Source organism: Gastrolobium bilobum, unplaced genomic scaffold (genome assembly GCF_033153095.1).
Source record: "Gastrolobium bilobum isolate Gb01-03AN ecotype WA unplaced genomic scaffold, APGP_CSIRO_Gbil_v1 utg12574, whole genome shotgun sequence".
NCBI classification, from domain to species: domain Eukaryota; kingdom Viridiplantae; phylum Streptophyta; class Magnoliopsida; order Fabales; family Fabaceae; genus Gastrolobium; species Gastrolobium bilobum.
The window spans coordinates 27471-99035 of NW_026898098.1; the positions used below are offsets into that span (position 1 = coordinate 27471).

The following is a 71565-nucleotide window of genomic DNA, read 5'->3' on the forward strand; positions in this document are numbered from 1 at the left end:
AGCTTGCTCCAATGGTTGATCACTCACGGTTGGTCCAAATGTCTCAATCCTAGACATCACAAGGATCCAATCATCAATCAACCAAGCCAACCCATTGGTCATAATTGCAAGAAAACTCTTCAACAAGCATGATAATCTTGCAATATACCAAGTATAGTCATTTAACTAACTAGGCTCATTTTTACCGATTAAATGACATTCCTAGCATTTTTCTCAACATGTGCTAAGTCTCAATTCTACCACAACATAGCCAATTTACTCAAATTCTCACAAAACCCATAACACTATTCATTCAAAACCCTATATCATGAAATTTCCAAGAAAACATGGTTCAAGGGTTAGAATCTTACCACCAATGGTCACACAACCAAGGATTGATGGCTCCTCAAGCTTCAATGGAGGTTGAAGCACTCAAAACCTCAAATTTCACCAAAGGGCTGAATTTTTGAGAGCCAATATCCCTCTCCACAATGCTCCCCACTCAAAACAAAGCAAGGATTATGAAAGAGGAGGAGATTTGGAGTGGTTTAGGCTTTGGAATCACTCAAAATGGTTGAGATTAGCTCCCCCTAGGGTTTCTCTTCCTCTCTTCCTTTCCTCCCTCTTCTTCTCTTCCTTCTTCTTCTTTCTGGCGACGGGAATGGGAGGGACAATTGGGTTTCTTTTGTTGCTTTGGTCACTTAACTTATGTTAAGTGGCTTTAAGCGGGTATTGGTTCGTCTATCTATTCAACTCCATTAATTACCAAACTTTACCCAAAAGTCTGGAATATTATTCTAGGAATATTTACAACTTTATTTTTATATTTTGGGCACTTTTGCCAGTACCCATTTATACTCCTTAATTTTCACTGAGTACACTTTTTAACTCCAAAGTGACTCAGATTCATTTCATTAAGCCTTATACTTAATTTTACTCACTAAAACATGCTTAATTATTTAATTACTTGTAATTTACTAATTAATTAGGTTAGGGATATTATACGGGCCGAGGCGGGTCAGTGTAAAATAGGCTCGGGCTGGCGGGCCAACCCGCCAAACGGGGCGGGTCGGGCTCAATTTTTCAGCCCACATTCAAAAGCGGGCCGGGCCGGGCTGACTCATTTTTTGGCAGGGTGGGGCGAGGCGGGGCGAGCCGCCCACTTTGCCACCTCTAACGGGACACGATACGACACGACATGCCGACACGTTAATTCTAAAAAATGTCATATTTCGACACGTTGGGACACGTTTTGATATTAAATAAAATTTTTAATATATATAATGTAATTTATATTTAATACATATAAGAGTCATAATAAGTCATATAACCAATCAAATATTTAAATTTCGTAACATAAATATAAATATAAATAATTTTTCGTACTTTGTTAATTTTTCATGTCAAATTTCATAACAGAAAAAAATTAATTTATAAATTATTTCTTTATATTTAGTTAACAAAATAAAATTAAGATTAAAAAAAAAATGTATCCGAGCGTTGACCGCGTGTCGGAAAAAGTTGACTACGTGTCGAAAAAACGTGTCCGAAAATTAACCGTGTATCCTCAAATGTTGACTGCGTGTCGAACGCGTGTCCGAGCGTGTCCGTGTCCACAAATTTTTTTTGAAAAGTTTAGAGCTCAAAGTTGAAGAAGTACTCCCCTTCCCCACTCCTCAAAAAAGAAAAGAAAAAAAAAGTTTATAGAAATAATTAATAGCCTTCAAAACTAAATTAACTACACCATGGACAAAATTTTCGTATCCAGTGATTCCCATAGCTACTTTTACTCCCAGCACAATTTGATCAACGAAATTCACGACCGAAATGTTTTTAATAAATGCGTGTGCGCAAATTCTAGCACGCATGTTTTATGTATCATTAATGTGTTTACAATGGATCCACATCCTCCACTTTTAATCTTTGCTTAAATTCTTCTTAGCTAAATTAATAAAAGGAAAAAAATTATCAAAATAATTGTTTTCTAGAACATTCGACATAGCATGACTTTGGTTTGGCCATGATATTTGATACTTGATACTCGATACTCGATACTATAGTAAAAAGATGACGAAGAAAATAGAACAATTATGAGTAAAAGAGAGAGGAAAAAGGTGTATATGGCCCCACCTGCAAGCGCAGATCAAGGCCAAAGCGCCAAAAGACGAGTGAAAGATTTTCAAATCCATGTTATGTTTACGACTTACGTACAAAGTTATCGCTAGAGAAAAAAAAAAGTATCAGAAATCGTAAAGGCAAAGTTGTATTCATCCAAAATCATCATTTATTCTTTATTATATAGTTTTATATCCATCATCAGTGTCACCACCTACTAATTTTCATTAATATAATTGATTAAAATGTAACGTTAACTTTATTCCATTTCCAACTTGGGATCTCAAATTTTGCCCTGCTTCCTCGTTACATTTCCTCATTCATAGATTGTAACGCAAGGGTAGTTTGTTCATTTCACATAAACTATCCATGTAATGCCAACAAGGAAACCTAGAAATTCAATCAAATGTCCTGTCTGGCTCCCACTTCCAATCATAGTGTTCATAAACTATGATACCTTAAAAACCCTGTTAAAACCTCAAGCACCAAACACCTTTATCTGCTGTGCCCAAAACTCAAAAGCTACTTCATTAGCTTCCTCCTTCAATCCTTCTCAACATGTCTATGGCACCAAGATATTTTGAAGCCATGTTTCTTGTTGTTGTTGTTGTTGTTCTTACTCTCACAGCGAGTGCTGCACGTTCTTCTATTCATGAGGTCCTCCGCAGCCATGGCCTACCAGCTGGGCTCTTCCCGGAGAGTGTAAAGTCATACAATTTGGACCAAAGGGGTCGTTTGGAGGTGAACCTTGATGGTCCTTGCATGGCCAAATATGAAACAAGAGTGTTGTTTGAAACTGTGGTCCGTGCTAACCTCAGTTTTGGTCAGCTAAAAGGGTTGGAGGGTCTATCTCAGGAAGAGCTTTTCCTATGGCTACCTGTGAAGGATATCATTGTGAATGATCCATCATCAGGTCTCATTCTCATTGATATTGGTATTGCCCATAAACAACTCTCTCTGTCTCTCTTTGAAGATCCCCCAGTTTGTAGATCTCAAGGTACTCTCTCTCTCTCTGTGTGTGTGTGTGTGTGTCTATATAGCTGTTATTTCTTGATGACTTGTCCTGAATTTCTTTCAACCTTTTAATTATTGGCTTTCAATAGAATTTACAATGGAAAAACATAAGCTTGCAATTTTCATCTCATCCATAATCACTTTCTAGACTGCCAAACATTGACTGGATGTATTTCAATTCTCATTTATTTTATGGTTTTGATTTATAAATTGAATGTGGTGTGCAGGTCTTTCGCTAAATATAGCTGGAAGGAAGAGCACTGGATTTCAAGATCAGAGATGAAAGATTGTTTGTTTGTCTGAAAAGATGGTTTCTTCTTTTCCTTTTCTAAATTTTGTTTTCTTTTTTTTCCTTTGGAAAGAATTATATGGTGTAATGTGCATAGATCCTATTAGGGTTGTGATTAAATTAGAAATCAGTTGTGGGGAAAAAAAGAAACTGATAGCGGTGTTTATTGTAAAAAATCCTTCTGCAATTTTGTGTGCCGCTTTTTTCTAATGTTCAAGGAAAGTTATTTCATTTCATATCATATCATTTCTTTCTTTCTTTCCTTCCTTTTCTTTTACTTTTCATTTTACTCAGAAGGGAGTTATTCTTTGAAAGAAAAGGCTACTTGATCCTACACTGAAAATATTCAGAGAATCTTCTAACATTGACTGTTATTTGGATGATTGTTGAAACCAAATTTACCTCTCAATTTTTGAGTAGGAAAAAAATTTAGTTGCTTCAAGTTAAAATTGAAAACTAAGGTGATGTTCACCTGGTCATGATAGAAGGATCATAAATCAAAATGAGACAGCTAAGGTAAAAAATGTGGTTCTAATTTGATTAAATTATTTGATAGTCTGGTCAATAATGTCAGTGTACTGTGAATTTCTTTCTAACCTTTGTTGTGTTTTCTAAAGACTGAGAAAGAAATGTGATATTAACTTGTTTGGTCTGATTCAAATATTCAGTATAAAGTTGTTATCTCCTCATCATCACCATTGGAAACCTATCTCCGTTTCAATTCTAACTGGTAATGGTCCTAGATAAAAGACAAATTTTTTTCTTTGATATTGGACAACCATGTTGAACTCATATTCTGGAGCCATATTCTTATGTACATAGCTTCAGTTTTGTTGAAGTACAGCGCAGACTTCTGTACTTGAGTGGCAAGTAGACAGCATTGGTTCTACTGTTGCTTTTTATTTAAGGTTTAAGCAGTGGCAGGCTCTTGTCTCTCTCCCCTTCCCCCACAATCACTATTAACTCAGACCACCTTCATTTCTTAGGCCATTCAACCTTTATAACCTTTGCTTAATCTTCAGACAGATGGAAGGTAAAATAAAACATAAAGTAGGTAGTTATTGCAAACCAAAAATATAATTTGTTATTGGTTTTCATTTCCATTGCGAAAGTATTATGAGCTGACACCATGCCTATGCCTAGAAGTAAGTTTACTCATTTTATTTTAATTCGTATACTGTTTTAATTTAAACTAAAAAGGGAGCGAACTGGAGCAGTGGTAAAACTGTTTCTTCATGACTGCGAATCTAGGAAACAGCCTCTTTGCAATTATGCAAGGGTAAAGTTGCATACAAGAATTTTCTCCACCCCATACTCGCTAGTCGGGTTTAACTGGGAGTGGTTTTTCTTTTTACTGTTTTAATTTAAACTGATCTAGGTTTGTGTGATCTTTTTAATTAAAAAAACATTTCTCTTATCTAATTAACATATTTCAGCTACTAATATCAGTGTCCAGTTTTGATTGATGTTAACATATGTCTCTTTTTTTTGCGGAGGGGTTGAATGAAGGGATTGATGAGTTGCAAGAAGATGAACAGATTTTATAATAACTTAGACAGAAAAAAAATACCTGTTTAGCTGATAGTATACTAAATATGCATTAGACAACACTAATAGAAAATAAAATCTTAACAGGCACGTAGTTTTTTCTATTTTTTTTAATTACACAACTATTTCTATCTTCTCATATGCTAGTAGTACTATCTTCTCGTGGAAGGTGACTTGACAACAAAATAACTAAAAGCTCGTATCAACTTGCTCTATATGCCACTGATAATATCTTCCAACACATTCTTGATTTGATGAACTGCAAGTCTTTCACCATCCTTGCCCTGATCAATAACATAATTAATTTCAGCTCCTCAAAAATCTCATAGTTAAAATCTATTAAAGAGAATATTATTTTAGCACATGGTCAAGTTTCTGAAGATAACACATATGCATATTATATTACAAAGATGAATCAAGGTTCATCTTCGAGTCTGATAACATAGAGTGCCCTATGATGTGATTGTAGTAACAGTAGTAAAAAGCAAGCTTGATTCTCATCTTTACTATAGTCACCTGCATGCAGCTTGTAATCACAAATGCTCCTTTTGCTGTTGTAAGATTGGTGTCTATGAGCTCAATGCCAAAATCATTCATGGCCTCCATCAGTTTCTTGAACCTTCCCCTCTTCTTCTCAATGATGATCTTGACCCAGAGTTTATTCACGTCGATTTGTGCCACCTTAACCTCTGCCTGCAACATTATTAAATAATTACATTTACAGAAAATATTCATTTAATCAACTAAAGAAAGGATCTTGTAGATGACCTGTATCCCCCAATTCTTCATATCCTCTGCAGCATCAGTTTCATCAATCCTTGTCTCCCCTGTTTCCTCTGAAGTTGCTTCCAATTGGAGAAGCTCTTGGCTGAGACTCTGCACTTTATCTTGCAGCTTCATGATGTAGGTGATAGCATCTTCAACAATGGTTGCTTTGTTCATCTGAAATCAAAATTTCACTTTATAATCAGTTTAAATTACAATGTTTAATGTGCAATTGTTAAACTAATATATGAAACAAAATACTGAATAATCGATGAGATAAAGAAGGATAAGTAAGAAAGTGAGGGCTTAGGTGGTTTGGTTGGTTACATTTGTGATGATAGGTACTAAAGACCGCAACATCAAGAGCCTGCTACTGAGTTTTTCCCTCCTCCTCCTTTCAGTTTCAAGGTTCTTGGATTTGTACTCTCTTGTGTCATCATCATAGTTCCTCTTCCTACTCACCCTTCCCTTGCTACTACCATTTTCAGTAGCAAGAGAAAAGTCTTCCAGAGAGACACATAGCCAATCTTCATCTTCATACTCCATTTGCGAAAAAATGGGTCTATACAGGTATTGAAGAAATGTCTTTCAAGGCTCTCTAAAATGAGGACTTAATTGGTGGGGTGGTGGCTATATAAGTGCTTCTAACAGAGGTATCATGTGAGAGAGACAAATGAAGAGAGAGAGAAAAAAAAGTACAAGTACATTGATGTATGTTTCGTTGGCCTTTTTCTATGGTTCCAAGTTAATTCAGGTGTGTTTCTTATGACACACACAAATATATTCGATTTGGCCATTTAAGTGTGTCTTTTACATGTTGGAATCTCATAACAGAATGTGACTATAAATTATGGTTTTTTTTTTTTTTATTTTATAAAATGCAACAATTAGATATAACATGGATATTTTTTTTTTAGTTAATTGAAATCTGACTTAAATTGTTCCTAACTTACAACTTAATAGTCTAATAAGGGCTTTATACGATAAATTTACCACCGCACCATATAAGTTTAACTACAAATGAATTTGGTAAAATAATCCGGATCAAAGATATTTTTACTTATTCACACCCTTGGTAGAAGCTAAAAAGCTGTAAGTAAAAGAAAAATATATATTATTCGTAAATAATTAAGAAAGTGAAATTAAGCTTTCATGTGCACTTTGGCGTGATTTGTAAGGTCTTTGGTAGTTGGTCTGTTTGACTGTAACTGCAAGAGCACAATTGAGCAAGGTTGTTAAAGCAGAGGGCATATTTAGTGCCTTTCAGCCTGCAATTTAATATTTATTTATTCATTTATTTATTTATTTTTAAAGCAAACATGATATGTGCCCAACTTGGCATGTGGTGTGCCATTTTGTCATGAAAAGTATTACTCTTCTAGTAAATTTGAGTTACATGGGGATTAGTTTACGGGGATTGAAATTCCTATGTAACGTAAGAATTCAATCCGTTCCTCGAGATAGAAAAAAACGTCGCTTTCAATTTTATTTTATTTTTTCTTTTTTAAACTTTCATGGGACTATGTTATTATGTTTGTGCAGGAATGATTTGATATTTTTATGTAACATAAAAAACTTTTAACCCTTAGTTTATTCTCCTCTCATTTAACCCAAGTTACCGGATATATTTGTTTGTTTATTTATTCAACCCATGTTAATTATAATAACCCTCATTAGTAATTATAGATTTAATATTGAAGTATAAAAAAGAAAGTCACCTTTCGTGAAAAAATAGTTAAAATGACAGTTAAAGGATAAAAATGCGGGTAAACAAAGTTACCCGAAAAGTGAAAGTAAAGTTAAAAATATGACTAGAAAAATATTCTAGTCCATTGAATAAAGTTTGGTAATAAATGGAGGTTAGTAGATAGATAAGTTTATACTCGCTGATATAGTAAACTCACTTCAGTAACTCATGTGAGTTATTATTCATCGTTCTTTCTTCAAATCCCGCTGACAACACAGCGAAGTAGAAAAGAAAATGGGGGGTTTTGCAATCAAATCTTCCAAGGCTTATAAGTTGAGCTAGAGATCCAAATCACTTCGTTCTAAAGTCAAACTTGTGAGAAATTTCGAGAGAAATCCATTGGTACTAGTATTTCTGGGTAGGGTTCACTGCAGAGAGATCTTCTCCCCCCAAAATTTCAAATTTCCTGGAAAAAATGAATTTTGAGGCCGTGGGAGCTTAGAAACTCATCTCTCCTTTGTTCTAGAGTGCATTGTGGTAAGAAATTCTCTTCCTTTTCATGTTTTTATGAAGATTGAATTTAGGTTTTTATTTTGAAAATTTGGTTTGATTGAGCATGTTAGAGCTTAATTCAGGTTTAGCTCATGTTGAGAAAAGTGTTTAGATGAGAATTTTAACGGTGAAAAAGTATTTGGGAAATTAAAGATACCGTATTTTTAAATAGTGTCGTATACGTGAATAGTGACGTATACATCAATAGTACTGTAGAGATGAAAAGTACCGTATATATATGAATTAATGAATCTTGGATTAGAGGTGTGTGATAAGCTTGAATTTGATGGACTAAAGCATTGGAATCATGAAGTTGGCATGATTTCCTTTATGTGCCTCTTAGCCATTTTCAAAGGAAGTATGTGCTATGAGTTACTGTTTTACATAGCGAGCATACTTTTATGCGTGGAATAACATTCTAAGGTGTATGGACCTTCGCTTTGGTGAAATAGAAAAGAAAATAAGGTAGCTCCTTTGTATGGCCTTAAAATGAGTTTTGGCCATTTTCAAAGGAGGTATATGTTCGGAGATATTGTTTTGCAAAGTGAGAACACTTATATGCGTAAAATAATTTATATAGGTGGCTAAGCTTGGGTTTAGGCACTAGACAAAGAGAAATCTTATAGCTCCTTTGTAATGGGCATTCTGCCTTAAATTAGGAAAAATAGGCTTTTAGGTGCTAAGAGGAGTAATGAGTGTTCTAAAGGCCTTTGGGACTATCCTAAAACTAAGTGAATATATGGAATTTTGTGGGGATTTGTTGAACAAAGAACCACCCACTCATGACTTAATATGATTAAGTAAAAAGAAAATAAACAATAAAGTGTGTGTCTTGTATATTTACATGGCATTATATCATTTTAATGAGTTTTGTGTTGAATTCCTTCTCTAGGTGTGCCTAGGGACTGTGAACGTTTGGATTCTCGTGGAGCAAGATAAGTAGCTTGTTTTTCAAGTAAGAAAACTGTAAAGCTCCAAGAGGTAAGCTCTATGTTTATGGGATTCACTCCTACTTTGTGTTCCGCCATAGTGTACGGACTGTGGTCAGGTTGTATGATATGTATGAGATATATGATATAGATGCACTCATGTAGAACTATATGATGATGTGATGTGATATGTTTTGATGTGTTTACTTTGATATGTTTTGATGTGATTTCTGTAATGATCTCTGGCCATTGATTCTATATGCACTGATATCCGCTTGGGGTCCTCCTTTGGGACTGACTGTGTATATATCTGTTATATGTTGAGTTCCGCTTGGGGTCCTCTCTTGGGAACATGTGCACTGATTTCCGTTTGGGGTCCTCCCTTGGGATTGACTGTGTACACATCTGTTATGTGATGATCTCTGGCCATTGATCCTATGTGCACTGATGTCTGCTTGGGGTCATCCCTCGAGACTGATGGTGTACACATCTGATATGTTCTGGTTTCGCTTGGGGTCCTCCCTTGGGAACACGTACGTTGATTTCCGCTTGGGGTCATCCCTTGGGAATGACTGCGTACGTCTCTGATAAGATATGTTTTGTTCTGATGTGATTATTGTGATGATTTTGTATATGATATTTGTTACGTACGTTGATTTTCGCTTGGAGTCATCCCTTGGGAATGACTACGTACATCTCTGGTAAGATATGCTTTGTTCTGATATGATTACGTGCGTTGATTTTCGTAAATGAATTTACGTGCGTTGATTTTCGCTTGGGGCCCTCCCTTGGAAAATACTGCGTGCATCTTTGATAAGATATGTGTATATGCTTGTTCAGCTATGATATTTGCTTATATGATGTTTTGTATATTATGTATCTGACTGTCATGCAGGAAGTGAGCCCAGGGTATGGAGAGTTTTCATAAACCTAGACCTTACTAGAGATTCGTCTCTAACCCCGTCTGGGGATATGATTTCAGGAACATAGTTAATTGAAGAGCCCTTATGGGACAAGGACACTACCCGTGGCTAGAGGTACTAGTATGAGGATATGGAGTTCTGGGTGGTCTGACACTACTATTTATTATAGAGTTATTTTTGGAGAATATGTACTGTTGTATAGTGTTCTATTCATTTTGGGATCATGATGTTTGATCCATTATACAATATATGGTCCGTATATGTTTTGTACATGTGTTCAGAATTGATGCATGTACATTTGTGTATTCCGATATGTGCATGTGCTGAAATATGTATGTTGTTAGACATAGTGGCACGGAGCCAGTTATGCATGCACCAATGGATGGGTATATAGTCCTTTATAGATATCTGGTATTTCTGAAATTATATATGGTATAAACTATTTATCAACAACCTTTGAGATGGGATTAGTAAATCCCCAGTTGTCCAATTTACAGAGGTTACTCTGTCCGATTTTCGTCTTCGTTAAATACGAATTAAATTAGGATAAGTATGCAATGTGAGATATCATGTGAATTAAGATTAATGAAAAAGGAAAAAAAGTTAGCTCGTATTTTCGTAAATTAAGTCTTCCGCTATTTCTATTTGTATCATATGCATGTTAATTGAACCGGTTCGAGGAGGGGATGTTATATTAACCATTACGATAACATGCTAAAGAACTTAATTGTCTTCGATCAAACGAAAATTTGATATTTATTATTACCAGAAACTCCATCAACACCAAATTAGTTCTAAATTGCAATTTTTTGAATGACTCAAACTAAATCATATCATACACAGTACATAAAATAATTTTATTTTTAAAATAAATATGGATAAAATAGTTTAGAGGATAAAATGTGAAAAATATTGTTGATTTTGGATAGAAATTTGTATATCAAGCAATTTTTTTGTTGTCTCCCTTGCCAACAAATTTTAGAGAAAACATCAGTTTAATTCAGCTTGGTTAAACGCATAGCTTATCAGACTTAAATGATTAACAATTTATTTACAATTAATCAATTTTCTTACCATTTTAATTTGTGAATAATTATAGATAAACTATTGGTTAAATCAATTTAGTAAATATTTAATGAAACACAAACCAAAATGTCCAACTTATTGAAAACTCATTTTTAAAATAGTTTTAAGCAATATTTTAAAAGAAAAATCAAAGACTCAACTGATAAAACTTTTAAGTCATAAATTGATTAATTCAGTCTACTAAATTATTAATTCAATCAATTTTAATTGAAGAACATAATAAAAAATGAGGAAGGTTATACTTGTAACATATTTTTGTTTACAATTCACAATCATATTTTAACATTGTTGATTTTCGTCAATCAACGATTATTATTTTTCCAAATCAAACTCATTAATTAATTATTAATTTAAAATAAATTATAACCGTTGATTGATGGAAATCAACGATGTTAAGATATGATTGTAAGAGATTATAAACAAAAATAGGTTGTAAGTATAATCTTTCTCGTAAAAATGACTCACAACAAAAATATAATTAGTTAATGATTTAATCGTTAAACTGACCAATCTTTTTTAAACTCAAATTCATCCTCTCTTGGCAGGTAAAAGAACTCAAAGAGTGGTGAGATGAGGCTACTATGGGCAATAACACCAGATCAGGAATATGCCTTTGCGTACTTGGTGAAATAATAGTACCACTAAGTAGAGGCAAACATCTTGACAGATCTTTAACTAATTTCCTATTTCACAAAATAAAATAAAATAAAATGCATAAGTTTGCGTTCTGCAAAGAAACAATTTTAATTGGTGTAAATGTGTAATCTAATTTGTTTAGTAAGTTATATTTTTGGTTTACGCCCAAGTTGTATAGAGACGCAAAAATGCCAAACCCATATTTGAAGATATTACTAATAGAAGGAATAAAAAAATTATATAACCTAAATTATGACAAACGAGGGAACAACTGACAAGACAATATTGTTAATTTAAAAAAACAAGTGAGCAATCTGATTAGCATGAATGTTTTGATTAAAGACTTTGTTAATCAGGAGATTATGGATGAAGCTAAGAAGTGTTACGGTGAAATAGGAAACACTGATTTGGACCCAGATAGACTTTTAGGTTTTTTTTAGGAGTTTGAAAAGGAAGAAAATAAAAGGAATTCAAAGGAGAGGAAGGAAAAAGAAGGGAAGAAAAATGAAAGATATTATCTTCCTTTCTTTGGGAGTTAAAATCTCAAAATTGAAGAAACTTTAATTTTAAGAACAAGATGAATTTTGAAGGATTTTGTGAAATTTCCAAATCATTTCTCTTATTTTTTTAAACTCGTAAATAAAGGAATAGATTAATAAAATTATTTTTTTCTCTCTTAAAACTAACTCTCAAACAAGTTACTGCCCAAGGAGTTCACTGATGTAGCTTGTAGTGCATAATATGAGTTAAAAGAAAACACATAAAGGACCGAGACCACGTACCGATAACAAATGTCACCACACCAAGAGCAATGAAACAAATTTTCATGAAATATGAAAGTTGCTCCGTGACAGCCAGTATCCATCTGAATCGAGAGATCTATTCATAGTGAGGATCGGAGTGGAATACCAAAAGAATGGTATATCTTAAACGAAATGTAATTGAAATCTTACCTTCACCGGAAAAAAATATATGAAAAAAGAAAAAATATTACATGTGTACTTTGATTTTTATCATTGTTGAATGTTGGGAATATTTTACCAACTTGGCATGCTTATATAAATAATTGTAATCCAAAAACATCAAATAAGCAAATCATGTATAATACATAAATTTTTTTTTTTATGAAACTCATTAAAAAATTGAGAAAAAAAAAGTAAGGGTTAGCGCAAGTATTTTGCGGGCACGAAGTATTTCAACATCATAAATCCTGGTTGTGTTGGGGTTAGCGCAAGCGTAGTAGCGTTTGTCTCGTATAATTCCTAACCCCTAAACCCTCCTCCCTCCGCTTAAAGCTCTTTCCTTCACTTCTCCCGAGAATGTCTTGTGCGAGTACGAATCGTCTGCTTCGAATCTTCACCGCCAAGCCATCCACCACCACCGCCGCCACCGCCGTCCTCAACCCTGTGGCCGTAACACGTGTTCACACCAATAAATATGATTACGAGACACCTCAAGGGCTGCGAAAAGTGGTCGACAAGTTCAAGAAGTTATGCAAGAACAAGCACTTTTGACAGAGGAGCGATATCTACAAGTCCACCGTGTTGCGTCTGGCGAAGGTGAAGGCCTTCCCAATGATCGAAGAGATCCTTGAGGACCAAAAGAACTACAAGCTTATCTCCTTCGAAGGCTTCGTCATTCGCCTCATCTCTCTCTATGGTAAAGCTGGCATGTTCGACCATGCACTCGCACTGTTCGACGAAATGCCAACCTTCAATTGCAACCGCATTGTCAAGTCCTTCTCTGCCCTCCTCCGCGCTGCCGTCTCCGCCAAGAGGTACGACGTCGTTGAAGAGCTTTTTCGCCAATTTCCTTCCAAGTACTCCATACAGCTTAATGTTGTCTCCTATAATGTCGTTACTTATGCGTTTTGTGATATGGGTTCCACTGATTTGGCTCTTGGAATGCTTCGCGAGATGGAGGAGTTGGGAATGGAGCCTAATCTAATTACCTTCAATACTCTCCTTGGTGCGTTTTATGAGAAGCGTGGGTATGAAGAAGGTGAAAAGATTTGGGCACTGATGCAAACCCGGGATGGTGTTGATCCTGATGTCGTGAGTTATAAGATGAGGTTGAAGGGGATGATTCTTGGTGGCCGAGTAATGGAAGCGGTTGAGCTAGTTGATGAAATGAGATTGAAGGGGGTTCAACCTGATGTTCATTGTTTCAATGTCTTGATTAAGGGTTTCTGTAGTGATGGCAAACTGGAAGAAGCTAAGCACTGGTATGATGAGTTGGTGAAATGTGTAGGCACTGCGAATCGTACTACTTATGGCACTCTTGTTCCCTTTCTCTCTGAGAAGGGTGATTTTGATATGGCTTTTCAACTCTGCAAAGTTGCTTTGGCAACCAATGGAAGGTTGCTTAGTGATGTGGGAGTATTGAAGGGTGTCGTGGAGGGGCTTTTTTCCGAGGGAATGATTGGAGAAGCTAAAACGCTTGTCGATCTTGCAAGGAAGAAGAAACTGGAAATAGATTTGCCCCAAAACATGTGGTAGACCTTGCATCCATTTTTGTAGCCGTTGATTTCACTGATTATCAAATTACTGCGTTAATTGAAATGAGTTGTGTCGTACTTGGGGTCAAGTTAGAACTTCCACTGGGGAAGGGGATAAATAATGGTCAGAAGACAAACCAATACCTCACTGATCAAGCGCTAATATTGAATTTTGTTTTTGCTTCCGTGGGCTAGGAATTTTGAACCTTATACACATGCCTGTTAAATAAGTTATCCCTTCCAGTAGACTTCCAAATTCATAATCTATGTTTTATCCAAAAGAACTGTAGTTTCTTTGCTTATGCCCTGATCTAGGAGAAAGAATGTTTGTCTTAGCAACACTTGTACCCGTGTAGTGGCAAGCCCTTTCTTAAGGTTCTCCTCTGCCTTTGGCAAGTGACGGGAAGAAAACCGCTGTGCTTTTACCAAGAAAGCATTAGAGTCTAGCGGTCACTGCAACAAGCAGCGAAGTGCCAAATGCACAGCCATGAAGTACATGAGACCCAATATTTTGTATAGGGTTTTTTTTTGTTTCCTTTCAAATTTGTGTAGGCTGTTGATAGGGTTCCATCCATGCTTTATGTAGACCTTATAGGCGAATTCATTTCTATTGTCATACAGCGCTTTGGACCATATCTTCAAGTGGAATGGTAGCTGCTCTTTGGCTTCCAATTAACATTTGTACTCAAATATTTGTTTTCTTTCATTAGGTAAATAGATTAGTATGAACATTTTTCTTTTCATCTTAGTAATGTTTACATATTTTAGTACTTATCGACAGCGTATGTAAACAGAGTAAGCTTGTCAATCGATCCACAAACGTCGAAAACGTCATCAATTATGTATACTAGGCACAAGGGTTCTGTGAGCTCAATCCTTTTTTTCTTCTTCTGAAAACTGTGGATCGGTTAGGCATGCCATTGACCACATGTACCATTGAAGAGGTTCATCCCGAACAGGCTTTGACTCCTTGGCAAGTCCAAGGTCATTCCACCATCAGTTAATTAATTAAATTACCAAAAATATATGTGAAAAATAATGATAATAATAATTTACTTATGAACTCAATTGGAAACCTGGAGAATTTCCTGCTTATGTATGGACTTGACCAACCACGCAGGAATCAACCTTTGCTAGCTCTTTCAAAGTGCTAGTCCATCCTTTAGTCACCATGAAATAGTTTTAGTGGTTGCTTCTGCTGAGAACCCTGACAAGCCTTTATGAAATGGAAGCTGCAATATATTTGAAACATTACACGATGACCATGTTAATGATGTTTTGATGCTCCTGTCCCCTGCTTCGTCAAGAGTATCCTCTACTGCAAAACTTAGTTGAGAAGCTTCATAGAACTCAATCAGCCCCGTTATATCTTTAACAATTTTTTATTGGACCTCAAGTTTATGATCGAGTTAAGAATTAATGATATTATATATTATTTGATATTACCTATATAATTATGATCGAGTTAAAAAACTGTTAATAAAGTTTTAAATTACCAAAAAAAGAACAAAGTGTAGAAATTAATTATATAAGATCTTTATGTTATTAAAAATGAAATTTATCATGTCAAAATAATTAAATCATCCTTTTTTTTTTGGGAGGCATTAAATCAACCTTTTATGCAGTTACATGTAAGTATTAAATTATATATACAAGTTTATATTAGATGTTTGTCAAAATATTATCCCCAAAAAAAAAATCATGTTATATAATTATTAAAGTTTAAATATAAGTCTGTGTTACATTTTATAAGATTTATTTTATACTTGCATAACATTTTGCTTAAAAAATTTCTATAGCATATTTTGCTTATCTCTTTAAAAGAAATTGAATTAAAATAATTTAAATATGTGTTAAATATTTATACAATAAATAAAAGACTAATAGTTATACATATAAAATTTAAAATTACAAATGTGTTGGAGTTATTTTTTCTCTATAATTAAAGGATGGCTACACATGGCTTTAGGTATGCACATGACTCGAGATAACTTTGGTTAAAAGTCCTATATCTAAATTTGTTCCCTAATCATCTAAACTTGAAAAATTGTCTTAAAGTTCCCCTACAAATAGAGAAGGAAGAAAGCCTTGAAAGTTCAAGTATGCAAGAAAGAGTTCCTACGAAATAGAGTTCCACCACCACAAAGATGAGAGAGAAATCTTTCAAGTGAGAGATAAAATTATTATAATCCATCCTTAGTGGTAAAGTATTTGTGTTGAAACCTTTAGTCTTGCACTAAGAGATCATCTTTGTAATCATATTCTCATTGTGGAAGTTTTCATAGATTTATTGGTCTCGTGATTTTTACTCTTAATATTAATAGGGTTCTCCGCGTTAAGATTTGCTTTGTGTTCTCTATGTGTTTTTTTTTTTACTTTTTTTAATTTTTTTCCATCTTATGACAAGTTTACTTCACTTCCACAAATAGGAGTTGCTCTGAATCAAGCTCCTTAACCTAACAAAACGCAATGCAAAGAAAAAATAACTCAAAACATATGTACTTTTGTCAAACTAGCCTAGTATGTGAATTAATTGGCTATGATGCACCGACACTTCAAACACACTAACGTGTTATGTCTGACACTCCAACACGCATTGCAGAAACTCAAAAAAGAGTTCAAAAATTGCGTTGCAATGCGTTTTTAGTTTCAGCTATTAGATTTGTTGGATTACAATTACTATTTTATTGAGTTTAATATAAATATATGAGATATCTTATATTTCTTTACAAAATTAAGGGGTATTATAAGTTTAATTTTAGTTTTTGTTAAATTATTAAATATTAAATATAATATACACTATATAAATTAAAAATATTATTTAATATCAAAACGTGTCCTAACATGTAAAAATTTAACATTGTTTAGAATTAACGTATCGGAGTGTTGTGTCGTGTCGTATCCTGTGTCGTGTTAGTGCAACATGACTGATGGGATAAGCAAGCTAGTTTACCGATAAATAAAATTAATACAAAATTACTAAAGTTAATTTTTCTAACCACTATTTTAATGCCTTTAGCCGGTGAGCCATACATCCTTTTTACAACTTTACTTTTATTAAATATTTTTCAAGTTAAAAATGAATTATACACTAATCTGCAGGAACATTGTATCATTGTATGATTGTATCCTCCTAGTCTCAATAAACGAAATTGAAGTGCAAAATTCATAAAGTCGACGATACTAGGATGAGACTTAACAAAAAATCAAAAAAAGAAAAGAAAAGAGAGGTTCCCGCCATCGACATAAATCAATAATTAACATGTTCCTATAGATTGGGGATTTTTTTCTCCAATAAAGCACGAGTATTGAAGTCGGTATTTTTTTTTAAAATAGAATTTTTTTTATTTTATTTAAATTCAAATTTTTATTTATTCTTTTAAGTCTTAATATTTTTATTTATATTTTTTTAGGAAGGGTTTGGTAGATGAGATATTTTTTTACTGGAAAAAAATGATTTATGTAATATAGTGAGAATTTTTTTTTTTCCTGACAAGTTACAAAAAGATATTTGGTAAGTTTAAAATTTTCACAAAAATATTGAATTAATTTTACTGATGTTATGAAAAAAAAAAAATACATGTATTAGATGATATTTTCATTTGGAATTATATAGTTAAAATTGAAATGATGGGAAAGATTGTTTTTCCAGAATATTTTTAATTTCCTCATACCAAAGGTTAATTTTTTTTTTTTATCCCACCCCACTTTTTCAAAATTTCTAAAAAAAAATTCATATCAAACAGCTACTTAAATCTTAATATTTTTCTCATTTGGAAGAGACGTAGGTACTATAGAAGTAGCTCTCGTAGATTGGAGTTGCTAGGATTGCGATGTAATAGACCAGAGGCACCACAGCATTGAGGCAGATTTAGGTAAGGAACATATAATTGAGCTTGGGGTCAGCATTGCTTGATTGACAAATTTTCATGTGCACTTGAAACCAATTGGCCAACATGCCCTTTCTGAAAAGTCTTGTTGCTCCTTCATGCAATGGCACAGAATTCCAAATATCTAAGGAGCCATTAAAGCATTAAAAGAGGGGAAGGGGAGAGAAAAAGAAGACGAAGAAGGTGACATTACATTGGAATCCTATCAAATGGTTGACAACGACAACAGGTTAAAATATCAACTAATGTTCTTTTTTCTTTTTTCTTTTTTTTAGTACAAATCAATTAATGTACTTTACTTCCGGAGTTTCAATTTACTCAAAAGAGCATTTTATTTTCGTAAGCTTTACAATATTGATGTTTCGCTTTGAGCTTGATTGCAGCAATATGTATGGTCAGTAAATTTTATTTTCAGTCTTTCTGTAAATTGGCCTCACAGTATAACCGATTTGATTTTTTAACACCAAATCCAATTCTTATTTCTTCTTCTTCTTTTTGGTAAACAATCCAATTCTTACTTAAAATATACAATTTCCGCCATTTATTTGAGTTTGACTTATCTATAATTTATTGACTAACAAGTCATTCGACTTGTGTAGCACAATATTCCTCTTACGCTCAAAAGTCACAGGAATATTCTGGAACAGTGACTAAAGTGTCACTGTTCAACAATTTATTTCCCTAAATGCCACTTTAATAGTGTAATTTTTTAATATGCTACGCGTGCAAGTTCGTTACAGTGCCCAGCGAACTTAGTAGCCAATGATTTCGTTACACGTGGCATATTTTGGCCAGAAAAGTTGACTGCCACATGTTCAAGTTTGCTATGACTGATAGCGAACTTGGGAGAGCCAATGATTTCGTGAGACGTGACACACTTTTACAAGAAAAACTGACTGGACGAAGTTCACTACCAGGGATAGCGAACTTGGTGTGCTAGGTGGCACAATCTCATTTCCCGATCAGAATTAATGTTCCAATCACAATAAAAAAACAGAAAATGAAGGAAAATGACAATTAATTGTAATTAATGTATTAATCACAATTAATGTACCAATCATCAATCACAATTAATATATCAATCCCCATTCACAATTAATTTTGATCACAATTAATGTACTAATCAACCATCACAATTAATGTATCAATCGCAATTAATTTTGATCGGTACATTAATTATTTGTGATATCATTGTTACAAATTCGAACGATGTTTGTGAGAGATAAAATATGGCAAATGAGATGTCATTGGGTAGATCTCGAAAAGTTATATGAAATAAAATAAAAAAATATCTTATTTAGATATCCGAATCAAAAGTTATGACCCTTCGAAGTGATTGGTGATTGGTACAATAATTGTGATTGGTACAATCAAAAGTTAATCCTATTTGTACGCTAATTATGATTGACACATTAATTGTGATTGCTAATTGGTACATTAATTTTGATTGACTCATTAATTAAATTGCCATTTTCCTTCATTTTTGTGTTTTATTGTGATTGATACATTAATTCTGATTGTTCCACGTGGCACCTAGTTCGCTTGTACCTTCAGCAAATTTGGTGCATGTCAGACACGTGGCACACCTTGTTCGTTGCATGTGGCAGCGAACTTCTCCAATGTGTCAGAATTTATTGCAACATAGTTCGCTATTAGGAGTAGCGAACTTGTTGTCCACTAGAAACGTGCCACGTCAGCAAACCAAGTTCGCTGGGCACTGTAGCGAACTTGCCCGCGTGGCATATTGGAAAATAACACTGTTCGCGTGACATTTAGGTAAAAGAGTCGGTGAACAGTGACATTTTGATCACTGTTTCGAATATTCCGCAGTGTCGGGTTCGGTTTTGGATAAATAGGTGTTTTGTTATATATTTGAATGGAAAAATATTATTTAGTTCTTATTGAATACAAAAAATATATATATAAATTAGAGGTATGAAAATTTATATTAAGAAATTTCATGTGCACGTACATTATTAAAACTCCTTGGTACATATTTATTTCAATTTATTTTGAAAACATTAATTACTTCATAAAGTAAACTAATACAAACATGTAAATAATTTGTCGCAAATTATTTTATCACAAATGATAGCCTTTGACAATGTACTATATGTGCCCAGCACAAACATTAAGCAGTGACTTGACTTGTTCCCGTAGAATGGAGAGGCTTGGATTTCTACGGTACTGATACATTAGAGGTACCATTCTTGCAGCATTGAGGCAAAAATTGTTAAATGATGATGAAAATGAGTTTGGGGTCAGGATTTCTCGATTGAGACGTTTCCATTCACTTGAAATCAATTGGACAACATGCCTTTGTGCGTCTTGAGCTGAAACTTCTTGGTTTTCATTCATGAAGCAATGAATGTATGACCCATCAAGACCATTTTGATCTTCACTCTGTATTAATCCACATCATTAGAAAATAACATTGAATTAATATGCATCCTACAAAATGTTGTTAAAAAAAAATAAAAAATAGTGCATTAAATGATATAAATAATAGAATAGACCTCCATTTTACCTCAGCTCCTTCCAAATCATCAGAAAGACGAAGAATTTTTGCCACTGAATATATAATATTTGGAATCCCTTTTTCCATGATAGCAACAGATTCCTTAGTTATACCCTTATCAAATAGGAAGAATGCATGGACAAGTACAACATGCACTCCTGTGCTATCAATTCCATTGTTCAAGTACTCCTCTGCCTTTGGCAACTGACCAGAATTCAACCAATGTGCTTCTTCCAAGAAAGCATTCAATAATCGCACCCACTGTTTCATAAAAATGCTTCATTATATTTACTTGGTGTTTCACAAAATAATTGACATAACGAAATAAATGGACTCTTTACCGATTTTTTTAAGGTATCTATAGGGTTCAAACCATGCATTTTGTACACCTTTTCCGCGAAATCATTGGTAGTGTCATAAAGAACACTTAAACAAGTTTTCATGAAGTCTGGAAGTTGCTCTGTACCCGATAGGTCCCATCTGAATCGAGAGATCAATTCGTTGTAAGAATTAAAATGGGATATCAAAAGAATACTTAGATTTTGTATGTTGTTGATACATAAATAGATATTTGATTTTGAATACCTGTTAACAGCATCTGTAAATAGAGTAAGCTGGTCTAATGTCCCATAAACATCGAAAATGTCATCAATAACGTAGATTAGAGAGATAGTTTTAGTGAGCTCAATCCTTTGCTCTGAAAAGCGTGGATCTGTGAAGCATGCCATAGGCCACGTGTACCATTTAAGAGGTTGATACCTTGCAAACTTCTCCTCCTTCCCCATTCCAACCTCTTTCCACCATCTGTTAATTAAGGGAAAAAGTTTACTCGTCATTACCAATATTTTAATAACCAACCAAAAATCAACATATGACTTGCAGAGGCATTATTCGTTAAGAAACTTACTTGTAAACTTCAGTAATTTCATTCTGGTTCATGAACCTAACTATGCAGGAATTGATGTTAGCAAGTTCCTCTAAACAGGTCCATTCATTCTTGGTTTTGAAATCACTTAGGAAGATGCTTCTATCCAAGAATCTTGACAAGCCATAATGAAGCGGATTCTGAAGAGTGTTTGCAACATATATAGCTTCATGATGGTCTTGGTGTCTTGACAGCCATGAGCGTAGAAGATCGCAGCTGAGGTATCCTACATCATCAAGACTATCTTCTCCTTCAACACTTAGCTGGGTTGCTTCATACAGGGCAATGAGACTCTTCACATCATCACCATATTTTTCTCCGAACTTTGTTTTGTCACTGTTCAAACTGTGAAATAAATCTGCACGTCCATTGTAGTTAGTGATTTGTAACTAAATAACTCCTTCAATAAAACTAAGCTCAGATAAATGGGTGTTTATTCATCTTGTGAGTATTACTCTATATGTATACAGCTACTTTTTAATACTAATTTCTGGCATACGCAAGCATGCAAGATTTAGTATTTCAGTGATGTAATTGTTTATAGCCAATATAGGTAGATACATTTATTTTGCTATATTATAATTTTTTAATTTTATTACAAATTTTAATTATAAAGTACGTGTGCTCTGTCTCATTTATGAAGAGCAAAAACATAGTGAGTAAATCTTCAAATTTTTTGAAGAATCATTGCTTCTTTTTTAGTTTATTTATTTTAATTATGAAGATTCCAAACCTGCGTTAACATAATGACCTCCTTGTCTCAGCAAGCGGAATGTAAGTGCAACTTCACAGAGTTGATGAGTATTGTCAAAATCACTGAGATGGCTGCTCCATATCAAATATTGCTTTTGAAGAGCAGCTTCAATCTCCTCTTCAAAATGGTGTTCAATGCCAAGCCTTTGGATAATGTGAATCAGATACAAACTCTCCGTTGGATCCTCGCTAATAAGTTTCTTGTATAGATGCTTAGCTTCCTTCAATATCAAAGCTTGTTTGACATAGATAACATCCTAAGGAAAATGTAAATCAGTTTCAGAAAATTGAAGATTAAAAGATATACGGATTTGAACATTGTATTTCTACTTAAAACATACCATGCTGGAATTTCTGATTCTAGTAACCCACACTTTGCTTCAGTGCTAGCTTTAGAAGTCTGGTGGTTATTAACTTGTGCAGTGGTTTACTCAAGCAGTTTACAAAGACAGGAATTTAAGAGGGTGAGTATTTTGAGGAAACGGGAGATCATGTCTAAAGATATTTAAAGTTGAAGGGTGGAGAATAGATTTTGGTTCAGTGAAATAGTGGAACTCAGAAAGTTAATGTTCGCGTGCAACACATTTATTTGTCGGATAGCTTAATTCTGTATTTTGGCATGTTTAAGTGGTTGTACTAACATAGCGTATGCGTCCGGATTGTTATCATATTACGATATTAACCGCAGCTCAATGAACTGCGAAAACCGAAATAAATTAAGTTTATAGACATGCAAGATCACTTTTTCTTTTTTTAACATAGAAATATAAAACTCATCTATTATGTAATTGTAAAACCACAATAGAATTCCTGAAATGTCTCTATACCATAACTAAATACTAAGTCATGAAGCTACATCACGTAGTCCTGACCAAATATCTCATGCCTATACAAAATACACAAATAAATCAAAGACCTGGACAACCTTCATGCTCACGAAACAAATAAAACATACATAGTCTGGTAAAAACATAAAGTCATAATAATCATGTCACGGTACAATAATCATATCCATAATAATATGAATAAAACATCCATCTCAAATAAACTCTACTCCGACCTCTTGCCTCGAGAAACATCTATCTCATGGACATCTGCACATGAAAATGTGCCGCAAAAGGGGTGAGATTTCTAACAGAAATCTGCACATTTAGGATCTTAGAAATTCATGTTTCTCACATTCATAAATTCAAAATTAGAGATACTAAAGTTTATCCATGATTCTTGTAAACTTTGATCACAGAAGGTCTTTTAGATCCTGGATTTGATTCTACCGCTAGAATCTTCTTTTTTATTACCTATTAAAAAATGAAAGCCTTCCTGAGATGGGAGTATTATGTCTTGTGGGACTTAACCCCAACATAAATAGGTTAGAGAAAAGATCCAACCAGATACCTAAAAAGAAATTTATGTCCACACTAAAACTTACACTGCTATTCTAGTCAATGGCGGACCCAAAAAAATTAATTCATGTCCACACATTTAGTGGCAGGGGTTAGAGGGCAGCGACCCAGAAATTTTTTTTGATATAACTTTCACATGACTTATCAATGTAGAAAAAACATATAGGGTGAATAGCAATTCTAGGCAGATAGAAACATAAACTAGTAAAAAATGATGTATAAATTAAGGGGAAAATGTGTGTCATTTTAAAATATGTAAAGTTGTGTCATTTTAAATGAGAGAAAGAGATAGATCATGGGGAAGAGAGTGTACAAAAAAAATAAAGGTGTGGGTCTCACCTTTTTGTGAGAGTGAAATGACACAAGTTGTGTCATTTAAAAGGACAAACATTTTTCCTATAAATTAAATGTTACCAGTGAAGCAAGTATGACAGTGAAGCTATGTCCAATGATTGTTGAGTTGAGCGATTGAAGTGTGCAAACCCAGAAAATTAAGTCATCTGTTACATCCCATTTGCAAGGTATGGGACTTGGAGTACTACATTGGTTGTATGGGCAACTAATGTGGCCTTTATAAGGCCTTGGACACTCTCACCCTTTGAGCTAGCTTTTGGAGTGGTGCATGTCAAGGTTCTTATCAAATGGTATGTCTTCCACTATGTCTCCCGATTACAATCGAGCGGTGTAGGTGGTGACGCCGGCATTGCAGTGTTCACCCGGAGCTAGTAAAAAATAGCGCAGAGTCAGCCCGCGTGGGCGTCAGGGCTGCGGAGCGTGATTGAATGTTACGATTCCATTTGCAAGGTATGAGACTTGGAGTCCCACATTGGTTGTATGAGCAACTAATGTGGCCTTTGTGACCTTTATATGGCCTGGGACACTCTCATCCTTTGAGCTAGCTTTTGGGGTGGTGTATCTCAAGGTTCTTAACATGTGCATTGCAAAATTAACACTGACTAAAATAAATATTGAACCAAGAGACAAATAAGGATCTACAACAAAGAAAAAGAAGAAGAAAAAAACTAAAATTAAATTTTTATATCCGCAAGTGTGGACATTTGCACAAACGTGCGTTCGCTAGTGATTCTAATATGTTCAATAACAACAGATATCGCAAGCTCAACTCAACATTGTCACAATAAGATAATCAAAATAATTAAAATTAAAATACTCTTTAACTTGATTAATTTTAAAACATAGTACTAAATGATTAATATTGCCCTTATATAATTTTTTTTTCTAACAATTATAAGATAAAAGCGGGATAAATATAATATCTCTCTAAAAAAATAAAAAATTTATGAAAGTCGTTGTTGGCCTCAACGGCTTAGGAATTAAAAAATGAGATAAACATGAAGGTCGCATAGTGCGACTTCAAATAAGTAGTTGTTAAAAAATAACGTGTGACGAAGCTGCGTGGTGAGAACAGGATTATTTTACGGGGCGTTTGGTTGAGGAGAAATTTTTTGAATACTAGAAAAATAAAATTGATAGGGAAATGGTAAGAAAGTGAGATAGATAGAAAAATATAAAAAAAAGTTGTTTGATTGGATAAAATTTTACCGGAAAAATATATGAAAATTTTGAAAACCTATGTTTGGTTTTGGAAAAAATATAGATAGGTAAATGATATAAAATTACAATTTTATCCCCGATACCTTTATCCTAAACAAACAAACAGCGGACCAAACAGTGGACCAATTTTATCCCCGAGGAGGGTATAATGAGAGTTCAAAAAGTATGCAAACAATGCATTGCCCGGGTTTTCCAAAAAAACCACCCTCACATTCGCTTTCTCAACAGTGCGAAAAGCTTTCTTTCTCATCAAAAGTTGAAAAACCCATGCAAATGACATGGATGGGAATTTGGTAAAAATCTGTTGAAACAAACGTTGTGTTTCTAAAAACTATACTTCATTTGCATAGGAATCTGTTGAAAAGCTTGGAACCAAACGCCCTCTTAGTGCTTTTCGAGCATATTCCATATGAGGAAAGAGAAGGAATTTTTTCTTATCAGAAAAGTATAATTATTAGAAATATTGTGGCAAAAAAATTAATTTAATGCTTTTTAATAAAATAATTACGCATTTATTACAATTTTGAAAATAATTACAGATCTTTTGTACAATGTGACGCCTCATTTAGGCATCTCCCCTTAGGGTGAGACGCTCCAATGGGGCGTCTCTCATGAGGTGTTGACACGTGTCATATTTTTTTTCTAAAATAAAAAATAATTTAATCATAAAACTTCTGAAGGCCATAACTTTTAACTCGGGTATCCAAATCAGGTAATTCTTTCTTTGATTCCACATAAATTTTCGAGATCTACGCAATGACATCTCATTTGACATATTTCATTTCTCACAAACACAATTTTAATTTGCAAGAATGATATTATAAGAGCGATTAAACCCAGAAGTCTCTGAGTTCTGGGTTTGTGATTAATATAAAAAAATAAATAAAATTTTGATTTGTGATTTACTTTTTTTTTTATAATAATTTTTTTATTATAACAAAAATTTGGTTTGTGATTTAAATTAAAAATTAAAATTAAAATTATTATTAATAAGAAAAACATAATAAAGATTTGATTTGTGATCAATTTGAAAATCTGTAGAAATAAAAAAAATAATTAAATAAATATTCTAAATCTCTAAAGAAGAAGGATATTATTTTTGAAATTAATGACTAATGCTATAAGCTTCTGGGTTATTATTCGTGGTCTGAAGTTAATGATGGTTTATGAATGTTTTTCAAAAATAAAATTACCTAAATTAGGCATGATTGTCTCTTGATTGAAACTCAATTTAGACGTGATTGGTGACGTGTCAGGTGTTGACACGTGTCATATTTTTAAATTCAAAAGCTTCTGAGTTCTGCGTTTCTGATTTAATATAAAAAATAAATCAAGATTTGATATGTGATTTAATTTAAAAATAAATTTTTTATTTTTTTATAAATTTTTTTTTGTTTGTGATTTAAATCAAAAGTAACAATTATTATTAATAAGAAAAACAAAATAAAGATTTGATTTGTGATTTAAACTTAAAAATCAATTTGAAAAATCTGTATTAATAAAGGAAATAATTAAATAAATATTTTAAAGCTCTAAGGATGAAGGATTACCTGATTTAAATTTAAATTATGGTGGTGAGACGCCCAAAAAAGGCGTCACATTGTGCAATAGATCCGTAATTATTTTTAAAACTGCAATAAATACGTAATTATTTAATTAAAATGCAATAATTAAATTTTTTTTGCCGAAATATTGTATGAAAACAAATTTGATTAGAAAGATTAAAAAAATTGTTTGGTAGATTAAAATACAGATTCGCTTTTTCTACGATCAATATAGATAACTTATCTACATTGAACTCAAAATGACGTCGTTTTGAGACAGAAATCACGGTATTTTTGTAATTATAATTTATTTCAGGATTATAATAGTCTTTTTCATTATAATTTTTTAACTCAAAATGACGTCTTTTTGGGAGCGAATGTAGATAACTTATCTACATTCACTGTAGAAACATTAAAGCCTTAAAATATTACTGAAAAAATTGATTTAAGTTTAAAAAGTCTATGTTTGATTGAAGGTAAATATCGAGGGGGTAACGTGTATAAATTAAGAAAAAGGGCATTTTAATTTTTGAATCTGTAAGAAAAATAATCCTTGAATAAAATATGAGGGTCATTTTTTACAAATAATTCGCGCTGATTTTTTCGTTTATCGGGTAAACACAAAATACCACATATGATGTGAGTTTCTCGCACAGTATTTTCAATGAAAATTTTCACACAATTGTCAATGCATGGGTAAACAATTTTCCTAGTAGAATTTTTTTGAGATTTCTACCAACCATAGTTAAGTTCAAATCCAAATCTAATTTGCCAGAGTATTTTGAAGAAAAACTCCTACGGAACAGGCCCTAAGAGTTATCTTCCTAATGAAATGATCACGATAGAATCAGATCATTTAGGGTCAATTTGGATGAACTTCAAAACAAATATTTTTTATGTCTTACTTATAATATTTTATAAAAACTAAAGTTATTTGGATTTTTTTTAAAAAAATTAGCTTTTAACTTCTGTTTTTTTTAGAAATTAAAATTTTAACTTATAAAAAAAATTGACTTTTTTTTTAAATACAGATATCCAAATAAATTTTTTTTAGAAATATTTTTTTCTTAAAAAAAATAACTTTTAGAAAGAATTTTCACTTTTGTTTTTAAATACAGACATTCAAATAATTTTTTTTTAGAAATATTTTTTTCTTAAAAAAAATAAATTTTAGAAAGAAAAAATTCATCCAAACAGCACTTAATTTTTTTTTCGGTGAGAACAGAGAAACTATTCTTTTGACTATTATTAAAAAAGTAACGTGTACTCATATTTCAGACACAATGCAATTTTGTATTTAAAAAATAAAAATCGTGGTTTGACAAATACGAGGTTCTTAAAGTTAAACCAATCTACCCTAAGAGCTGTAGCTCAGGTGGTGTGGGGGCTGAGTTCTAGGAGTTAGACTAGTGAGTTTAAAGGGTTTGGGATTCGAATTTTGCGAGGCATATTTTTTGAGTAACAGAAAAAGCCTATTAATCATTCCTATCAATCTGCGAAAGAGATTAGTCCCATTTCGAAAAGGTGGGGAAACCTTTGGGTTCACTCAAAAAAAAAAAAGTTAAACCAATCTGGCGATTTACCTTACACGTGGACTAACGGAAAATTTTAAAAGCATTATACTAAAGTGGTAAAAAGACAAAATCTACCTAGTGAGAAAACATTGTCAGTGCTTATGAAAACTCTCGGACCGTAGATTTCATGAGGAAAAAAAAAAAAACAAGAATAGTTGTTGCTCATTTATTGGAGCGGACCTGGGATAAATTACTGACATGAGTGAGCGTGAGGAGAAAGTACAAAATCTCAATGGCTCAAATTAAACTCTTAAAAATTGTTCAGCTTGCAATTGCAAGAGAAGACAACTGAAGAGGAAGCACAAACATTTTCATTGAAGGGGACGTGAGACTCAATCTTGAAACACTCTTCAAGTACCTGTTCACTCTTCAATAGTAATCTTCTCCAATTATTTTACATAGAAAAGCAAACGATGAAAAAAAAAAATTCTAACTATATTTTTACTTCATCTCCTATCAAACATAGACAAATAATTTCTCAACCCCATTTTTTTAGGAAATTTTTCTTTTCACCACCTACCAAACACGCGATTAGATTAAAAATTTGTAGTGTGTTCTTCTAAATTATTCTTAATCTCTTTAAATTTCTAACAATTCTAGCTATAAAAAGAATGAAAGGACACATATAACTTTGTGGGTATCTAATTTATTGATAATGGATAACATGATTTATTTATGAGTTCGTCTCTTCTGCAGCAATAACATATGATTTTTTTTGTGGCAAACATATTTACACATGCAGATTCTGACATTAAAAAAGAAAGAAAAAAGTTAAGATCCGCATGCGTAAAATAAAATCAAGAACAAGCATCGAAATAAATTAGAAGACCAATTTCTTGATGATTCTTTGATTACATACATTAAAAAAGAAATTATTTTGAGTTTTAACACAGATTCAATTATATATAAGTTTAACAATAAGAAAATACGTAAAATAAGAATCAAATAAAGTGATCTTAATTTTTGTAATAGATTTCTTTTAATTTTTTTATATTAGGTCTGTATTATATTTCAAATATTTTTGTTTATAATATAATATTTTTTATTTTCGCTCTCGTCATTAAAATTCCTGCATTCGCCACTGCTTATTTACCGGCAATTATGTAAGGGGGTTACAACTTTTCAGAAGTTGAAGCATTTCTATTCAGAGAAAAAAAAATATGATTCATCTTGAAGAAAGAATAAAAGAAAATAATTGATATGAACATCGAAATAAAGGTATTAAAAAAAAAACTTCTGATATATCATGAGAAGTCTTTTTTTTTTTTTCATTATGTAAACACGTGAACAGGTTGGGTGTGAAAATTATTATTTGCAAATTAGTCATTCAAAATAAAAAGATATCCTTCTTTTTCTTTTTCTTTTTCTTCATTTCTGGGCCAATCAATGGTTGGAACAAACGTGACAGCATTGATAATAGACGTGTTCCCATTTTCATTCAAGTTCGCCCAAAATAATGGTTAAATGAAAATAATAATTAGACTCGGTCTTCTTCTTCTTCTTCTTTTTAAATCTTCTTTTCTTAAATGTGTTAAAAATGGGTAGTAATAGGTCAATGATCGAAAGAATCAAGTCCAAAGTCTTTTTAAGAGTGGCTTTCACTCGAATAAGTGTGCCGTTTTAATTGAAAACTGAAAAAACAGGTCTCTTTCCTATTTCGCCATACGGGCACCCCAGAAAGGACCGATGTTGACACCTTTTGTTGTCTGCCATCAACCGTTTTGGACGAAAATATTTTGAGTGATCCCATTGTATGTAATCCTTTCATTCAAAAAATGACAATAGGATTAAAAGTTTTTTTTTCCATCCCCTCCGTACAAATTCCGCAGGTAATGAAATTTTTTAATTGTCCCGTTCTCACCGAGTCAGTGGTGGGACATGATCACTAAAAATTCCTCTCGTTTTGGACGAAAAAATATGTAGCGGTTCTTTTCTATTTCCTCTCTTCTCTTTTTTCCTCTCTCCCCTCTCTTCTCCTTCCTCTCTCTAACCGGCTCACGTGTTTCGAGAGCACAGAATAAACGCTTGTTTTGGACAACTCTGTATTCAGCTACTACAATGTATTTCTTTAGATTCTTTTATTTTTTATTTTTCTTCTAAAAATTAGGGCAAACAGATTTTAATAAAATGTCTTATAATGAAATTTTTTTTTATAATAAAGAAAAAAAATCAAAAGTCAAAAAATTTTAGAGGAGTTTTTTTTTCAAGTTCTTATCAACTTTTCTTGAATTGTGTAATTTTTTTAAATAAAGGAGAGCCATAAAAATAGAAAGAAAGACTTTTTTTTGAAATATGTGCTTTTAAAAAAATTTCAAATTAATTTTTTTTTGTAATAACCAAACAACTTTTGACTTTTTTTTTAGCTTTAATTTAGTAATAACTTCTAACTTAAAAAAAAGAAAGAATTCAATATATCAAACTAATTTGTAAAAGTTATCGAAAAATATTTATCATTTTAAAAGAAATAATTTTATATTATTTTAAATAAAATGATTGTTTATTGGTGAACTTTTTTTCCTTCTCTCTTTCACAATACAAAGATAAAAAAACCACTAGGGTCATTTCACTTAAAATAAACAAAATTATATACTTTAAAACAATAAATATTTTCCTCCAAAACTATATATAACTAAAAAAATGATAGGATATTAACTTACTTTTTTTATACCTACTCTACATACTCCTTTTCGATACCGTTAAATCATAATCTAATATAATAGTATTGAAAAGAGTAAACATGAAAAAAGACAAGTATAATATCTAATCCCCTAAAAAAAATCTATATGATCATAACCCACGAAAAAGCTTCCAAACCAACTTCTTCTTAATTCATTTTTAAAATTAATTCTATGAAATTGCATATTTAACTTACATAATCCATGTTTTTGTTACTAACCCAAGATGAATCAAAATCCTCCACATTTTTTTTTTTTTGTGATTTTGAAACCACATAGAATCTCAACCTTTAAAAATATTTTTTCTATGATTAAACATTAAAAATAGAAACATGATTTAATTAGTGTCAACATTTAGTAGGTAATAGATCTTCACTGATATAACATTCATGGAAGGCATCATCATATAGCCTATTTGTTAATTAATTGTTGGTACATAATTTCTCAACGGAAATCAACAGCCCCAAGAGATCATATTTATTAAGGGTTGGTTTTTTCAACAGTTACTGCAGATAAGATAAGTTATCTACAGTAAGTCAAATACGATGTCGTTTCGAGCAAAAATCATGGTGTTTTTGTAATTTTAATTTATTTCAAGGTCATTATAGTTTTATAATTATAATTATTTAGTTTTTTAATCTCAAAACGATGTCATTTTCAGAATAAATACAGATAACTTATATGCAATAACTGCAAAAATATTATTCTGATTTATTAATTGTATTGTTTTATCTGTGGCTCCACTACTGCTACAAATTCAACAGTAATAAATTACCCTTAAAACTATATACCTTTGGTAAACTTAATTAACTGACGATCGATTTAATTATGAATCAGTATCGCTTATTGTGTGGTTAATCGAGGAATAGCCTAGGTATAAGGTTTTTAGGTACGATTATACTCACTAGTGGTGTTAACGGGTCGAGCCGAACCGAACCGAGCTTTGGTCTTAAGTTTGTGTTTAAATGTGTCAGCATGCATGACCAAGCCTGTTACCCGTTATAAATATAATTATCGGCATGTGGCCTGACTTATTTACAAAATATAAAAGCCTGGTTTAGTCTGTTTAAAAAGAATAAAACAACAAAAATTTATCCAAACATAATATACAATTAACAACACTAGTAATTCTATTAATATTCATAAATTCAATGTATATCCAAACAGCATAATATACAACAAAACCATTCAAAAAATTTGTTTAACCAATACAATGAGGTGAAATGGATTGAGGAGAAAGAGATGACTATTACAAGTACTTTAAAAAATATAAAATAATATACTAGGTATGCCTGAGAGGCTTTAAGCCCGAGCTTTTGAATTGAAGCCTGAGACTTTTTTATTAAACGAACTTTTATACAAGTTCAAGCCAGATGCCAACAATCAATTTTAGACATATAAGCTCAGGCCTTCACGAGCCGAGCCAAAAGCCCTTGGATCGTTTAACATCCCTATACATCACTCTAACAACAATGCATTTGTCTACATCTTAATTATTTCTCTGAAAACTGACATATATTCTCGTGTCCTAAAACTACTACTCTCTTTTTTATTGGATGAAAACAACTATTGTTGAGATATATAAAATCATTAATGTATCATCATCCAATAGCTTAAATTCTTGGGTTGAATTGATTATTTACAACTATTCTTTTAACTACCATTTCTTTGGAGTGATATATGCAACAATCATCGCAAAGCCGCGACTTCACTGGTATACCCTATTGTCACAATTATGTCATCTAACCTAAGGTTTCATGCTAATAATATTTATTAAGAATATTTAAATACAATACATAAAGTTATAAAGTCAACTAACCTATGGTTTCATGCTAAACATATTTATTAACAACATTTAAATACAATACATTAAACTATAAAAAAAATTCATTAAATACTAACCTTAAATGTTGACAAAGAAAGACAATGAGGAAGAGAAAATATTAAAGAGATAGAGTGAGAGGGAGAGAGGAGATGGAGAGACGAGGTGGGTTGGAGAAATGGGGAGGGGGGTTTTATACAAGGGGTGGGAGATGTATCTGTTGCACCAAGTTCGCTGCCCACCCCAGCGAACTTGGTGCATGGTTGCCACATGTCATTGTAGCTGTTGGGAAGAGTTCGCCAGCATGCCCAGCGATCTTCACTTCTGTCTGCCACGTGTCTGGGCAGGTGAAAAAATGCAGGAGCATTTATTGCAAACAAGTTCGTTACATCAGGTAACGAACTTGGACATCACCAGAAAGCTGACGCATCATCAATCCGAGTTCGCCTCTTTGTCTAGCGAACTTGCCCTCGTGACAGTTTGGGAAAAAGTCTCTTGACGTGGTATTTAGGTAATAAAGAATGAGAACAGTGACATAACGGTCACTGTTCCGGTATATAACATCACTGGTAGGCCATCATCACATGGGTCCATAATTTTTCCACATGCTGGAAGAGACATCTTTGTTTTGGTTTATCAGAGGGTCTATTCTTTCTTCCACTACGCACGACACATTTTACTCTATTTCAGTTACATATTGCTCTGAAAACTACCAAAGATTTCACCTGAGTGTTCGAAAACAACTTCTATGTGATATTTTGCATGTAAACACCAACTTCCCGTGTCAATTTGTAACGGCAAAGCTATAGAGCATCTCACAATCTGTTGCTTTCGCAAGTAACGGAGACGGCAAAGAGTAACATAAACAAATAATTGACCTCAATTATTTTTTTTAGAAATGATTGTTTTACAATTATGTGATTCAAATTTAAAGTGAAATTTATGAAGCTATACGTGCATAGGTAGCTATAATTATGATTGCTGAAGATATTTTAGCCTTCAGAAGTAATCGGAGAGCACGCGCGAGAGCGACAATTTCCTTCACCAAATTTAGTGCACAAGCACAAGCACCATTGTACCCCAGTGCTAACAATCAACCTGTCCCAATATTTGTATACTCCACTGTCATCGGTAAGTTCTCCAAAAAATAATTAAGGTTAAAATATAACTTACTTCCTTGAATTTTGACTATGTTTTAAATTAGCACCTTATACTTTCAATTGTTTTAATTAACTTCCTATATTTTGTGATTGTATCAAATCAATTGTTAAAATTTTCACAAATGGCGTTAAACCACACTTGCCCAAACCTCTTTCATTCTAAAGCCTCTCTCTTTCATTCTAGTATGTGACACACCACCCTCTCCTGTTCAAATATGTTCGTCTAAAATTCTGACTATAAATCCTAATCTTATAATTTATCCCTTCCCACATTCCACCTTGTCATCCAATAACCGAATCTATACCTTCTGTGAGATGGAGTCAAATTGTAAGTTCAAAATCAATTTCACACGCATCCAAGTCCCAAACCTTAGTTCAGAGTAATCGTTCCAAGACAAGCAAGTTTTGGTAATAAGGGTAGAAAATCATGGGAGTTTTTTCGTTTGGGTGTGGTTCCTGCACCTGAGATCGGATTGCAAGACCTTAAAGGTTCGTAGTACCAACAATGCTAATAAAAATAATGTTAGTCTAAATAGCAGTAGCACCAGCAGTAGTAACATCAACGCTAATAGCAGCACCCAAAGTGTCAAAATGAGTTACGACACTACTCACAATGGTAAGAGAAATCATATTTTAAAACAATTTATGGGAAAAACCAACAGTTCATGGAGTGGTTGTTAGTGTTCTGTTGAAGCAGTGCAATCGAACATCATCATAATTAGGAGTGGCTAGTAGACTGAATCTCCGAGGAAAGTGGATACTTCATTGGCAAGTTGCAACATGCTCATACATAAGGTTTAACATCGTTTGTGAAAATTTTAACCGAGTTGTTGATTTGCTACAATCTCATAAAATATAGGGTGTTAATTGAAACAATTAAAAGTATATGATGGTAATTTAAAACATGGTCAAAGTTCAAGAGGTAAGTTGTACTTTAGCCAATAATTAAAGGCGTCGAAGAGTCTTGCCCGTTATAATTCTTTTTAAAGTAAGGCTGAGCAATAACTTTAAATATCTAAATAATATAAATGTTGAGTGTATATATGAGAATAATTGTTAAAACAAGGAAATGTTAAATTAGTTCAATATGGTACATCATTGTATAAAAAGATTTTTATTATGATTTTTTGTGCCTTTAGCATTTTTTTTAGTAACCGTTACTTGGGTGTCGAACAGTCCCATAACATCTAATTTTCCAATTCCAATCACTCTTTCCCTCAATCAGCTGTGACAAGTAAAGAACAACTTGAATTATTTATTAGCTGAATACATGAGGGATTTACGCAATAGTACTACAGTAGAACATTATCATAAAGCAAGGACTGGACTCGCTCCTCTAGCCTTGGAAGAGAATGCTTATCGTCATAACAATACATCAATGGTACCATCCTTGCAAGATTGAGAGATGCCTTAGTGAATGCTGTAGGAAATGTGCTTTCAAACAGGCACTGTTGGTTGAGGCTTTTCCACGCATCAGAGATCATACTCATAACCTGCTCTCTTGCTATTGTCAACGACAAGTCTTGGTGTTCCATCAAGAAATAATTCACGTATGACCCATCATTGCCTTCTTGATTCTCATCCTTCAGTCATAAAAGTAATTACAAAACATATGAGAATGATATCTGATAATTTATTTCGTTTTTCTTATAGGTTTTCCTTCTTAATCGACATGTATATGCTTCAAATTGAGATTTTCTCATTGATGTTGTTTTAGTACCAACGCTTTTTCCACATACACTGTTTGAAAATAGGGTGACAGGTATTTTTGCATAAATTCTTAGAAAAGTTTTTTTTAAAAGTATGTAATTCTAACTTTCAATATTTGCAAATTTAAAAAAAGAAAAAATTATATTTATAAATTTTTTTGTTTAAAAACTATATTATGTCTGACCGGTAATACACTTTTGGTTGGGTAAAGTATTACCGATCAGATATAGTATAATTTGCAGTGACGGAACCGGGCTTCAATTGGAGCTCGGGCTAAAAATTATGTGTATTTTTTTTAATTTTAATTAGTTCATATATAATATATTTAAATTATGTTAAGTACAAAGTACCTGAGCAGGCAGCACTAAGAAAAGTTATAGTTTTATTAAAAATTTTTATAAAGTGAGAATTGAAAACATAACCTGATACAATTACCTAAATCTCTTATCAAATATATTTTAAATTGTAGATAGGGTTAAATATAAAATTTAGCCCGGGCCAACTTATAATTAATTATATAATCATATTGTTAAGCGTCAATTCAACCCAAAACCTTAAGGTGTTAGGTGAGAGTCTTTTTAATTATTTATATTATATTCTCTAACACACTCCCTTACGCAAGAGACCTTTGGGCTTGAAGCGTGGATATGACACAAACCCATTGTTGGTCTGCCTTGTTCTGCACAAGCCTATTTTTTTGGTCTGCTTGTGCTTTTTTTAATTCCACCTAAAAGTGAGGGTGTTAGGTGAGAGTCTTTTTAATTATTTATGTTATATTCTCTAACATATATATAATAAGTACGATTTATTAAAATTTAGCTCGGGTCAAGGCCACTCCCAACTACTATGTGGCTCCGCTACTGGTAGTTTGTAAGTTTGTAGACGGATCCTTCCCATTTAAAAAATGTTACCTTTGTTTATGAAAATTGTGAGTATACGTTTTATATGAAAGAGGCGAAAATGACATTTTTTCAGTTTTCTTTTTCTTTTTCTTTTTTTAAAAAAGTTGGGAGAACTTTCACATAACATAAAAGGAAAATATTTTTCTTATGTAAAAAAATAGTTACTTCGTGTTGTAAAAATAAAATTATAAGTGAGACCGAATTGTGAGACCCACTCCTCTTTTTTGTGTATAAAAAAATTGTTTCTCTCATGTAATAAGAAAAATATAACCCAACATAAAATATGAGAAAAAGTGCATACCAAAAAAAAAAATTATGAGAAAAATGTATGTCTTTTAAAGAATATAACTTGTATATTTTAGTAGTTTTACATTATGTTTTAGGGTTTTATTAATCTCATGTTAAAGGGGATAGTTATCTCATGTCATATAGACAAACTAATGGGCTCCACCATCTGAAAAAATAAAAGAAAAGAAAAGAAAAAAGTGACACAGTTATCGAAGAGGGTATAGGAGAGAAAACTTATCTCATGTGACATGAGAATAGTTTTTTCCTATGTTTTACTGGTAAGATATAATATTAATATGAAAAATTATTTTTTTCTCTCCTTAATCACATTAACTGACGCGAGAAGTAAAAAAAATAATTTTTCATATTATAATTATATTTTTATCAATAAAACATAATGTAAAATTGTTAAAAAGATATATGTCTTTTAAAATCATAAATATTAAATCCATAAAATATTTATAACTGAACTTTTCACTATTTTTTCAATGACGTTCGAAAAATTTTATAATGGTCAAGGAGTTTGGTGATCTTTCCATCAAGAGTGTGACAGTTGGATAAAAAAACATTTTAATTATCTCTTCTCTCTCTCTCATCCTATCTACTAAATTTTTTGGGGCGCCGGGACCACACAAATAACGCTCGTATCTGAATAAGATTCTCATCCTGTGGCTTGACTGTTCTCGTACTGATTTGAGCATTCGTTGATATTTGTTTACTTCAGCTTTTGTGGCTATACTATAACACTACTTCACTATTTAAATTTTGTAAATCCAGTTTATCAAAATAATAATAATTTGTTAATACATAAATGCGTGTGGAACATTTTTTTTTTTTTTATTCTTTTTATATGGTTCTATATATACCCCGCGTAATTTTATACGTATATGAGATACAGCTACGTGAAAAACTTTAAACCTTATAATATTATCCATTACCTCTGCATTTCCCAAGTCATCCCAAAGCCGAAGAATTGTTGCTGAGGAAGAAATAATGCCTGGGATTCTGTTTATGATCTGAACATTTTCCTTGGTTAAACCTTGACCCAAAAGAAAGAAAATGTGAACGAGCACAATGTGCACTCCAGAGCTAACTATCCCGTTCTTTAAGTATTCATCAGCACTTGGAAAGTTTCCAGAAGCAAACCATTTTGCTTCAACGAGGAAGGCTTTGCACAAACTCTCCCACTGCAGAAAATGGACAATCTATATCACATTCTGTAATAATCATGACACTGTATACTAATAAAGAAGCTGTGTGGGTTTTCTTGATACTGATTAATCTTACCATCCTACGAAGAGAGTCAGTAGGGTCCCATCCATTTTTCTCATAGACCTTGGAGCTGATTTCATTAGTCAGATTATAAAGTGCCTTGAAACATATCTTCATGTAATCCGGTAGCTGCTCAGTAGCTCTGATATCCCATCTACATTCACCAAAAACCAATTATATTCTTTTCTTTTTGTTTAAAATTTACATCATAGAATTATCTTCAATGTTCATCACAATCTCTTCAATGTCATATATCCATAAATCCATATTATTTGGGCTGGTCAGCCCAAATACATATTAATACATTAACTCTGAGGCGCATCTCTCTAAATTCAAAACTTTAAGTTTAATGTCATCATTCTTAAAAATCTCAGCAATCAATGATCTCTCCCTCGAATGTGAAGTTAACATTGATATGCTTTCTCTCAATGGAAGCCTCTTCTCACCTCTAGCTAAACATTTGACAACTCTAAGCCCAACCCTCTCTAGTATCACTTTCAGGTGGGTCAATTGGACTAAGTTAGATTAAACTCACCAAATCAGTCTGACACCATATCTCAATCCTGGAAACAACCTCCGTAAAAATAGGTAAGAAGTTTAATGATATAAAATAGGTAAGAAGTTTTTGGCATGTACCTGGAAACAACCTCCGTAAAAAGAGTTAATTCGTCAAGAGTTCCATACACATCGAAAATATCATCTAATATATAGATGAAAGAGATTGGTTTTGTGAGCTCAACCCTTTCTTCTGATAAAGTAGGACCGGGGAGACATGCCAAGGACCAAATGTACCATTTCAGTGGTTGATTTCTGGCGAACTTTAACTCATTAGCTAAACCAAGTTCTGTCCACCATCTACCAGAAAAAAACAAAAAAGAGAAAAGGATGAACTATGAGGACTATCCTTAGTAATTAATGGTAAAATAAACTAGTCTCCCATATCAAGTTAGCAGAATTACTTGGAAATTTGAATAATTTCCTGCTGGTGGAAGCGTTGCAGCAAACTGAAATCCAATTTTGCCACTTCTTTTAAGGAACCTAACCATCGATTCATGCCATGGAAATCTCCAAAGAAATCTCTAGCGGTGAACATTGGCAGGCTTTTGTGAAAAGGGTGTTCCAAGGTACTCCTTACACACTTAGCTTCATGATCATCAAGGCCACCCAACCTTTCCTTCAAGACATGCCTACTAAATTTTCCAGCTTCATCAAGTATGTCTTCCCCTGTTATGCTTAGCTGTGAGGCTTCATATAATTCTATCATTCCATTGATATTTCCACCTAGTTCTTGGTTGAACTTTCCATCCACGTCTGTGAACTTCTCAAACACCTCTGAATTTATCCAATGAATAAACCTTTTAGTGTCTCATAAGTAATCATTTTTAAACTTCGGAAGAAAATTTCATTTAAAAAAAAAAAAAAACTAACCTGCAGTTACATAGTGACCTTGTTGTCTCAATAGACGAAACCAAAGTGCAAGCTGATGAAGATTATGGCCATAGCCATCCCAACTATTGGTGTAAATAACATATTGCCTTCGTAAAAATGAGTCAATTTCCTCTTGGAAATGGTAATCAATATTTAGGCGCTGCATTGCATCAATCATGTACATTCCTTGCAGTGAACTTTCGTCATTCCGGAGCACATGTTTAAGTACCTTCAATTTCTTTGCGTGTTTAATGCTGAGATCATCCTGCAAAGTAACTGAGTTAGTCCAAGGTACGTTAAGTACGTAAAATCTTTATCAAGTTTTGACCAAAAGAAGATTAACAAGATTTGTAAGTGCTTAAACTTTGGACATACAAAGCTTATCCATGCGATATACTTGTTTTCTTGAACAATGTTCCACTTGTTAACAGTAGGCAGATAATCAAATTTGACAGGGTTAAATCTTTGAGAAAAATCTGTTTTGATTGCAACAACGTGAGGTTTAAAGGAGGGAAAACACGATTTGAAATGTAGAGCCATGGCAAATAAGTATATCTCCAAGTGATCAGAGATCTATTGTTATCCGTTGGAAGGCTTGTTAGCCAGGATCAAGAATATTCCTACACTTCTTCTTCCTACACGTCAGTAGAAGTGTCTTCCTTGTACTTAATCCTATTTGTATTGGGGTTAAATTAGTAAATTCATATTATTTACTCATCCATATTTTACTTTCAACCAAACATAGGTTTCGTAAACTTTCATAAATTTTCCTAGTAAAATTTCGCCCAACCAAACTACTTTTTTTAAACTTTCCTATCTAATTCATTTTCCCTATAGATTCTTAGTAATTACATTTCTCCGGTGATCCAAAAAAACCCCAACCAAACACCCCCTAAAAGGATTGACATGAACATTCAGGAGATAAACATTCAAATAAAAAAAGCTAAGGCCATGTTTGGTATGATGTATAAGCTCTGATAATATAAATTTATATTGTACATTGTGATATGTTTAGTTGTTTGGTGTGATCATCGTATAGTATAAGTTTATACAGCATAATCTCTTAATAAATCAAATTGATATATAACTTATCCGACCTAAAGGGGTGAGATTTAGCCTGATAATTAAGGGATTAATATATTAAAATCGCTGACTAGTGTAATTCTCAAGAAGTAATATATTATTTTAATATTAATATATTAAAATAATTTTTTTCAATATATTATATTTTTTGGACACACTTATCAATAGATTTTTATAAAAATTAATATTATGTGACATATTTGGAATAATTATATAAATTCTTAGGATATTTTTATCAAAAATATTTATTTTTATTCTATCTAATATTATATAGTGCATTACCAAATTCTAAACTATATTATTTTATACAATACATTATCTTATATAATATTATGACAAATGCTAAATATTATTAAAATTTAATCAAATCTTATATATTCAGATCTCATACTATTATATTTTATATTATCAGATCTTATCCTACATTGTACAGCCAAGATCCATTAAGCCACCGAGAAAAAAGAAGGAAAAAAAGAAGGAGATAACACCGAAAAGAGGAAAGCTTTCTAATTTCTAGTACTGCATATTCCGTATCATCCGTGTAGCACCTTTCTTTTTTTAATTATGTCGGTATATTTTGATAGTGACAAACGTAAACTCAACAAGGAGGACAACCGATAAATTTAATGCTTTAAAATTATGTAATGAGATATGATATTGGACTCATTTTATAATATTCAATTATTAATGGTTAAGATCTTCTAACATGATATGATCATGTTAAATTACACATGAGAAGATCTATTTCTCATTTTATAAGATTGATCTAGCTTGATCCTTTGGTAATGGTCCACAGCAAAAACTCTCATTACCCTGCTGAAAATCAAATTTAATAATATTAACCATAAAAACGTCCATGGAATACACAAAATTGGTGATTTTTTTTTTTTTTTTGGAGTTTAACAATTAGGGGTGCTAAACGAGCCAGGGGCCTTTGGCTCGGCTCGTGAAGGTCTGAGCTTACATGTCTAAAATTGATTGTTAGTCCCACTCTTGGACTTGTATAAAAGCTCGTTTAATAAAGAGGCCTCAGACTCCAATTCAAAAGCTCGGCCTTAGAGCCTCTCAGGCTTGCCTAATATATATTTTTTTTATTTTTTATACTACTTGTGATAGCACTCTCTCTTCTCAATTCATTTCATCCCATTTTATTAATTAAACAGACTTTTTGAATGATTTTATTTTATATTATACTATTTGAATATACATTAAATTTATGAATATTTATGAAATTACTAGTGCTGTTGATTGTAGATTTTGTTTGGGTAAATTGTAGATTTTTTTGGGTAAATTTTTGTTGTCTTATTTTTTTAAAACAAGCTAAACCAGACTTTTATTTTTTGTAAATGAGTCAGGCCAGAGACTGATATTATATTCGTAACTTCGTAACAGGTAACAGGCTAAGGCCAGTCTGATACATTTAAACACAGACTCGATCTGTTAAGACCAAAGCTCAACTCGACTCGTTAACACTCCTGTTAACAATTGATTCAGTGATTGTTCAGGAATCAGTATTGTAGAAGTAAGGAAGATATTTTGACAAAGACGGATGCTTGACGGTATCCCAGCCTCTTATTTTTGCAAATCCACTAACGTATACAGACTGACATAAGCAAAGAATTGATCTCACATAATAAATAATAGTAATGATTTTTAGAATTTTTTGATTCAAATTTAAAGTGAAATTTATGAAGCTATACGCGCATATGTACCTTTAATATTTTGGCCCTCAAAAGTCATCCGTGACCATATTTACATACTTGTAGTTGTAGTTTGGATGAGTTCATGTAAAAAAAAAAACTGCTTTTTTTTTTCAACAAAAAAAAGGCTTTTTGAAACTTTTCATACATTTAGATAACAAATTTTTTAAAAGATGAGATCAAAAAGAAATTAAACTGGTGCTTTTTGCTTCTGAAAAAAGCTAAAGTTTAAAGTTAAATAATCTTATAAAAATTTAATTTTATATCAATTGCAATTTGCACCCCAGTTATTCTGTCCCACTCTGACTTCTTCTTTCCACTATCACCACTATAATCACATATCATTTTTGATTAGTTTATCGAAAATATAAGAATCATATTATAGGAATGGTATTTATTTTTGTAATTATTTTTTAACTATGTACTTTTGGAGTACATAATTTAAAAAAATAATTTTAATATTTCAACTATGTACTCCTATAAATACAAAGTTAAAAATGAGTTGCAGGATGTCTTGTAACATGTCATTCGATGCACTATAACTTTATATATAAAAAGTATTTATTAACTTTAATTTCCAAATAATTTTTTTATTTAAAAGTATATTTTATACAATTTATTTAAATGTAAAATAATTTAAATTTTTAAAAATTATTTTTTTTAAAAAATAGGCTATAATTTTTTTTTAAAGCTCCTCCAAACGCTTGGTTGTTGAATCAGCCTTCAAAAGTCATCCGTACGTGACCATGAAAGTCACGATTTCCTTGATGTTATTACGAATTTAAATTTCAGTTCACAGGCACAAGTACCACTGCACATGCTAACAATCTGTCCAAATATTCGATAGTTCACCGAAAGCAAAGCAGATTTGACACTATTAAAAACGTTTACGGGGGGGGGGGGGGGGGATTTTAGGTCTGAAAATCACATTATCAAAAATATATGGGAAAAATTATTCTTATGTCACATGACATAAGTTTTTTTCCTACACATCTTTCGATAATTGTGCCACCTTTTATTTTTAGGTGGTGGAACCCACTAGTTTGTCTCTATGACATAAGATAACTATCTCCTTTAACATGAGATTAATAAAACCCAAAATATATTAGGGAATTGAATTTCAAGAGGATATGAAAAAAAAAATATGAGGGAAATATTCCTACTACCAAAAATATCTACTATCAATCCACTATTTAACTAATTATCATTGGATCAACATTTTTTTTCTCTTCAGAAACTTTTCAACATTTTGTCTCTTTGATTGAACGATGATTAGGTAAGTAGTGAGTTGGTAAAAGATTTTTTTGATAATAAGAATATCCCCTCAGAAATTATTTGGTAGGCCAAAATATAATCAAGAATGTTAATTCAAGTTTCCTGAGTCTATATTTGGTTAATTGTCAAATATCATAGAGAATGTTGAGTGATTTTAAAAATTGCACTGTTGGCGCTAGTGGTACCATCACCATGCTATTGGTGCGCGTCAATAAAATATTACTTGGAGACTTAATGCTAGTGGGGCCATCACCGTGTTAATGGCACGTGAAGAAAATTTTACTTGGCGCTAGTGATGCGAAGGTCAAAATATTTTTTTATTTCTTGGAAATTCAAGAATATCACCCCCTTGAGGTATTCTTAGATGACATTTTATCTTAAAAAGTGTTTGCAAATCAGAATATTAGAAAAATCAGATTCTCGAAAATATTTTCACAATCTTTTAACCAAATGTGGAAAAATAGGATTCCAGATCCAATGTCACTTTCCCATGAATTATTTGAGAACATAAGCCCCGTAATGCGCGTGCTCTTTGCCGCATAATAATCAGCTGACCTAGCAGTGTGATTGACTATCACTAATATTGTTCTTTGGAATTTTCCATTCTCTGTTAATCCTTGGTTGTGAGAAGAACATAGACACCAACACGGTCTCGGTTACTCCATTAGTTATTTAATAATCTATTTCTGGGTTCCTTACATTTTGGAGTGTCCAATCCTTTTGGGTGCTTTGGCTCAACAAAGGCACTAAAAATTTAGCAAATCGTAGGTTTTTGTTTATGTTGGTTTAATCAATGGGAAATGCATTTGTCATATTGCATAACAAATGAATAGTTGTGATGTTAAGAAGAAGACAAATTATATAATGTTAAAAAAGTGAGATGACACATTATTCAATAAATTTAATTTGTTTTTTTTAACATAACAACTATTCATTTATCATGTAGCATGACAAATACATTTTCCTTAATCAATACTAATAAATGATTGAGACGTAACCTCCAAAAATAAATAAATAATGGATTGAGACTCTTGTGGTTGCTCTAAACTTTCCTCCCCTTTTTTTGTGCTTTTTTTGTTTTAAACGTACTAGAGAATGAGTATTTTGAAGAAATGGGGAACACGTGGTGTTGAATGAACTAGTGAAAGTCAGAAAGTGTATGCTGCAGGGAACACATTTATTTGTCGGATAGCTGACTTATGTATATTGGCATTTTTTGGTTAGGTGGCTGTATGAGTTTGTAACAGTATTTTAAGATCTCGTACCATTTCGAGGTCCCATCATGTTACTAATCGTCTTTCTCTTAGGGTGTGTTTGGTACAGGAAAATTTTTTTAGTGATCAGAAATCATGATTAATGAGAATTCAGTAGAAATTGAGTTTACTTGGAACCTTACGAAAGATGTGTTTGGTTCGCCAAAATATTACTGGGAATACTGGGTAAAAATTACTGATTCCATATTTGGTTTAGAACGAAATATGACTTGGAATATGAGGTTATTTTACAAAAATACCCCAAACTATTTTTACTTTTGTAATTGATAGACTGGGTCTAGATTTTTATGTGTATTGGGGTATTTTTGTCTCAAAATTTATTGTTGTGCTTTCCCTTTACTTGGTATTCTGATTGGTATTCCGAATTACCATATTATTTTTGGTAATCTGAATAGTGACTTTTCTTTATAAATCAAATTACCGGTAATCCTTGGATATCCGAGAATCGTAATTTATTCCTTCTACCAAACGTGGTAATTACATTTACCAAAGAAGGATTACCGGTAATCCTCTCCAAAAACTTGAACCAAACACCCCCTTAAGGTTAAGAGTAGTAGTTAAATTCTACATGTAGATTGACTCCTATGACTCTCAAATTTCTCAAATTGAATCCATGACTCCTCGGTTAGAGGGAGTTATTACATTTTGTTTTTTTTTTTTTTTAAATTACATAAGAAAAGACGTTGTTTGATGTGTGAAAAAAATACAAAAAAAATAAAATCGTTGATACTCAAATCTAAAACTAGATTTGAAATCTAAATCGTTATTCTTCTTCTTCTCTTCCTATCTTTTCTCCCAGACCCAGTCTCATTGATCTGGTGATCTCCTTCGCCGTGGTGGTGGTTCTTCCTATCCTCTTTGGTCTTCTCTCTTTCCTCCGCTGTGATGGTTCTTCTCTTCGCATTGTTGATTTGTCGCACCGTCACCTCTCTTCCGTTGTTCTTTCTTGTAAGAGATCTCCTTTCACATGCTGTTGTAGGTGCGTGAAAAGGACAATGAGGACCTACGTTTGATGATATAACTTTTCATTAACTCTATTGAAATATGTGTTTTATACTTTGACATTTTGATACTTTAATTAGCTTATGTAATATTGTCTCGTGGATGTAATTGGTTGAATTATGTTAAGTATATTTTGAATCTTTGATTATGGGTGGTTTTATTTTTTTGAATTTTTCAAATAGGATATATATTTATATTTTTCATGTATAAAATTAAATCAGCGAAGCAATCCTATAACCACCCGATTGAATCCGTAATCCCTGACCTCGACCAAATCAATGGTTGGGCTGAGCTTTTATATACTAGTTTGCAAACATTGTTATTATTGTCTACTAGCTGTACCCAAGATGTATATGTTGAAATAAAAAATAAAAAAGGACGGGGCGCTAATTTTGTAGAATTAGGCTTTATAAGTTGGGAAAAATAAGTATCCTCTTAAATGACATAAGCTTGTGTCTTTTTAGGTGTTTTACGCAAAGTATGACCGAAAGTATGACCCGTCATATTTTGTGTAAATTTGAAAAGTTTTTTTTCTCTCTCCAATCACATCACTGACATGTAAAGTAAAAAAAAAAATAACTTTTCAGATTTACACAAAATCACTCTGTAAGTTTACCCAAAAACGTTTAGTTACAATACAACTCAAGGAGTACATAATAAAAACTATAACTAACAAGTGGGATATGACAATTTATAAAATCAATATTCAAATCAAGCTATAAGGTGATGAATTCTCAAATCATAGGTTGTACCAAGTCAATATAGCGTTATCACAATACGAGGTTCCCCTGCCTAGAAACATAAGCATAATAATGTTAGGCTTCTGGCATGCTATAAATTAATAACAAAATCTCCGCAAATACACAAATCATGGTGCATCAAGACTAACACTTATTGTTGTTGATTAATGATGCGTAAAATCGGCAAGTGCACCGATCGTACCAAGTAATAAAGAGTGAGTAGAGTATTGTCTGCACAAGGATTGAGGCACCTAAGTTGTTATAAATATTCCTCTCTTGTTGGATTAATCAAAATATGTTGAGAGCAATTGTGGTTTATAAAATAAACTAAAACAATTAAAGGAAAAATGTAAATGATTCCAAAAATACTTTCAGAATGCAAGAACAAAAGATTAAGGATAGAGAAAATATTTGAGAAAATATTACGGTAAAGAGAAACAAACACCTTTCCGATCCCCGCCTTGCAACTTGGATTACGTTTACATTTACCTATTTAATTGATCGAACAATTAATCATCTTTTATATGAGTAGTTAAGCCCTAATCCCTTAGTGACTTTAACCTTGTTAACTCTATTAAAATCCTAATCCCTTAGAAATCCCTTTTCGAGTTAACCCTTAGAATTAATGAATATTTAACGTTCACGGTTCATGTAGCCTATCCCTAGTGCGTACATGAGCAGTTATCTTATTCTTTGTCAGGAATTAGAATTCCAACATCCCTATTGTAAACCCTAACCCTCACAATCCTACTAGATTGATCAGTTCCAATAGAATTATAAAATGAAGAACAAGAAAAGATAAATTCAATTAAAATAGATAAACGTAAATTTCAACCAAGGTACAAGGGGTTCACATCAAGGGTTGTGATCCTTACCACAATGATAAAACTAGCCAGACATGTTCATGTCTGACAAAATAACAATAAAATAAAGTAGCATTTAAAACTTAGAAGAGAAAGGGAAGATGAAGATCTTCCGTCTTGATCGATCGAATCCTTGAATCTCCGAGAAGCTCTAAAGAATCTCCACTCTCGTTGTTGTTTTTCTCCTCGTGATTCTCAAAAAGTTCCTTCTTCTTCTGTTTATAATCCTTTTATTAGGTTTTGAGAAAACCTATTTTCACTTGCACTCCAATTGGGCCATATTTTGGCTGATTCGCAGTAAAAATTATATCGCCCACGCACGGGGCGCCAAGCCTGGCGCCCCAAACTTGGGAGAAACAGAAGCTGAATCCGTCAACGGCGCCCCGGGCACCAACTCTGGAGTGTCGTGCTCCAGTACCGCGCGCCGTGCGCCAACTACCGCGCTCCGGGCGCCAGGTTGGCGCGCCGTGCGCGGCCGAAACAGAAGAAAATCGTTGATTTGGCGCCTCGTGCGCCAGGTACCGCGCTCCGGGCACCAGGTTGGCGCGCCGTGCACGGCCGAAACAGAAGCAAATCGTTGATTTGGCGCCTCGTGCGCCAGGTACTGCGCCCCGTTCGCCAACCTACGCGCGTAGTGCGCCAGCGGGAAATTTGGTTTCTCCGTTTTTGTTCCTTTTTGCGGCGTTTCCTGCTATTTAAGATATAACTTGAGTGAGAGCATGATTGAGAAGGAATAATCAATATTTCTTCATTTAATGACTATTTTCAGACATTTATGATTAATTCCTTGTTTCTTTTAAGTTAGAAAACATCATCTGCTTGACTCACATCAATTAACATATAGTGTTTTGAACAAGTCATTCCCCCAAATTTGATTTTAAAAACATAAACTATAATATATATATATTTCTGCACAATTTGTTAAGGGTTTAGTCCATATATAACCTACACGTATGAGATCAAATTCCATTGACCGATGTGAGAACTTAGTTGGTAAGTGATATGTAATCCCTTCCGAAAATTCTCAAAGAGATTAGGAGGTCTTCTATAACCATAATGAAATACTGATATCTAACTCCACTTAAACTTTTATGTATCAAAAAAAATAAAATAATGTATACATTTCTTAAGACAAAACCAATCATAGACGTACCACAGTTTATAAATCAATTGATCATCAATATTGCAATGTTTTTAAATATTCACACAAAATTATAAACAATTCAAAAAATTCATAATATTTTTTCAATACCATCTAAATCAATATATTTTTCATTATCATCATAACCAATACAAACATTATATAAACTATTGAACAAAGTAAACCATTTAACTCCATTTTATGTTACATTGTGGAAAACTCATATACTCTTCAGTGTGCTCTTATAGGCCTTATATTTGCCATTCAAAAACCAAATGAAAGGGTTTTCCGAAAAAAAAAAAAAATATGAAAGCGATCGGTTCCGGGTTCACTATTATACTTCTCAATCTGGAAAGAGACATCATAAACAAATAAACACTTCATCATTTCAATTTTTGACATTTATACCACAATAAATATTATTTCTTCTTTGAAATGGAAAATATTATTCAGTTATTATTGAGTACAAAAACGACGTACATACAAATAAGGAGTACGAAAATCTACATAAGAAATTTCATGTGCACGTACATTATTAAAACTACTTGGTACATATTTATTTCAATTTATTTTTAAAACATTGATTACTTCATAAAGTAAACTAATACAAACGCATGTAAATAATTTGTCGCAAATTATTTTATCACAAATGAGAGCCTTTGAGAATGTACTATATGTGCCCAGAACAAACATTAAGCAGTGACTTGACTTGTTCCCGTAGAATGGAGAGGCTTGGATTTCTACGATAATGATACATTAGAGGTACCATTCTTGCAGCATTGAGGCAAAAATTGTTAAATGATGATGAAAATGAGCTTGGGGTCAGGATTTCTCGATTGAGACGTTTCCATTCACTTGAAATCAATTGGACAACATGCCTTTGTGCGTCTTCATCTGAAACTTCTTGGTTTTCATTCATGAAGCAATGAATGTATGACCCATCAAGACCATTTTGATCTTCACTCTGTATTAAACCACATCATTAGAAAATAACATTGAATTAATATGCATCCTACAAAATGTTTAAATGATATAAATAATAGAATAGACCTCCATTTTACCTCAGCTCCTTCCAAATCATCAGAAAGACGAAGAATTTTTGCCACTGAATATATAATATTTGGAATCCCTTTTTCCATGATAGCAACAGATTCCTTAGTTATACCCTTATCAAATAGGAAGAATGCATGGACAAGTACAACATGCACTCCTGTGCTATCAATTCCATTGTTCAAGTACTCCTCTGCCTTTGGCAACTGACCAGAATTCAACCAATGTGCTTCTTCCAAGAAAGCATTCAATAATCGCACCCACTGTTTCATAAAAATGCTTCATTATATTTACTTGGTGTTTCACAAAATAATTGACATAACGAAATAAATGGACTCTTTACCGATTTTTTTAAGGTATCTATAGGGTTCAAACCATGCATTTTGTACACCTTTTCCGCGAAATCATTGGTAATGTCATAAAGAACACTTAAACAAGTTTTCATGAAGTCTGGAAGTTGCTCTGTACCCGATAGGTCCCATCTGAATCAAGAGATCAATTCGTTGTAAGAATTAAAATGGGATATCAAAAGAATACTTTTTTGTTGTTGTAAATATTACAATCTATTCATCTTTCGCGACTAGTCTGATTTGAGACGGGGCTAGTATTAAGGTTTTAAACCCCTCCATAGATGATACTGAGGAGGATCGAACAGATACTCCCACACCCACCTATCAAAAGAATACTTTGATTTTGTATGTTGTTGATACATAAATAGATATTTGAATACCTGTTAACGGCATCTGTAAATAGAGTAAGCTGGTCTAATGTCCCATAAACATCGAAAATGTCATCAATAACGTAGATTAGAGAGATAGTTTTAGTGAGCTCAATCCTTTGCTCTGAAAAGCGTGGATCTGTGAAGCATGCCATAGGCCACGTGTACCATTTAAGAGGTTGATACCTTGCAAACTTCTCCTCCTTCCCCATTCCAACCTCTTTCCACCATCTGTTAATTAAGGGAAAAAGTTTACTCGTCATTACCAATATTTAAATAACCAACCAAAAATCAACATATGACTTGCAGAGGCATTATTCGTTAAGAAACTTACTTGTAAACTTCAGTAATTTCATTCTGGTTCATGAACCTAACTATGCAGGAATTGATGTTAGCAAGTTCCTCTAAACAGGTCCATTCATTCTTGGTTTTGAAATCACTTAGGAAGATGCTTCTATCCAAGAATCTTGACAAGCCATAATGAAGCGGATTCTGAAGAGTGTTTGCAACATATATAGCTTCATGATGGTCTTGGTGTCTTGACAGCCATGAGCGTAGAAGCTCGCAGCTGAGGTATCCTACATCATCAAGACTATCTTCTCCTTCAACACTTAGCCTGGTTGCTTCATACAGGGCAATGAGACTCTTCACATCTTCACCATATTTTTCTCTGAACTTTGTTTTGTTACTGTTCAAACTGTGAAATAAATCTGCATATCCATTGTAGTTAGTGATTTGTAACTAAATAACTCCTTCAATAAAACTAAGCTCAGATAAATGGGTGTATATTCATCATGTGAGTATTACTCTCTATATGTATACAGCTACTTTTTAATACTAATTTCTGGCATACGCAAGCATGCAAGATTTAGTATTTCAGTGATGTAATTGCTTACAGCCAATATAGGTAGATACATTTATTTTGCTATATTATAATTTTTTAATTTTATTACAAATTTTAATTATAAAGTACGTGTGCTCTGTCTCATTTATGAAGAGCAAAAATATAGTTGGAATAAACTCAACGCCATCGCTGAAGAAGAGATGCTTAGATGTTGAGCCGTTAAAAAGAGAGAGCGAAAAAGAAGAAAACACACAGGAGAAAAGCGCAAGTCAGATACATAAATTCTCTGAGAAATAAACTCAACGCCATCGCTGAAGAAGAAGAATATTCTATAGAATAAGATTCTCCATTCCCTTTACAAAGAGAAAAACTTGGGTTAGGCATTTGTGAGTAGATCCATCCTTTAGAGGATAAAGTCCTCTGGTTAGGGAATCTTGTATAATCTCATTATTCATAATAGACATTTTTCTGGACTTGATCTTGTGATTTTTACTCTTCACATCGAAGAGTTGTTCCACGTTAAAATTCTTGGTATTCTCTTCCTCTTTATCTCTGTTTTTCAGTTTGATTTATTTGTTACTATTCATTATTGCTTTCGCAACCCGACCTGAAGAAGAACGAGCTAATTGATACCAAGGCCGAGCTCATAATAGTCAGGCTTCGTGACACAATAGTGGTATCAGATCTCTTAGATCAAGGGCTCTGTGATGTCAGAGATGAAGGGTGATGTAGAGTATAATGATGACATGTTCAAACTCACTGCTGAGAACTACTCATATTGGAAACCCAGGATGGAGAATCATCTTTATTGCAAGGATTTATATGAGCCCATTCTGAGCACGGATAAGCAAGAAGGGAAGAGCTATAAAGAATGGGATCTCCTCAATAGAAAGACGGTCGTTATGATCCGCAAATATATCAACAAAAGCTTGTTCGAGCATGTGGATGAAGTTGGAATCCTTAATCCAGAAAAAGACGCCATGCAACAAAGCATACTTTGTGCGCTGACTTGTGAAGCTATACTACAAGGCAAAGCATGATAGAGCATCTGAACACATACAAGGGGATCGTCAATCAATTGATAAAGATTGACATGAAGATAGATGACAAGTTACAAGCCCTCTTGCTACTCGGCTCGTTTTCTGAGAGATGGGATACCTTGGTGGTGACACTTAGCAACTCAACCCCAGAAGGAAAGATGACACTGGACTCGATTGCAGACAGTCTACTTGTAGAAAATTAGAATTCAAACATGTTTCCGTTTTTATTTCCTATTAATTAGGATTGATTATGATTGATTAGGATTGATTATGATTGATTAGAATTGATTGTGATTAGGATTGTGATAGGATTGATTAGTCATCGCTTAGTCATTCTTAGCGATTCTTTCTTGTATAAATACTCACTCATGTAATTTATTCAATATCAATATACAAAAACTTCTTAATATGGTATCAGAGCGGGTTCGTTCCTACCCTAATTCAAATCTGAAATAACCATCCAAACACTTCCATCACCGTCAAACACCTCCTAAACACCGCCTTGAATCTGTCCAACACAGAAACCTAGTTTACTGACCTCCGATCAAAAAAGTGAGGTGACTATTCGACTCAGAAGGATCCGACGAGTCGACCGCCGCTGGACCCATCGCCGTCAGCCGCTGCACGCGCCACCACGCGCCGCCTTCCAGACGTTTTTTTCCGTCGCGACTTGCACACACCTTCTCGCCGGCTTCTCCCCTTCCTGTTCCAGAGGTCAGATCAAAAGTTTACAAAACTTGATTTTTCATCAACGGTCAACCCTTCTCTTTTTATTCATGGCTTCCTCAAAACACTCTTTTTATTACCACGAGCAACCTCCTAAGGCCACTAGTCATGTGGTCCAGCAAGGTACAACTTTCCATGTTGATAGTCAAAATCATTGGATCCTTGATTCTGGAGCCTCTGATCATATGACAGGTAATCTTGGCTTGTTTTGTTCATACACTCCATATTCTGAACCTTCTCGGGTCAAGATCGCCGATGGCAGTTTTTCCCAGATTGCGGGACACGGAACCATTAAACTTTCTGAGCTGATTACTTTGACATCAGTTCTTTATGTTCCTTCTCTGACTTGTAATCTCATTTCCATTAGCAAGCTCACCTCTGAGTTGCATTGCTTTGCTAAATTCTTTCCACATGGTTGTGTTTTTCAGGAACAGGACTCGGAGAGGATGATTGGCAGTGCTAGAGAGGATGGTGGACTTTACTACTTTGAGGAGGATGTGACTCATGAAGCTGTTTTCGTAGAAAAAAACTCTATGTTTCCTTTTGATTCATGTAATGATGTTATGCTGTGGCATCGTAGGCTAGGCCATCCAAATTTTATTTATCTTCAGAAGTTGTTGCCAAACTTATTTATTAATAAAAGTCCAAGTTTGTTTTCTTGTGATATTTGTCAACTTGCCAAGCATACTCGTGCTCATTATCCTTCTAAAGTTCACCATGACTCTTCTCCATTTTCCTTAATTCATAGCGACATATGGGGTCCAGCCCGTGTTAAAAATATTTCAGGTACTCGATGGTTCATTACCTTCATTGATGACCATTCTCGAGTTTGTTGGGTGTATCTTCTAAAGGATAAGTCCGATGCTGCATCCGTGTTTAAAAAATTTCATGCCATGGTTCAAACCCAATTCCAAGTTGCTATACAAATTCTTCGTACAGATAATGGCAAAGAGTATTTTAACTCTATTCTTGGAGAATATCTTTCCCAACATGGCATCCTTCACCAAAGCTCGTGTCCTGACACACCCCAACAAAACGGAGTTGCGGAAAGAAAAAACCGACATCTCCTTGAAGTTGCTCGGGCTCTTATGTTTACCACGAGTGTTCCTAAATATCTTTGGGGAGAGGCAGTTCTCACTGCCTCGTATCTGATAAATCGAATGCCATCTCGCATTCTGAAATTTCAGTCTCCTCTTTCTAGTCTTGTTCGTATCTTCCCTTCCTTCCGAGGTGTCTCCTCCTTACCTCTCAAGTTATTTGGTTGTGTTGTATTTGTCCATATTCCCTCCCATCAACGGTCTAAGCTTGATCCTAAGTCTCTCCAGTGTGTCTTTATTGGTTATTCTCCTACTCAACGTGGCTATAAGTGTTATTCACCCTCTCTTCGTAAGGTCTTTGTCTCTATGGATGTCACTTTTTCTGAGAATGACCCTTTCTTCCCCTCGACTTCTCTTCAGGGGGAGTCTATAGGAGTAGATGAAGATCAGTCATGGGAACCTATTAATGCCACAGTATTACCTCTACTTTTGGAAACAGGGGGAGCTACAGAATCCTCACCATCAGGAGCCTCCTCAACATGGGGACAAGTTTATAGCAGGCGAAAGCCTCCTCAAAGTGTGAATAACCCAGAGCCTCTACACTGCCAGGATTCTGAACCATGTTCTAGTTCCAGCACCCCAATACTTGAGTGTCATGGTGAAAATGATCTACACTTGCCCATTGCTCTCAGAAAAGGTACTCGATCTTGTACTACTCATCCTATTTCTAATCATATTTCATATGGAAAGTTGTCCCCAGGGTTTCGTGCTTTCAATACTATGTTGGATAGTACAAAGATACCGAGAAATATACATGAGGCTCTCAATGATAAAAAATGGAGGGATGCTGTCTTTGAAGAAATGAATGCTTTAGAAAGAAATGGAACTTGGGAGATAGTGACCCTACCCAAAGGAAAAAAGGCAGTAGGATGCAAATGGGTGTTTACAATAAAATTCAATGCAGATAATAGCATCAACAGATACAAGGCAAGATTGGTTGCAAAGGGTTTCACTCAGACTCATGGGATAGATTATCATGAGACTTTTGCTCCGGTTGCTAAAGTCAATACCATCCGAGTTCTCTTATCTCTTGCTGCCAATCTAGATTGGCCTCTGCAACAGTTAGATGTGAAGAATGCATTCCTAAATGGTGACTTACATGAAGAAGTCTATATGGATCCTCCACCTGGTTTTGAAAGGGGAAATGAATCAGTGTGTAAACTAAAAAAGTCTCTATATGGATTGAAACAGTCTCCCAGAGAATGGTTCGACAAATTCACACAAGCAGTCAAAAGAAGAGGCTTCATTCAAGCACAGACTGATCATACTCTCTTCCACAAACACTCTAAGGATGGTAAAATTGCTATTCTTATTGTATATGTAGATGATATAATTCTTACAGGTGATGATATTGAGGAATTGAACACCTTGAAGAAATTTCTAGCAGCTCAATTTGAACTCAAAGACCTTGGCACTCTCAAATATTTCCTTGGTATGGAAGTTGCTAGGAGCAAAACAGGCATCACTCTAACACAAAAGAAATATGTTCTAGATCTTTTGTTGGAAACAGGAATGTTAGGGTGTAAACCTGCTGAGACACCTGTGGAACCTAATACCAAGTTAGGTATTGAAGATGGGAATGAGGTGGATAAAGAACAATATCAGCGATTGGTTGGTAAACTAATCTACTTATCTCATACGCGTCCTGACATTGCCTTTGCGGTGAGTATGATTAGTCAATTCATGCACTCACCCAAGGAGAAGCATCTTAGTGCAGTCTATAGGGTGCTTAGATACCTCAAGAATACTCCAGGAAGAGGATTATTCTTTAAAAAGGGGTATAAAAGGACAATTGAAATCTACACTGATGCAGATTGGGCAGGCTCATCAGTAGACAGAAGATCTACCTCAGGCTATTGCACCTATGTGTGGGGAAATCTTGTTACTTGGAGAAGCAAAAAGCAAACAGTGGTTGCAAGAAGTAGTGCTGAAGCAGAATTTCGAGCTTTAGCTCATGGAGTTTGTGAAGGAATCTGGTTAAGAAGACTTCTTCAAGAGTTGAAGATTTCATATTCCCTACCAATAAAACTATATTGTGACAACAAGGCAGCTGTTAGCATTGCTCAAAATCCTGTGCATCATGATCGAACAAAGCACGTGGAAGTTGATCGTCACTTCATCAAAGAAAAATTAGATGATGGAAGTGTGCATTTGATATATGTTCCAACCAAAGAGCAAACAGCAGATGTCCTTACCAAGGGCCTACACCGTCCAGCATTCGAAGACTTGATTGGCAAGTTGGGAATGATCAATATTTACCTCCCAACTTGAGGGGGAGTGTAGAAAATTAGAATTCAAACATGTTTCCGTTTTTATTTCCTATTAATTAGGATTGATTATGATTGATTAGGATTGATTATGATTGATTAGAATTGATTGTGATTAGGATTGTGATAGGATTGATTAGTCATCGCTTAGTCATTCTTAGCGATTCTTTCTTGTATAAATACTCACTCATGTAATTTATTCAATATCAATATACAAAAACTTCTTAATACTACTGAATGAAGAGGCTAGGAGGAAAGAACGAGGTATAACCGAACAGAATGAAGCACATGTTGTTGACAATCGTGGAAGAACAGCACGCGGAGGCCAAAGTAAAAGCCGAGGTCGTGACAAGTCTAGAGGTCGGTCAAAGCCTAGGTCTGATGTCATTTGCTTTTACTGTGAAAAAAATGGGTCACTGGAAGTAAGAATGTCACAATCTGAAGAAGGACTAGAGGGAGGGAAATGTTAAGCCGAATGTGATAGATCTGAAGAAGAAAGAAGAGCAAAGCACCACGCTGTAATAGCCAATACCAAAGTTGATGTCTTCCTGATAGGTGAAGAAAACTATCAAAATGTAGCCTATGACGACTGCTCATGGGTTGTGGAAACTAGCAAATATTTTACTGTTAGTTCTAAAACAACTTTTCTCTCACTAATTTATCAATCCAGTCCTCGAATATTAATTATCTTTATTGTTTGTATTATATCTTATAAAAATTGAAGAGCATTAAAAATATAATCAATATATCACGTTAATCTTGATGTATATTTGTTTGTATTATATCTTATAAAAATTGAAGAGCATTAAAAATATAATCAATATATCACGTTAATCTTGATGTATATTATTTAAGTATTAAATAATTTTACATTAAATTAATATTTATAAATATTATTATACGATAAACTAGTAGATTTTTTTTTGGATTAAATCATGTAAAAGGTTAATGAATATCGTTAGAGTGACTTTGATGTAAACTGATCCCTCAAATAAATATCAGTTCATAAAACAAAGAAATGTAAAGTTTGTTCGATACGACTCGTCATTGTATCAAAAGATTTGGCTTTTTTTTGACAATTGTGTCTTTTTTTACCAAAATAAGTACCATTTTGCCCATGTTTCATAATATTTCACCAATCTGTCATTTTTTTACTGTTGAGTGACCCATATATTCGAGTATATTTTGTATTTTGAGTTTTTTTTGAACTTTTACTCGAGTATAGGATTCATATACTCGAGTATTTCTTATTTCACGCAATATACTCAAGTATATAGGTCATATACTCGAGCAAATGTTCAAAAAAAAATTCTTCAGAAATTTTTTAACCCGTAGCTCTCAAAAAATTATATGGAATAAAAAAAGGCATCTGATTCGGACATTCGAGTCAAAAGTTACGGTCTTTCAAAGTTGTACTCTAAACTTTTCAAAAAAAATTAATGTCAATAGATTTTGTGATATCCACAAGCTCCTCCTCAGGTTATCCGACTCAAATCGACAATATTATGAGTATATGACTATAGAAATTTATTTGATCCAAAAATTCTTGTGAAAAAAAATTTTCACCTTGGAAAATTTTTTTCCACTAGGTTTTTTGAATCAGGTTCGGTTACAGTTAAAATTTATTGTCCCTCAAAAAAATGTATTTGAGCCAATAAGACATCGTATAAAAAGCGAATGTTTAAGGGTACCCCACCCCTCTAAAGATAAAGTAAAAAAAATAAAAATAAGAACACATAGGCATTTGGTAGAGGATTTTGGGAAACTTATATTGGGATTTTTATTTATCTATGTTTGGTACAAGAAATGCAAAAAATTTCTCGAAAGAATCAGATTTCCGAAAAAAAAAATTATGAAGAAAAATTCTGACTGAGAATATCATGAAATGGATGGTATTTTGTGAATTATTGTGTAATTTTTCAGGACAAAATTACCCTCCGTTGAAGGACATGGCGACCAACATTTGACAACGGCCATCTCCAGCGAACTTCATCTCTAACCTAGTCTTATCTTCGGTGAGATTACATCACAGAACTCGTCTTCACTTTTCAAGTCAACAGCCAACTTTCAATTACTTCTTCGTGGTGAATGAAAAAGCTTAGAAACGAAGAGCCTCTCAAACCTTTTTAAAATAATAATAATAATAATAACGCTTTTATGCGAAGCATCAAATTAGACACCATCTTTTCTTATGTTGCCGTTGCAGATTTTCGCAAGTAAAGTCAGTGCATAACTCGTCCATGAATCGATTAGGAGGGTCACCTTTTTGCCCCTATACAAGGTCATGTGCATCATCTTCGCTCTTGAGATTTTCTTCGAAATTTCAAGGTGGATTAGAGGGAGCAAGAAAAAAAAACTGCAGGTGGCTGTTGATGTTTATGTCCTACAAAGAATAAGAAACACAAGATCCACCTTTGTTTTCTGGATTGTTTTTCGACGACAGTGGGATTGTGAAAAAAATTTGGTTAAATTGGAAAAGTTTTGCATTAAAATTATGGATAAAGGTTAATTTTGTAAAACCATCACACATTTCGAACAATATTTTACAATCAACTAAATATAGCATCAGAAAAATTGAACCAACATTCCCGAGGATATTTTGTCCTATCAAACAGTTTTTTTGGTAATATTCCCCAAAAAGTCAATTTCTCATCATATTTTTTAAATCGTGATTTTCGGATAACAAAAAAAAAATTCTCTACCAAACAACCCCTTAAAATTATGAGCTATATATTATCTTAATCTTACTTAAAGTACATTACATTCGCACTTACAACGCATGAGAAAACCTTGTAAATAAATTATTAAAAGAAAAATAAATAAATAAATTACCTGCTTATACAATGTTGCTTAAGTTAGTCAACCAAAGTATTCGTTAAAAAACATATAATTCTATCTAAATTTGCAAACGATTTTTTCTTCCATAATTCCTTAAAATTAGTACAGGCTAGGTTACATGACTACATAGAAAATCCACAAGACTTAGAATTGGTTTTAAAATTGAATTGAAGGTTTTATGTCAACAAGGCAAGATCCACCAATCCACATATGTAATAGGTAAGAAACCAGTTCTGTCATATAGAAATTCCCCCCTAATATGGTATATTGATGTATGGCGTAGTCAATTAGTAAGGTACACATGCAGAATGACATTCAGAGTTTAAAGGAAACCAAAAAAAAAATAAAAAAATTAATCACATGAATAGGCATCCAATGATCCTTAGATATACTTGCCTAATATCATGATAAAATGGAGAACATAAATATGAAACAGTGGCGGAGCCACGTACAAGTTGCGGAATGTTTAGGTTAAATTTTAATAAATTTTATTTATTATATATAATTATATAATTAATTATAGTTGTGTTCGGGTTAAATTATAATTTGACCTGGGCTAAAATTATAATTTGACTTTATCTAAAAATTAAAATATATTTGGTGAGGAATTTGGATAATTTGTATTAGGTTATGTGTTCAATTATTAATTGTTTCCAAAAAAAATAAAATATATTTAATTAAATTAAAAAAAATCTTAAAAAATTATTTAATAAAATTATAACTCTCTCTTTCTTCTTTCCGTCAGTTGCTTTGTTGCTGCCTATTGCCTTATTCTAAGATTTGGCTCTCTCCCTTACTAAATATTAATTCTCGTCAATTTGCTTAGTTTTGTACTTTCTTTGTGGTTGATGATGAAAAAGTATTGTGTCATAGAAATAGTCTTATGTTTTGTAATCTCAAACTGAAATTGAGTTCTGCTTTCAAAGGAACTCAAGAGCGAGAATTCTTCTCCCAAACCCTCAGGGAGTGTTTGGTAGGGTTTTATTTTCAGATACTCATGCAAATGAGATTGGTAATCCAAGTTCTCCATGTTTGGTAGAAGCTTTAAACAAATTTATCCGGTAAAATGTTTTTCCCATTATTTGTCACTTGTTTGAAAAATTTGATGAGAATCACTATCTCAGAATACCACCTCGAAGGCAATATTTTCAGATGACCGGCAAAGTGAAAAAGGAAGCGTGAAATGCATTACCAAAATGACCCTCAATTCGTGTACTGTTGAAAGAAAGTGAGTATCCCTCTCGTTTACATATCTCGTTCATTCTTGCAAAAGTGAGTATCTCATAATACCAGATCTCATTTATACTTTTTAATATTACCACTCAAATCCAGGATAATTCCTTTTTATTCTGTTCCACAAGGTTGCAGAGTATTTAGTTACTTTCAAATGTCAATAATCAAAGTCATAGGTTCATTGGTTCATGCCCAAGTGTGACAGAAATCATCTAGGGGGTGTTTGGTACATTGGTTTTTTTTTGGGTTCTTGAGAAAGAGGGGTGCGATAAATTATTTTACAACGTTTGGTATGAGAAAGAGTTAAAATTTGGTTGGGAAAATTTGTTCCCAGGAATTTATTTTACACTACTAATTCCCAAGTTAAAATACCATCCAAGACATGGTATTATTTTTTTCCCAAGCCCTGTGTAACATCTCAGGCGCTAATAAGGGCAGAGAGTGATCGTAGGTGCGAAAGGGCATAATGTGACAGGGCACAGACAAGAAGCGGCTCCTGTCAGGCTATCAGTGGGGGTACATGAATCGACACTCGAAAGAGAGAGATTCCAAAGAATGTGCAGGTATGAGACTGCACAATGGGGGATAGCTTATAAGAGTTAATTGGTACTACCTATATTAACAAGATGTATCTATTTTTTGGTAGCCCATAACAGAAGAACTCTATAGTTAAGCGTGTTTAACTTGTAGTAATTCTGGGATAGGTGACCTTCTGGGAAATTTTCTCGGGAAGTGTGTGAGTGAGAAAAAAGCACATTGAAAAGTCTCATGTTAGTGTGTGGGGATAGTCATTGATTCTTGAAGCGGATGAGCGTTACACCCTGAGAAAGCAGTCACATATTTGTCAGACTAAAACACCCTCGTCATCCTTGGCTTCATCAGCACTTGGACGACTATTAGAGATATGAAATTTTTTCCAAGCTTTTGTTTTCGTCGGCGATATAGTGTGAAGGTCAAAACACCTATTACTGATATTGCAATTATAGACACAAATATGCCAACAGTAACTAATGTGGCTTGAGTGGATTTTGATGAATTCATGCACCGAGTTCCATTGCAAGGTAACTTCACGTTTGCAGTTTCTGGGATATCTCTTATTGGTGCTCTATAAGGTTTAGGTTTGCTGGGATTGACATGATCTGAAGCATTGTAAGTTTTCAGGGATGAAAACTCAACTCCACATAACCCCGGATTGTGTTCATACAAAAAACTATGTTTTGTAAATGGGTCGTTCTTTGCGCACTGGTCTTTTATTGTTTTGTACTATGAAACACCGACACTTCAAAAATTCTGACGTGTCGTGTCCGACACTCTGACACTTCCCGACACTCCAATACTCGTTGCAAAGACTTAAAAAGGTTCAAAGGTTATATTATGTTGTATTTTGAGTTCCAACTATTAAATTCGTTAGATTACGATTACGATTTTATTGAATTTAATATAAATATTTGGGACATCTTATGTTTCTTTGCAAAAATGATAGGTACTATAAGTTTAGCTTTATTTTTTTGTTAAATTATTGAATACTAAATATAATATACATTACATAAATTAAAAATATTATATAATATCAAAACGTGTCATAATGTGTCAAAATTTAACATTTTTTAGAATTAACGTGTCGGAGTGTCGTGTCGTGTCATATCCCATGTCGGTATCAGTGCAACATAGGTTTCGTTCATCATGTTTCAAAAGTAAGATATTATGAGGGTAGTTTCATAAATCTTTCTTATATTCCCAGCAATATTTTATCATCAACCAAGCATACATTCAAGAAAATTAACCAATATTCTCGGAAATATTTTGGCCTACCAAACAATTTTTTGCTAACATTCTCAAAAAACTTTTTTTCTCACCATATTCTCAATAATCACAATTTTCGGGTATAAAAATATTTCTCCACTGCCAAACATCCTCTAATGATAAGTCTCTGAGTATATATTTCAACTAATGTACTTGTGGTTGGCTGGTACCGTTACCCTTTTGTGTGATATTTTGAAGCTTTCTTTTATCATTGACAAGGACATTTCTATTTGAACCTGTCTAATATTTCCTTGCATTTTGGAGAATTTATATCATTGAAAATAATTGATTTTAAAATCTACATTTTAAGTATTTAGACATTTCAACTTACTTAATTTAATTACAAGTATAGGACCCGCCATAAATACAGAATTAATCATGGCTACGTCTCTTTAAATATTCAAAAATTAAAGGGGTTATTTTTGTAATTTGAACTCATTTTTTCATCAATCTTTTACTCTCGACCAAATATAAACTTAGAAAACATTAATCAATTTTTTAGATAATATTTCGTCCTACTAAACAACTTTACTTTTTTTTAACTTTATCAGCAAACTTACGTTCTTATCATATTCCCAGTAATTGTGCTTCCTTGGTAAAAAAAAATTTCTCCTCTACCAAACATCCCTTATGTCATTTCTTGAAAGACTCTACCAAACCCTTATTCATTTCTTGAAATTTCTCTTTCATTTTACACAAATTTCAAAATTTTGTTTTTTTTCATATAATTATTATATTTCTGTATTTTCTTATTCTTATAACAATGTTTGGTTCGTTACATGTGGGAGGAAGTGCAATTCTTATATTTGAAATTCTTCTAAGAAATGTTAGTGCCATTTTATATATTTGCTTTTATATATAATCATTAGCAATTATTCATTTGAATTTTTAATATTATGTCACATAATTTAATAAATAGTTTAGATTAATATGCTAAAATTCATAGTAATTTTTTTTCTCAATAAACTTATATAATTATAATAAGTATTTTGATTATATAGGTTTTTTTGGCCCGGACAAAAATTAGAGCCCGCTTCGTCACTGTACGAATATGAGGATTGCTTCAAATAGTAAGTAATTTCTTTGTCTAGCCCCCAAAAGAGGTGATGCTGAAGACTCGGTAGGAGTCTTTTAGCCTTTCACAAGACCTATCCTTTTCAGCACAAAGGGGAAACAAGTGGTATTTTTCTCTTATAGCTAGAAAATCATATTTGGAATATGTTAAGTAGAATATCTCTGTACAGGAGTTGAATAATTTACTACTTGAAGTACTAGAACACTATTCTACGAAAAAGAAAAAAAAAAGTACTGGAAAGACTGTTGAAAGTATGCCTACAAAAGCTGCAAAGTGGGATACTTTATTTAGATTTTAGGAGTTTGTTATTTTCTGTTTTAGTATTTCAAATTTGATATGTTGCTGATTCTGTTTGTTAAGATTAGGATTTTATTATTCATGCCTACAAATAAGGAGATATCTGATTTGTTCAGTTAGACTTTAACTCTATTTAAAGAGTTATTCAATAAAAGTTATGTGTATTCTCTGCACAACACTTTCAACCCTCTTTTCCTCTTCTTTTACTTTTCTTAAAACAACAAATTGGTATCAAAGAGCTACTAATCCGAGGGATCTGTGAGACTGAGTGACAAGCCCAACCACAATTCCTAAACACAAACACAAACACACACAAAACCTTTTCAGAATGAATTTAGAAGGTTCATCCATTCCAATTGCGCTTCCAGTATTTGATGGTCAAAATTATCACCTCTGGGTTGTTAGAATGGAAGCCTATCTTAATGCAAGTGACCTTTGGAAAGCTGTTGAACAAGAATACGAAATTCCAACCTTGCCTGATAATCCTACTATGGCTCAAATCAGAAACCACAAAGAGAGGAAGCAGAGAAAATCAAAAGCAAGAGCAACCTTATTTGTTGTTGTATCATCCACTATTCTCACCAGAATAATGACATTGAAAACAGCCCACGAGATTTGGGATTTTTTGAAGCAAGAGTACGATGGAAATGAGAAGGTTAAAGGGATGCAAGTGTTGAATCTGATCCGAGAATTTGAGATGCAAAGGATGAAGGAATCAGAAACAATTCAGGAATACTCCAACAAGCTTCTTGGTATAGTCAACAATGTAAGACTTCTTGGTACTGATTTTTCAGATTCTAGAATTGTTCAAAAAAATTTAGTTACAATTACTGAAAAGTTTGAAGCCAAAATTGCATCTCTGGAGAACTCAAAGGATATGTCAAGTATTTCCTTGGCAGAACTATTAAATGCTTTGCAGGCACAGGAACAGAGAAGAAAAATGAGACAAGAGGAGGAGGTACAAGGTGCTTTTCATATAAAAACACAAAATTCTGGAGGAGACAAAGATAAGAATAACAACAAATGGAAGAGTGAGAGGGGTGAAGGCTCCAACAAGCAGCAATATGAGACTTTTCCACCTTGTCCACACTGCAAAAAAAAAATCACCCTCAAAGAAAATGTTGGTGGAGGCCAAATGTCGAGTGTAGAAAATGTGGCATTATGGGACACGTAGAGCGGATCTGCAAGTCTAAACTGGAAGAGGCAAAGGTGTCCACAGATGAGCAAGATGAACAACTCTTTGTTGCAACATGCTTTGCTACAAGCAACAGTTCCAGTGATTCATGGTTAATAGACAGCGGCTGCACAAACCATATGACCAATGACAAAAAGTTGTTTATTGAGCTTGACAACACCATCGTTTCCAAAGTAAAAATTGGAAATGGTGATTTCATATCAGTCAAGGGAAAAAGGAAAGTTGCTATAGAAAGCTTAACAGGTTTGAAACATGTTTCTGATGTCTTATATGTTCCTGACATAGATCAAAATCTGCTTAGTGTTGCACAGCTTGTTGAAAAAGGCTTGAAAGTCATATTTGAAGACAAATGGTGCTTGATCAAAGATACGGAAGGAAGAGATATATTTAAGGTGAAAATGAAAGCTAAAAGCTATGCTCTTAATATGATGGAGGAGGAGCAATTAGCTTTTTCAAGTACTGTCAGCAACACTAAATTATGGCACAAGAGGCTAGGACATTTCCATCTTGCTGGACTTCTATACATGCAGAAACATGCCTTGGTGAAAGGTGTGTCATTGATTGAAGACAAGATTGATGATTGTGAGGCTTGTCAATATGGCAAGCAAGTCAGAAAATCATTTCCTCAAACAGCATGGAGAGCAACACAAAAACTGCAGCCGGTACATACAGACGTTGGAGGACCTCAGAGAACATTATCTTTAAATGATAATAGATATTATATTATATTTATTGATGATTGTACTAGATTTTGTTGGATTTATTTCTTCAAGTCCAAATTTGAGGTTGCTAACATTTTCTGGAAATATAAAGCATTGGTGGAAAATCAAAGTAATTGCAAATTGAAGACAATAAGGTCAGATAATGGGAAAGAATATACAAATGCTGTTTTTGACAAATTTTGTGAAGAGTCTGGAATTGAGCACCAACTTACAACACCTTATACCCCACAACAGAACGGTGTAACTGACAGAAAGAATAGAAGCATTATGGAGATGACAAGGTGCATGCTACATGAAAAGGAGCTGCCAAAAAAATTGTGGGCAGAGGCTGCAAACACTGCAGTCTTCTTGCTAAATAGACTCTCTACAAGAGTTCTGCAGAAAAAAACTCCATTTGAAGCCTGGTTTGGTTACAAACCAGATTTACAAAATTTAAAATTTTTTGGTTGTGTTTGTTTTTCTTTTGTTCCACAGGTTAAAAGAGACAAACTTGATAAAAAGGCAGAACCTGGAGTTTTCATTGGATACAGTAGTACTTCCAAAGCTTATAGAATTTTCCAACCACAAAATGGAAAAATTCTTGTAAGTAGAGATGTTAAATTCATGGAAGACAAAAAATGGAAATGGGAGGAGACAATAAATGAGTTGCTAAAAATTCCACAATACTTTGATGATGATATAGATGACATTCCAGTCAGAGGTACAAGACCGCTATCTAAAATTTATGAAAGGAGTAATGTAGCTGTTCTAGAACCTGCAGATTTCAAAGAAGCAGGGAAGGATGACAAGTGGGTAGATGCTATGAAGGAAGAGCTAAAGATGATCAAGAAAAATGACACGTGGGAGTTAGTGGACAGACCTCAACACAAGCAGCCTATAGGTGTCAAATGGGTTTATAGAACCAAACTTAATGCAGATGGTTCTATAAATAAATACAAGGCTAGGTTAGTGGTGAAGGGATATGCTCAGATGTTTGGAGTAGATTTTTCAGAAACATTTGCTCCAGTTGCACGCCTTGATACAATTAGAATGTTGCTTGCCTTGACTGCACATAAGGGATGGAAAGTTTACCATTTAGATGTAAAGTCTGCCTTCTTAAATGGTTATCTGCAGGAGGAGATATTTGTGGAGCAACCAGAGGGATTTCTAGTCAAGGGACAGGAAGATAAGGTCTACAAGCTAAAAAAGGCTTTGTATGGTCTTAAACAGGCCCCCAGGGCCTGGTACAACAGAATAGATGATTATCTTCAAAGTCTTGGATTCATCAAAAGTCCAAACGATGCAACATTATATGTGAAGCTGTCAGATGCTAATTTAATTACAGTTTCAATCTATGTTGACGATATGCTTGTAACAGGAAATGATGAAAAGCTAATGCAAGAGTTTAAAGATGAAATGCTTGAAGTGTTTGAAATGACAGACCTTGGCTTGATGACTTTTTTCTTGGGAATAGAGGTGAAGCAAGATCATGATGGAGTCTTTATAAGCCAAAAGAAGTATGCAAAGGAAATACTAAAAAAAATTCATATGGAGGACTGCAAAAGCACTTCTACTCCAATGGACCACAAGGAGAAATTTAGCAAGGATGATGGAGCTGATAAAGTTGATGAACATCATTACAGAAGTCTAATTGGTTGCTTCATGTACCTTACTGCAACTAGGCCTGACATTGTATTTGCAGTAAGTATACTTTCAAGGTTCATGCATTGTGCTAGTGAAGTGCATTTTCAAGCCGCCAAAAGGATTGTGAGATATATTTAGGGAACTATAGATTATGGTGTTAAGTATTATCACTTTCAGAATTTTGAGCTTCATGGATATTCTGATAGTGATTGGGGAGGCTCAATTGATGACATGAGAAGCACAACTGGTTATTGTTTCAGTTTTGGATCAGGAGTTTTTTCATGGTGTTCAAAAAAACAAGATGTTGTAACTCAAAGCATTGCAGGCAGAATATGTGGCAGCCACTGTGGCTGTGAATCAAGCAATTTGGCTGAGAAATGTACTTGCTGATTTACATATGGAGCAAAATGAGCCAACACAGATCTTTGTTGATAATCAAGCCGCTATTTCAATTTCAAATAATCCTGTTTTTCATGGAAAAACTAAGCATTTTAAGATCAAGTTGTTTTTCTTAAGAGAAGTGCAGAAAGAAGGTGAAGTCAAGCTATTGTATTGCAAATCTGAAGATCAAAGTGCAGATATTTTAACAAAAGCTCTCCCAAAAGCCAGATTTGAAGCTTTGAGATTTAAACTAAGTGTTTGCAGCTATTAAGGCAAGGAGGATATTTGTTGAAAGTATGCCTACAAAAGCTGCAAAGTGGGATATTTTATTTAGATTTTAGGAGTTTGTTATTTTCTGTTTTAGTATTTCAAATTTGATATGTTGCTGATTCTGTTTGTTAAGATTAGGATGTTATTATTCATGCCTACAAATAAGGAGATATCTGATTTGTTCAGTTAGACTTTAACTCTATTTAAAGAGTTATTCAATAAAAGTTATGTGTATTCTCTGCACAACACTTTCAACCCTCTTTTCCTCTTCTTTTACTTTTCTTAAAACAACAAAGACTAATCGTCAGGGAAGGCTTTAAAAGGATCAACGCAAAATTCAGTGTCAAATCTGAAACAATACGATAGAGAATAATATAAAAGCTTTAAAATCATCGTCTAATATCTTAAGGTTTTTGGTTGAAGTGATATTTATCATGATATCAGAGTGTTATCACGAAGTCACGAGTTCGATCTTCGCTGCCTCCACTTTCAGGTGGAATTAAGAAAAACATGAAATCACAAAAAAATGGGATACCATTATCTTTTTTTTAATGCTTTTATATTATTCTCTACCATTGTCATCGTGATCAGAGTTTTGGCAAGTGAATTCCATTGCTCTCGATATGAATTCCTGACTTCTTTTCGCAAGCCAATTGGTTCCCACTCCGCATCCCTTCCAAAACTCCTCTAAGCTTTTGGATTCAGTTGACACAGCCTACGCTCTTCAGCATCAGAAATTCCCATTTCAACAATCTCTTCCACATCCATCTTCTTGAAGGTTTTACATAACATGGAGTCAAAAAAGTTTTTCAAAGTATAATTTTCCAGGAATAAGGTTTTCATTCGGCATCGTTTAGTAACATGAGCCCTTAGTTTTGTTTCAGAAGGAAATAACAAATTTCGTCTGAGATGTCTCAAAAGTTTAGGTGACAGCTTCTCGTGCTTCAGTGGACGACAGATACTCATCTTTTCCTTGTCACCTACTCCTGCATGGACCTATGGATGAAATAGAATTCATAAAACAGTAGAACTTGATAACATAGCAGGATCAATGAACAAATAGAAGTTTCAAGCTTTTTAAAGTAATTATTTCAAGCACCATAGTTCATGGTGAAATGTAAAATTGCAAACCAAGTATTGCAATGTTGCAAACTAGTAAGAGTCATAGAATCATGGAAAGGGGTAGCTTACCTTTAGATACATGTCCATGGTTTGATATAACTGATCATGAGATTCCCTCGCTGTATCTGGGAGCACAGTAATCAATGCTTCAAACTCAGAAGGTTTTAGATGAGGATCTGGAGCAACTTCGGCAAGAAACAAATCCATCATTTTTGCAACTCTCTTAATTGGACTCAAAGTTAAATCAGCAGTACTTCCTCCAAAATAATATTTATGCATGAGCCTTAGGACAGAATCAACATCATATGCATGACGACTCCCACGTGGAGATGGAAGAAGTAGATAATCGATTGTTGCATGATGCAGCAGAGGAACAACAAGACCTTCTATCTTGTTTTTGCAAACTCTGCTTAATCTCAAGCCAGTAGCAATTCGATAAAGATCGAATAAATCCTTCCAAGAAACCGATTTCATATCGAGCAATGTAAGAAGATTGATCACAACCTCAGTTATCTCAATCCTCCCAGCTCGTGCAGCACAAACACAACTTAAGTTGCGATAGTAGAATAAAAACTTGGACAGTATACCATGATCAAAATCATGAGATATCATTATCCTTATCATCTTGTCTAACAAAACAATCTTCAAGAACAGAAGATGTTTAAACCACCATGTAGTCCCAGAGGAGTTGTTTCTACAGCTGCTGGCACTGCTAGTATCACAGGAAAACCGGATGCTGGATCTCTCAGCGGAAGATGTATATAGGCTTGTAATATGCAAAGTAAGGCTTTCCATCAAGTGATCCAAAATTCTCTCTAGAGTTGCTAAACAACTTTTGGAAGAGAATAATTCTTGGCACTGTTTCAATGCTTCCAGGAGTTCACACCAAGTCCAGATACGAATCCCTTCAAGAAAATTTTCAATTCGGTGTTTGAAGCTGGGTGTTACAAGATCATGATCATGATCATGATCACATTCCATCTCCAAGAAATGAGCAGCAGAACATAGCAGGGCTACATTGGATGGAGTTATCTTGATCCTGTTACTATTGTTGCAAAGTTCTACTATGAGCTCAAAACCATGTGCACCTCCTGGAAAGTCATTAATTATAACTTTCTGGCCCCCATTTTTGTCTTCCAGATTACCAATTAAGTTGCTAAATTTACGGGAGAAAGATGAAAGAATATTCTGCACAGTATATATGAAGGTTAGAATTTAGATGGCCTGAACAAGTATTGAAATATTTTGTTTGTTTACCAAAGAAACAAAAGATGCATGTGTGAAAGCGACGAATAACAGTTTCAGTTTTCACCACAACAAAGAAAAGAACAAAATACGTCATACATACATCGAATCAATATAAATAGAGGAAAAGACCAACCAAAAAAAAAAAAAAAACATTAATTCCATCATCATGAATTTAAATAGCAGAAATACCCAAAGGTGAATAAGTATGCTGACACAAGAAAACCTGAATGAGAAAGCACTTGAGATGTAATAAATCATGGGGTCATGTGTGAAATCCATAATGACATGAAGGGTATTGCAAGCAGGTCCACATGCCTCCCATGCTTTATAGTGTAATGCAATGTTAAGTGTTTGCTTGTCATTATGTCGGGAGAAAAGAACAAGCGCATACTAATCCCCAAATGTTTTCACTCAGGACATGTTTTGTTTTTAAAAGTAGTATTTTAATTTTTTGAAGAAAAAAAAAAAGAGACAATAATACATAATACCTGTTTTGTAAAAGTAATTCTAGAAATTATAACTGTTTTTAATTTTTAGAATCAATTTTAGAGAATATATTCATGTTGTTTTTGTTTTGAGTTTTAACTTTTAAAATAAAAATGTACATAAAACACATATTTCATTAACTACTCTACACAACAGTTTCAAGAAGAAGAAGAAAAACACAATTAAACTGACTCTACAAATTCTACGTCAATAACATCTTTATCCCAAAACTAATTAACATGGAAAATAGAGGAACCCAAATAAAGCTGACCCTACAAGTTACTGAACAAAAAAAAAAAAAAATCAAAACAGAGAGAGAGAGAGAGAGAGTGAGTTTCACCTTGTCTACCATGAAACTTTCTTCGCCATTGATATTCACTTCAAGGTCACGGGAAGATCCCATTGTTCCAAAATTAAAAAGTATATACGTCAAATAAGAAATTTGAGGGTCTAGGAAGTTTGTAGGGCATGAAAATAGTCTGTAGGGGAAGAAAGATTAATCAGAAAAGAAAACTTACGCGTGATTGACATGTAAATTAGGATGTAATTGAGCTATAAATAATATGATTGTAGATTGAAATAAGTTAGTGGGATAGGATATTGTGACACACAAATAATGTTACGCACAATGTTACGACCACATCTTAACCGTTGATTTCCGTCAATCAATGGTTATCATTTTTCAAATTAAACTCATTAATTAATTATTAATTCGCAATAAATGATAACCGTTGATTGATGGAAATCAACGGTTAAGATGTGGTCGTAACATTATGCGTAACATTATTTGTGTGTCACAATATCTTATCCCTAAGTTAAATAAGGGGAAAAAATGATAGAATATATTTCGATGATATCATATAAGGAAAAAATGTTTCTGCAGTTAATGCAGATAAGTTATCTGCATTTATTCTCAAAACGATGTCGTTTTGGTATTGAAATCTTAAAAAATTATAAATATAAAGACTATTATAACCTTGAAATAAATTAAAT

At 33.4% G+C, this 71565-nt stretch overlaps 7 protein-coding genes across 7 annotated transcripts; 2 read left to right on the top strand and 5 right to left on the bottom strand.

Annotated features, from left to right (window-relative positions):
• Positions 1-2658: 2658 nt before the first annotated feature.
• LOC133312838 (uncharacterized) lies at positions 2659-3453 on the top strand. Its single transcript, XM_061514115.1, has 2 exons — positions 2659-3091; positions 3336-3453. The coding sequence occupies exons 1-2, from the start codon at positions 2659-2661 to the stop codon at positions 3389-3391; spliced, it is 489 nt and encodes a 162-aa protein (XP_061370099.1). The 3' UTR covers positions 3392-3453.
• A 1704-nt stretch (positions 3454-5157) lies between these two features.
• Positions 5158-6256, bottom strand: LOC133312839 (transcription factor DYT1-like). Its single transcript, XM_061514117.1, has 4 exons — positions 6038-6256; positions 5714-5887; positions 5462-5638; positions 5158-5229 (listed from the first exon to the last, which is right to left on the bottom strand). The coding sequence occupies exons 1-4, from the start codon at positions 6254-6256 to the stop codon at positions 5158-5160; spliced, it is 642 nt and encodes a 213-aa protein (XP_061370101.1).
• A 6586-nt stretch (positions 6257-12842) lies between these two features.
• On the top strand, positions 12843-14021 carry LOC133312841 (small ribosomal subunit protein mS79 (rPPR3b)-like). The gene is made up of 2 exons (XM_061514118.1): positions 12843-12935; positions 13041-14021. The coding sequence occupies exons 1-2, from the start codon at positions 12843-12845 to the stop codon at positions 14019-14021; spliced, it is 1074 nt and encodes a 357-aa protein (XP_061370102.1).
• Positions 14022-20019: 5998 nt separating this feature from the next.
• On the bottom strand, positions 20020-23037 carry LOC133312842 (neryl diphosphate diphosphatase, chloroplastic-like). Its single transcript, XM_061514119.1, has 7 exons — positions 23023-23037; positions 22087-22363; positions 21336-21711; positions 21014-21232; positions 20770-20908; positions 20438-20689; positions 20020-20313 (listed from the first exon to the last, which is right to left on the bottom strand). The coding sequence occupies exons 1-7, from the start codon at positions 23035-23037 to the stop codon at positions 20020-20022; spliced, it is 1572 nt and encodes a 523-aa protein (XP_061370103.1).
• Positions 23038-35151: 12114 nt separating this feature from the next.
• Positions 35152-39999, bottom strand: LOC133312863 ((3S,6E)-nerolidol synthase 1-like). Its single transcript, XM_061514136.1, has 7 exons — positions 39835-39999; positions 39460-39724; positions 38991-39363; positions 38668-38886; positions 38047-38185; positions 37698-37946; positions 35152-35442 (listed from the first exon to the last, which is right to left on the bottom strand). The coding sequence occupies exons 1-7, from the start codon at positions 39997-39999 to the stop codon at positions 35152-35154; spliced, it is 1701 nt and encodes a 566-aa protein (XP_061370120.1).
• Positions 40000-49207: 9208 nt separating this feature from the next.
• Positions 49208-51222, bottom strand: LOC133312843 (neryl diphosphate diphosphatase, chloroplastic-like). The gene is made up of 6 exons (XM_061514120.1): positions 51159-51222; positions 50640-51015; positions 50318-50536; positions 49931-50069; positions 49599-49850; positions 49208-49501 (listed from the first exon to the last, which is right to left on the bottom strand). The coding sequence occupies exons 1-6, from the start codon at positions 51220-51222 to the stop codon at positions 49208-49210; spliced, it is 1344 nt and encodes a 447-aa protein (XP_061370104.1).
• Positions 51223-68303: 17081 nt separating this feature from the next.
• On the bottom strand, positions 68304-70975 carry LOC133312844 (BTB/POZ domain-containing protein At3g22104-like). Its single transcript, XM_061514121.1, has 4 exons — positions 70913-70975; positions 68908-70026; positions 68467-68712; positions 68304-68408 (listed from the first exon to the last, which is right to left on the bottom strand). Exons 1-4 carry the CDS (start codon positions 70973-70975, stop codon positions 68304-68306), a joined length of 1533 nt encoding a protein of 510 aa, XP_061370105.1.
• Positions 70976-71565: the final 590 nt, after the last annotated feature.

Excerpts from the sequence above, each read along its gene's own strand:
- LOC133312841 (XM_061514118.1), top strand. The coding sequence starts at position 12,843 with ATGTCTTGTGCGAGTACGAATCGTCTGCTTCGAATCTTCACCGCCAAG. Across the intron at positions 12,936-13,040 it reads CCGTCCTCAACCCTGTGGCC|AGGAGCGATATCTACAAGTC; the intron begins GTAACACGTGTT and ends CACTTTTGACAG.
- LOC133312843 (XM_061514120.1), bottom strand. The coding sequence starts at position 51,222 with ATGTATCTACCTATATTGGCTGTAAGCAATTACATCACTGAAATACTA. Across the intron at positions 50,070-50,317 it reads TTTACAGATGCCGTTAACAG|ATGGGACCTATCGGGTACAG; the intron begins GTATTCAAATAT and ends CTCTTGATTCAG. Across the intron at positions 49,502-49,598 it reads ATGATTTGGAAGGAGCTGAG|AGTGAAGATCAAAATGGTCT; the intron begins GTAAAATGGAGG and ends GGTTTAATACAG.
- LOC133312842 (XM_061514119.1), bottom strand. Across the intron at positions 20,909-21,013 it reads TTTACAGATGCTGTTAACAG|ATGGGACCTATCGGGTACAG; the intron begins GTATTCAAAATC and ends CTCTCGATTCAG. Across the intron at positions 20,314-20,437 it reads ATGATTTGGAAGGAGCTGAG|AGTGAAGATCAAAATGGTCT; the intron begins GTAAAATGGAGG and ends GGATTAATACAG.
- LOC133312863 (XM_061514136.1), bottom strand. The coding sequence starts at position 39,999 with ATGGCTCTACATTTCAAATCGTGTTTTCCCTCCTTTAAACCTCACGTT. Across the intron at positions 38,887-38,990 it reads GAAATTATTCAAATTTCCAA|ATGGTGGACAGAACTTGGTT; the intron begins GTAATTCTGCTA and ends TTTTTCTGGTAG. Across the intron at positions 37,947-38,046 it reads CTGACTCTCTTCGTAGGATG|TGGGAGAGTTTGTGCAAAGC; the intron begins GTAAGATTAATC and ends CATTTTCTGCAG.
- LOC133312838 (XM_061514115.1), top strand. The coding sequence starts at position 2,659 with ATGGCACCAAGATATTTTGAAGCCATGTTTCTTGTTGTTGTTGTTGTT. Across the intron at positions 3,092-3,335 it reads CCCAGTTTGTAGATCTCAAG|GTCTTTCGCTAAATATAGCT; the intron begins GTACTCTCTCTC and ends TGTGGTGTGCAG.
- LOC133312839 (XM_061514117.1), bottom strand. The coding sequence starts at position 6,256 with ATGGAGTATGAAGATGAAGATTGGCTATGTGTCTCTCTGGAAGACTTT. Across the intron at positions 5,888-6,037 it reads TAGTACCTATCATCACAAAT|ATGAACAAAGCAACCATTGT; the intron begins GTAACCAACCAA and ends TTTTGATTTCAG. Across the intron at positions 5,639-5,713 it reads TGAAGAATTGGGGGATACAG|GCAGAGGTTAAGGTGGCACA; the intron begins GTCATCTACAAG and ends ATAATGTTGCAG.
- LOC133312844 (XM_061514121.1), bottom strand. The coding sequence starts at position 70,975 with ATGGGATCTTCCCGTGACCTTGAAGTGAATATCAATGGCGAAGAAAGT. Across the intron at positions 68,713-68,907 it reads CCATGGACATGTATCTAAAG|GTCCATGCAGGAGTAGGTGA; the intron begins GTAAGCTACCCC and ends TTTCATCCATAG. Across the intron at positions 68,409-68,466 it reads AGATGGATGTGGAAGAGATT|CTTAGAGGAGTTTTGGAAGG; the intron begins GTTGAAATGGGA and ends TGAATCCAAAAG.